Source organism: Numenius arquata, chromosome 25 (genome assembly GCF_964106895.1).
Source record: "Numenius arquata chromosome 25, bNumArq3.hap1.1, whole genome shotgun sequence".
NCBI lineage: Eukaryota > Metazoa > Chordata > Aves > Charadriiformes > Scolopacidae > Numenius > Numenius arquata.
In genome coordinates this window covers 3406211-3461099 of record NC_133600.1, presented here as the reverse complement: position 1 = coordinate 3461099, position 54889 = coordinate 3406211, and the positions used below count along the sequence as shown (strand labels likewise).

The following is a 54889-nucleotide window of genomic DNA, read 5'->3' as shown; positions in this document are numbered from 1 at the left end:
TACAAAATCTTACTAAAAAACGATCAGTACACCGAGAACGGAAAATCACCTTCCCCATCTCACAATGAGAACGAGAAAATGACATTAACATCACCAAACCTACGTACAATGACAAGATTCCTGCTAATATTTTGCCGTACTCAAGGATTCCAGTTTCCTAGTGCATCGATCGGACAAAACATCTTTTGATTCTTAAAAAGACGACAAAGAATTACTTCAGACAGTGCCTTGCGCAGCCACAGAGAATCCTGATGGCATCCACACACATTAAGCGAATCCCTCGCTCGCGGTGACATATTTAGCTGTCATCCATCTTCGATATTAACAGATGCTTTATTGCAAGTAACGCGGCGCAGGCAGCAACCAGCCGACGGACAGGAACAGGCGCTGCAAATCCTTTTCAACAGCACATGGTGAAACGCTAAAAAGTGAGTGGGAAAGGGTGGAAAATTCACCGGTTCTATATTCAGTCCTAGATTGCCCAGAATGAATTGAAAAGAAATCAGACTTCCAATTCTTAGGACTGCAAAGAGATTTTTCATAATGCGTTAACCGACAACATGCAGCAAGACAGAGCCATTATTTCTACTTAGGTGTGAACTTCCCTATTCATCAAAATTAGATTAATTGAAGGCTAATTACAGCTACCTAAATGCCAACGCATTGGTTATTGTATTACAGCTGGACATCCCAGTAGAAAATAAGAATACATAACTCTGCATAGGACAGCCCGTGTAGCTAACGTGCTTATCCAGCACGTCTGGACAAACTGGTTTTCCCAACTCATCTACAATTTCTGGAGAGCTCTTATATGGAAATAGCTCCAAGTTTTCAGAAGTTGCTTATATTTTTGATAATTTAAAATGCCGAGCGCCTGCAAATCTGTAAAACAATCACTCTACGTTATCTCTTAAAGGACAGGAGTTGATGGTATCGCTAGAAATACTTTTCACTTCATTTTGCTCCAACAGGTCGGTTTAACAGGCCAGAAGCAGTTTCCAGCACCGTGTTTGCCTCAGCCCAATAACCGGCATTATCTGGAGGAAACGGGGGAGATTCTCCCTGAAAGCGCATTTCACTATCAACTTCTCACCAAAAGCCCAGGAAACCTCTCGTTTATGTAAGGTCTTCCCTAGAAAAGCCCGTATACACCCTCAAGTTAAACTTTGAACATCAGACTCTGTTTTTTTCACCCATGTGTTCTAAACCGATGGATAAAACTAACTTCTAACGCAGACCTCGTATATTCTGGTCCTACTCGATCCATTAAGTGAATTATCTCTTTTCAAGGAGCAAAAAAGAAAAAAGAGAGAGAATAATACATCGCGGAGCCTTGGACAGCATTTTCTTGTCAAAAGACTTTTCAGTGAGCATCTTACACGTGAAGAGGAGCTCTGTAACAACGAATCAAATACATCCACCTACATACGCTTTGCATAGGAGTAACTCCTACCGCTAATGAGAAAGAACCGGCCGCCGACTCCTTTTGGCACCGGAGGAGTCAGTTCACCTGCCTCGACTTCTTCCCCTTATTACAGGGGAAGCTAAGAATTAGGAACTTACTGTCAAAAAGCAATTACCCCTACATACTCCAACAGTTATTCCTATAATTGCCAAAATGTAACTGTAAGTCTTAAATTCTAGCCTTAAGATTTCGAGCGATTAAGTGAATTTTAACAAAACAGGAAAAGGAAACAGAAAAGTTTATAAGAAAGAAGTGACTTATTACATGTGAAAATGGGAAAAAAACCCCGCTATTAGTTTCTGAGGAACAGAGTTCCTTAAAATTGACTCCTTTCGCTAAAGGGAAACTTAACTTTGGAAGGGTCAAGCTTGATACAAGAGGATTATGCCTTTACACTGCCCCAGCACAAAGACAACCGAGTCACAGGGCAAAACTCCAATGTTCTTGGCTTTAACAGCAACACAAACCCAGTTTGCGCCCCTGAAGAGCATCCGTTCTCTACAGCAGCTTCTATCAAAAAGTCTAACAGTTAAAAGACGTGTATGAAACTAAATCTAATTGGTGACTTTAACCCTTTAAAAACAGGGGTCCAAAACAGACTTTCTGCAACACCCCCAGCTCCGGCTCAGCTACACACACACCCCCGGCGGGAACAAAAATCAAAGCCGGCTTTAAAGGAAAGCCAAGTGCCACCTTCAGACGAAGGGTTTCCTGAATCGTTTCCCTTCCACCACAGACTACATCCCAAAAGAGCCTAATACATCTTCTATTTATTTCTTAAACAAAGGGCAAACCGAGCAGCTAAAACCCAGGGCAAGTCACCAAACCGTAACCGGACAAACCGTTTCTGCAGCCCACAATTGTTCCGGAGCTCAGAGAAGGGTTTGGGTCGGAAGGGACCTTGAAGACCATCCAGTTTCAACCCCCCAGCCGTGGGCAGGGACACCCGGGGCCTCTCACTTTTTCACTTTTTAATTGGCTCAGAAGACAAGCGACCTGGTCATCTCCCTTTTTTCAGCCCCCAACGTTTGTGTCGCTTGGGCAAGGGGCGAGAGGAAGGACCTCTGTGTATAACCGTGGGGGTTTCTACTGACGTCGGGCTTATTAGGGGAAAAAAAAGAGAAAAAAAAAAAAAAAAGAGAAAAATTCTAGTTTTGGCTCTAGATTTTGACAGTCTCTGCAGGCAAAAAAAAAACCAAAACAAAAAAAAAAGGGGGGGGGGAAAGGCCGGTGTCATGTTCTTGCCAGGAGGTTTCTCCCCCCCCCGGGCCTGCTGCCCCCGCCGGCAGCCGAGACGGAACCGCAGACCCGGCGGCAGCTCTGAGTCGCCGGCATCGGCCCCCGCTGCAAACGGGCCGATCTATCGCCCACCGCGCGAATCGACCCCCCCATCGCCGCAACAACCGCCCCCGGACGCCGCCGCCACCCCCGGGAGATGGGGGGGGGGGGGGACGACCGACACACACGACACACGACAAGGGGACCACCCGGGGCCTCCCCCCACCTCCACACCCTAAACCCTGCGCGGAAACACCGCGCCCAGCCGCGGAGCCTCCCGCGGGGCCCGAGGCACCGGGGGGACACGGACCGGGGGTTGGGGGGGTGGTTCCTACCGCGCCGCCCCGAGACAAAGCGGGCGGCGGGGCCGGGAGGAGCGGGCCGCGACGGGCCCGTCCCGTCCCCCGGCTGCACAGACCAGGCCCCCCGGGGCCGGGGCCCGGCGGCGGCCGAGGGCCGGGCCGCCAGGAGGAGGAGGAGGAGGAGGAAGGCCGCCGTCCGGAAGCGAGATGTAAACCCGGGGTCCGTCGCTGAGGAGAGACGGCGGGGAAGGGGAAGGGTCCGGCGGCCCGGGAAGGTGGGGGGGGGGGGGGGGAGCAGCGCCGAGCAGCAGGGGGCTCCGGCGCCGCGGTCCCGGGGGTGGAGCCGCAGGCCCCCGCGGGGAGAGAGGGAGGGAGGGAGGCAGGCGCCGGCCGCCCCCGTACCTGAGCCCGCCGTCGGTCCCCCTCAGCGGCGGCGGCGGCGGCGGCCCCGGGCTGCCCGTCAGCGGAGCGCCGAGCGGCCCGGCGCGGGGGGCAGAGCGGAAGGGGGGCGGCGAGCAGAGCGCAGCACCCCGCGGCCAGCACCTGCCGCCCGCCTCCTCGCCCCGCTCGTTGGCTGCGGCCGACGCCGCCTTCGTAGCGATTGGACGCGTCGCCCGTGAGCGGCGGCTGGTCCGTCCCATGGCGAAGGCGGTCACCAAACAACAAGGCGAAGGCGCCCGTTGATTGGCGGGTTGCTCTGGGTAACGGCCCGCCCATCAACAGGCGGGGCAGCCGGTCGCGCTCACGTCGCTCAATCGCTGTCCGCCAATAGGACACGGCCGTTGGGAGACGGAGGCCCGCCCTCGGCTGCTATTGGACGAGAGAGGGATAAGGCGGGCTCCGATAGGCGGTGCGGGGTGCCCGTCAAAGCCCCGCGGCTGTGCGCTCCGGCGGGGGCGCGGGGCGGTGAGTACGTGAGGAGCCGCACAGCAGCGGGGGGGGGGGGGGCGCTGCGGCCGCCCTGCGCCAATGGGGCGGGGAGGGACCGGCCAGGAGCGGCCCCATGGCGGCGGGGCACGGGGGCGCCGGGCCCGGCCAACCCTGGGGGAGCCATCGTTAACCTTCCCAGGGTCCCCCAGCCCGCAGGCAGCGCCCTCGGGGCCGTGGCGTCGTACCCTGAGGGAGTTCACCCTGAGGCGGACCCCGCACAGGCCCGAGGAGCTACCTGACAGGGCGGGCGCAGTCACTCTGCTCCTGAGGAGAAACTGGAGCAGGGGTGGCAGAAGGATGTTAAAGATGGCACACATGACATGTCACAGAGACGGTGACAGGCTCCAGGCGGGGTTCCCCGGCACAGGGTGCCTCCCCCGGTACAGGCCACTTTACCTGGCACCTCACCCCTGCAGGGAGGGGCGACCCCAGAGGGACCCGAGGAACCACAGCACCTGAGGGAAACGAACATAGAAACCTAACATGCTCAAGCTCTCACAGGATTCAGGTGGGAGTCTGAGGCTCCTTCTAGATTCCACTACCTGGAGCTTTAAAAAACAAAAATAAGTTAACCATCCGCTACTGACTGTGCCGAATCCCCCCCTCTCCCCCCCAGCTCACGCTCTCAGAGCACTGGGATTGACTTCATTCCCATTCCCCCACAGAAGATCCTGCTGACAGCCCCCAGCTAGAGCTGCAGTTCCCCTTCCCCAGGCCGCGGAGATGCCACGGGGTGAGGTGAGTACCCGTAACCCCGAGCCGCCTCCTCGCAGCCCGGGCAGCAGTCACCAGCACCACACAGCAGATAACTCTTTCCAAACTGGCTGCAATTACAGGACTGTGGAAGCCTGCCAGGATGGAGAACTATCAGGGGCATTTTTTAATTTGTGCTCAATTAAACCGCGCAGACCATAGATTCTGTACGCTTGGTGGGAAGCAAGATGGGAATTCCCAAAATAGAAGAAAGATCCTTGTGTTGGTTTGGTGGTTTGTTTTTTGGGTTTTTTTGGTAATGTTGTTATTCTTGCTTCCCCATTCCTTATCTAAAAACACTTATTTTACCAAATCACATCTCAGATATTTACTCCAGAACTTCACAATGTAAACGTACACGAGTACGTACAGGAAACAAAGCATCATCCTACGAAGCGCAGAATCATCAGGGTTGGAAGGAACCTTCAGAGATGCCAAAGCAGGGTCACCCAGAGCAGGTTGGACTCAAAACCCAGAACGGGTTTTGAGTATCTCCAGAGAAGGAGATATTCTGCCATTAAAACACACAATCCCTTCATATCCAAAGCCACATACCAGCTCACATTATAGCACAGTCATTTTCCTCGCAGAGCTTTATGTTGAGATCTGCAAGCCCCAAATTATGAAGTGTCTAATTTGCAGAGAAATCCTAATTCATGCTAAATAAACACTAATACTCAGTACGCTGAAACCTACGTAGGAAAACAAAGTTTGTTTTCCAAATCCCAAATAATAACAAAGCCAATAGACTAAGGAAGTCATTACAATAGGTTCTTTCCATTTAAATACACACACAACTTTCTCCATTTCACCCACTCACCCCAAATTCTTCTCATCACAATATAGATTAAAATTTAGGACAGTTTCAATACCTGAAATTGAAAGTGTTTAATGTTAACACTAATACTAAAATAAAATTAAAGAGGGCAGATTAAACAGCAGTTGCAGAGTTTCACATTTTTTGTTTTTAACATGCCTGTGTTTTCTCCATTTACTTCATCTGCATTTGTTCAGGAAAACCTCAGTGTTATAGTTTATTCCTCCAGTTTAATAAGTCGATGGAGATGCTCATACCACTGGCGATAAACCCCTCCAACGTGGTGCATGACATGACAGTTCTAACAATTTTGGTCTTATTCAATATATGTGCCGGCAATTCCAATTGCCAGTTAATATTTGGATTTCAGTTCTGTGGAAATACAACATAAAAGTTATGCCCCAAAAAGAGAGAGATTCTGGGAGTCTTTTTTTCAGTTGAACACTACTGCCTAGAAGCAGATATTTTGAAGAAAAGAATACCAAGTTAATATTCTCCGCTATTTCTTTGTAGTGAAAAATCATAATGAAAATAATAGGCCTTAAAAAATAAAAGGCTTAGCATAATGGAACATAAATACAAATTTCTGCACAAGCAATTAGGTCTGGAAACCTGCTTCAAAGAAAAATAATTAAAAGGGAAACAGTCAACATTTTCATCTGAAAAGATATTTATTTTGAGAACTTCAACTTGCACATTGTACAAAAAATTGACAAATTCAGCAAAAAAGCCCTATAAAACGCGTTTTTTTTCCCTAACATATTAACATTATAATTTTAAAAAGGGTAAGAGAGTTAAGAAAACCAAAAATAGGCACATTTGTTCCAGTCTGTCTGCAGTAAAGTGTGATTAAAAACATCCCTGTCTTGTTGAGGTATTGAACTGCAAACTTTGGTAATGGTAGGAAAAAAAAAAAAAAGACAATCCATTGACAAAAGTACACCTTCTCGGTGTCATGGACAATAAACAAAATGTTTCATCAAAAAAAAAAAAAAGTCTCAAGAATCGGTTATTCTCCATTTCCAGGTAGAAATGGCAGCGAAACAAAGGAAAAAAAAAAAAAAAAGTCATGTTATCATAATACACCCAGCGTTAGGAGGAAACCTGAAAGTTTGCAAATCCGTGCTAATGGTTTACAGCTACAGTGTTCTGTTTTACCCAAAGAATAAGATCCGGTTGGCGAGTTTAAACAATTCAGTGCTTATGAAAAAAATAAAATTAAAAAAAAATATATATACTTGGTGATTCAGAGCCCAGTCTTTCAGCAAAGGACAAAAGGCACTTAAGAATGGCTTTAGTATATTCCACAATGGCATTTCTGGATAGAAGACAGCACCTGGCTGAACAAATAGTTCCCTAATAAGAAAGAAGTCCAGCTGAGGTAGTACTTCATATTGCTCCCACCACTTGGCTATACGCAAGCAGCTTTATTTTCTTCTTTTTTTTTTTTTTTTTGATATACAAAATTAGCAGGAAATGGCTTTTGATAGGTTTCTCAAATGTATAAAACCCAGTTCTTAAAAAAAAAAAAAAAATAATTAGCAAATACCCACTTGTGGTAAAAAAAGATCGTTAAGCCAGGAACCATCTTGTACAAATTGAGCGTCAAAATGCTGCCAAGGTGATGCACAACTCTACCTTGATGGCCAAATCCCCAAACGGTGAAGATTGTTCTAGCATCCAAGCCATTATTTTTTTTTTTAATAGGAAAAAAAAAATAAAAAATAAGAGGGGGCAGAGGGGGCACTCTGAGAACTTTCATAATCATTAGCAGCCTTACCGGAAGCACTTTGTAAATCCATTTTAAAAAAAAAAAAAAACATAACAATTCTGTGCTGATGAATGGCAGTTTTGAGGGAGGGGCAGCAAAAAAAAAAAAAGCAAAGTTCAACATTTAGAACAAAAAAAAAAAAAACCCACGAACATACAAAAGGATATTCCTTGAAGTTTATAGTTTTTTTAAAAACAAGGAAGACATTAAACATTTTTAGGGGTCTGGGAGAACACAGACTACTGTTTTGTTTGCTTTGTTTTTTTGTGTTTTTTTTTTTTTTTTTAAATTAAGCCCATTGAAAACTCATTAATAAGTTTGAATAAAAGAAAAATTCGAAGTGCTTTACAGAATCACCGTCCGTTGCCGTAGCCAGGGAAGAGCTGGGTTAGGACGCTCTGCAGCGTCTCGTTCACTTGCATGGTGTAATTTTTGCCGAGGTCGTAGCGGCAGGCGGGACAGCTGTACACGTCAGCTCGGAAGGATCTATCCAAGCAATCCTGGTGAAGAAAAAAAAAAAAAAAATTGGTTAAGAAGGAGAAATGTGCCCTTCGGCTGATTCTGCAAAGCCCACGGTGGAAAAATGAGATGCCTTTAACATCCTGGTTCAGCCGGGTTGTGACAGGAGCTGAGAGAGGCCGAGCACAATGAGCACAGCTGGAGAGAGCGCGTCCTTCCTTACATGCAACAGCGCTTAGAATTGTCCAGGTTGGAAGGGACCTTTAAAATCATCTAGTCCAACCACCAACCTAACTGATAAAAGCTACCAATAAACCATGTCACTCAGCACTATGTCAACCCGTCTTTTGAATCCCTCCAGGGGTGGTGCCTCAACCCCTTCCCTGGGCAGCCCATTCAGCTTAATAACCTTTTCAGCGTCAAAAGTTTTCCAACCTGAACCTCTCCTGGCGCAACTTGAGGCCGTTTCCTCTTGTCCTATCGCCTGTGACTTGGGAGAAGAGGCTGACCCCCCCTGGCTACACCCTCCTTTCACCACAGCACCTTAGTCATGGACACAGGATTCAGATATATGGTAGAGTTATTTCATTCAATTACATTTCTAAAGATCAAGAATTCCCCTGTAGCCGCTAAAGACTGTTGGAGCTTCTGCAAAAACCCATTATTCATCAAACCCCCTACCCTCTGTAACCCCGTGGAACCCATCAGTGTCATCCAGCAGCGCTACTGAGCCTGCAGAGCGGCTTGTGTCATCTTTTAAAGGAATCGGGTAAGAATCGGGTCGTAGCAATGCAATAGTGGAACTGTCTTTAAAGCACATGCCAAAAGAATTTCTATGCCCAAGAACTTTCATCAAATCAAGGGCCGTGGTTTAGTGGTGGTTCTGGTAGTGTCAGGTTGATGGCTAGACTCCATCTCAGAGGTCCTTTCCAACCTAGACAATTCTATGATTCTATTAAGTTTTAAAATATAAACCTGCCTCATGCTAGAGGACTAACTACTGGCCAAAAACCCCCAAACCTACACACACCCCCACCAGTTCTCTCCCCACTGAACGAGCTCAAGGCTCATTGGCTCCATAGACCTCGCCAGAAGAGCTGTTCCGATGGCTCACCTTGCACACGTTGTGTTGGCATACGGTTGTGACCGGCCGAAACACGACCTCCTGACAGCAGATACACAAAAAGGCCTCTTCAACTTTATTTAGAAATTTCTGCAAAGACAACACGTGAATCATCTTGTTGCTCCTGCTCTCCGAAAGATACAGCTCACTAAACGCAATAGGTTACTTTAGATGTAGAAAATTTTTCTATAAAGTTCAACAAGGAAAAAAAATAGTCCCATTAACAAGTTCTTCTCCTACTTACTGACTTCAAATATAGTACATTAAATTTAGGCTGGGAATGTCTACAGTGAAAAAAAAAAAAGCTGTGGGTCTGAGGCTGTTTCTTTATGCAGCCAAGAACTCTGTGTCTAGGGATAGTACACTAATTAATTGTCACTTGATGCCTGTAAAGAGAAGTGTGACGTACCGGTCCATCTTTGAGAGCTTCTAGTACTTCATTCCACAGTTTTTCATTGGCTTCGTCACTTTTTATAAGAGATTTTTGCTGAGATGTCAGCTTGTATGGCTCAACTTTAGTTTTCTTTGGAGTCCCTGTGGGAGAGGTAATGAGTTTTTCCTCCCCACCTGAAAGAAAACACGACGACTTCTTAAACAAACAAACAAAAAGCAACCAGAAAATAATAACTAGATAAAACGCACAAAAACCTACAAGGCTTTCTATATCCACTTGCCTACGCCACAAACCTGCTGATTTCCTTTTCCTCTTTCCTTTCCCCGGGGTATCAAACTCATCATCTCCATTATTTTCTTTCTCCTTATCTTTGTTTGCAACAACTTCCAAATACCCTTCAGGATACTACAGGAAAACACAAAACAAAGAGCATCCAATGCAAACGCGCCCGTTCACAGACTTAGAAACAGTTACAGGTCAGAAGAACGACGTCTCGAGAACTGCTCACGTTTAAATAATAGATCCCTGCTCTGCCAAAGCTCTTACTCAGACTGAGAATTCTGTACAAGAAAGTGAGTTTTGTCCATTTAACCTCCTGATGTAAAAAGAAAACAAAGACCCCACAAGACCGAAAGCACTTTTGTCCCTCTCAGTCTAAGGGGGGCCATCTCGATTCTTACGCAAGGATCATCCTCAATATAATGTATAATAGAAGAATTCCTGATGTCCATCGAGTTTGTTGTCCGGGGGAACCCTGCTGATGTTCCAGAGGAGTACCTGCATTGTTAGGCCGAGCTTTTTCATCCTGTCCTTTCCTTCTTTGGTCCAAGGAGCAGGTTCTTCATCATCCCTCCTAAGCAAGTAACGCCACACTAGAAATCCAGATTTCCCCGTCTCAGGCCAGTATTTCACAACCTAAAAGAAGTCAGATGCAAGTCCATCATACACTATAAAAACCCACTTTTGGCCATAACCAAATTCTCCTAATTCAGTAAAGGAATTCAAATCCTTACCTTATATATTCCATCGTATCTGTTCCCTTCTACGGGAGCGTATTTGCTATGTTTGCCTCCTTTTACGTTCCTCACTACTCGGACGGGTTTCCCAGCTCTCCAGTCCTTGGCTTCAGCTCCGTTTTTGTCGTTGATGGGGGCACTGCAGTTCAGAGCCAGAGCTCTGCAAGAGAAAATCTGACCAACTTAGTGTATTTACAGGGCAGAACCCTTCAGAATCAGAGGGAGGACAGAGCGAAGCAAAGTTTTCATAGTAAACCAGCTACTAACAAGTAATAAATTTAAACTATAGTATTTTACTCAGAGCAACACATTGATAGAGTTGAGTACAATACTGAGAGGAGCAGCAGAAACCACAGCAATGGCTGCTGAAAAACTGGAAGCTGTTGCCTCTTTGCAGATAGAGGAGCCCCTTCGGAATCTTTTTGGAGGAAAAAAGATGTAGCTAGTCATTTTGTTTGTTTATCTTAACTAGGAACACTTTCAAGTATCTTGTACAACACCGAGAACTCTGGGAGATAGTCATTAAGCCTCCTGACTGGAAGCCACAATTTAAATACGCTGATTCTTCATTACATTACCCTGATGTAACTGCACAGATCACCTCCTCCACTCCAATCCACATTTATTTGTAAGAATAACAGTCCAGAATTACAAGTAATCTGGTCTCCCAGGGTGACCAGTGGCTGCAAAGGTCCTCAGAAGAGGATATAAACACGTCTATGCTAATTTACTACTCTGTTCCTTAAATTACAGTCAATATTTACCTTGAGACTAATACCATTTACAATTGTTTCATTAATTCATTCACTGTTAAGAAGCATTTCCATTGTACGACTGATCCGCAGCCTCCACCACAGTCAAAACCTAATTTTGACAGTTCTTCCACCTCACCAGTTTCTTTTGGAAACGGGACAAAGTGTTTTGGGTTCCCAGTTGCCAAGTCCTAAGGTTAGGGATGGAGCGCGAAGGTTGCTGACCTGTTCATGTTGGTGAGTTTTTGATCACAAGACTGTTCCGCTGTGCGTTTGTTTCCGGAAAGATCACGCCCTCCGCTCCCTGTATATGTGAAGGAATTTCCATGATCCTGAAACGTATATGGATGGTTTCGACACATTCATAAAAAAAATAATTCAATAAAAGCAGAAGAGTCTTTCAATCAAGTAGCTCTAATATGATATTCTGAAAAAAAGGAAAGGTGCTTCCTCCGTTTAAGCTCCCAGACTCAGTCCATGGTCCTCCCTTACATTGCCAAGAGAGGAGTCAGGGTGACAACTGGTGCCTTGTCACACACTTCACAGAGACCTCTGCCCAGGGAGCGGCTCACCACGGGCACTGGAGCTGCCGGGAAGCCTGGGGGCACCTTCCAGAGAAGGAAACCATAACTGGTGCCTCAGCACTTGCATTGGTATGTGACCCTGCAGCCAGGATTCAGGCTTGGTATGGCCACTGAGACTCCTGGCTCTCTTTTCCACGAGTGGTGACCCATAAGAACGAGCGGTAGAGCCTGGTACGGCCTTGGAGGGGTCAGGTCTGGCCAGCAGAACCCAACGGTGCAGCCAGAAGTAGAACTTCTGTCCCTAGTTTTGCTCTGAACACTCCCCTGACACACAAAGACCTGGCAGCATGTACCACGAGACTCTTCAAACCACGGACGCGATGCACACCCTGAGAAGGCAGCTAAGGACCCCTGGACTGAAAGCTGACACATGGATATTAAACTTAGTTCAGATTATCCCATTTCTTGGGTTAACACATATTACTGGACTGTAGTATTCCTTTGCCTAGTTTTCTTCTGAAGAACGTATCATCAAGACGGGTGTCTAATATAGAGTGTAAAAAGTAATTAAGGTCAAGCCTTAAGGTCAAGCCTTTGTTTTAACAATGAGTTTGTTTGGTTCTCAGACATAAATAGTCAAGATTCACTTACTATGTCATCTTCGTAGCCTCCTGCCAGAACCAAGGAGTAGGCACCATCATTACTTCTGCCATGGATACCTGCTACGTGGGGCCTGTGGACGCCGGATTCGCTCACCTGGGGCAAAACCAGAATTTGTTGGGCAACTGCTGTCAACAGGCCACAAACAACATCGCTATCTGTCGGTCTCGGAACTAAATTAAGCAAGAGTACTATTTCAGATTTGGTTTGCTTATATTATGGTGTGAAACTGTGTTTCACCACTATCCTCCAAAAAGCTCCAGGCAGAGAAAAGAAAAAGAAAAAAGGCTTTAAAGAAAAAAAAAAGTCATTAAATATTTCAGTAAATTGAACACATGGGTATTTTTTGTGATGTTGATTTAGAAATTTGGATCTTCGCGCTGAGATTGCTTATTAAGTTCCCAGAATTTTAGAATAATGTAGGTATTAAAATTAAATGCCTGTATAAGGAGATTGGTTTTGAAAGACTCGCAATAGCAGCCTCCATCTAATACTGGAAGACAAGAGCTGGGTCATTCAGGGCTTTTTCTTCCCCAACTTTCTAACAGGATGAGAAAACCTGTTGAATGTATCCAGGTACCCGAGAGAGACCCGTTACCAGCAGAACCAGTGGGAGACACCACACATCTGCTGGACAAACTACTGGAAACAAATACGTTGGTTTGGGGGTTGAGTCACCAAAACAGGACCAAAGGAAAAAAAAAAAACCTTGAAAGGCGCAGACAATGGGGCATTAGTTATGGAACACTTGGTCTAGACAAAGCCAGAATTCTTTCCTTTCTGCACTCACACGTCCAGCGACACACACTCCAAGATTAACTGTTTCAGGTGCCTCGGAAGAGCTGGATCATTCCCAATTTTCCCTATAGGGGCTCAGGCCAGGGTTCAGCTTCATACCTGAACTCGGAACTTCCACATGGTGCCGACGGGAATTCCAGGAATTGGTCCATAGTGGTTGGAGGGGACGATGGTACATTCCTTAGTGCGACCAACACATGCCATACCCTGTTTCAAAGGGCAAGATCGATCAGCCAAGAATTTCAAGGAAGTAACACACATTATTCTTCAAAATAAAATAGCTTTTGGACTGACCTTGCCCCAGTCTCTCCGCGAGGATGAATTAGCGGATGCCATCTTTTGTTTCTTTTTACTTTCTTTTAATTTCTCTCCTGCTAAAACCACCTCACTTGCATCATTTCGACATTCAGGGCAATACCTAAAGTCACCAGTCGATAAAAATTAACTAGTAGCAAAGCCTTAAATTAAAAGAGAATTTCCTGAAAACATACTGGAGTTATAATGTTACAATTTCCCGGTGTGAAACTAGAGAGGACACGAAACAACTCTCCCTACTGGAATTAGACCGGTATGAGCTGGTGTCCCTGCACAGACTTCTAACCCACTGCAGATGTGTCAGGAAATCTGCTGTATATTTAAAAACACTGTATAAAATGCTGAAACAGGACAAAAGGAATAAAAAAAAGTCTATTTCACTATCTATACGTATATAGATAGATGTATTTCACTATCTATATCTATCCCTATGTGTCTATCACCATATTTATTTTACATATAGAACGCTATCACCAGCCTAAGACGGTGATGGGGCCTGTGGGCTATCTATAAAGCAGCCCATAAGAACCATTAGCCAAGTGACACCTCCTGGCATCAGGTTTGCCTTTGGTTTATTGGTGGCTGCACTTCTCTTTGAACAGGGATAGAGATCCCCAAACCAGGAAAAGAAGTTTGAAAGCCACTGGCTTCAAACATACTCTCACTAAACTGATGCTCGAGAAAAGCTATAAAGTCCTACCAAAAAACAAACACACACGCACAAACATCTCTTCACCTCACAATGTTGCCACCTAAGGGCAGAATGAAGCCCTAGACCTCACTTGCTCCTAATTAGATGATAATTGCGATTCCACACACACATACTTAGAACTTACCAGTCCTCATCATCTGGAATACTGCTAAGGGGAGGGTTGAGGCAGTAGATGTGGAAAGCCATGTCACACTCATCACACATGAGCTGTTTATCCGGATCTTGTTTGCCTCCACAGATATGGCACGCACAGATTCTGCAGGTCTTGTTGGGGTTGTCCTTACAAGCTTTACACACGGGTCCGTTCTGTCCTGTTGGCAAAAACAAACCACAGGACATTTCAGCCTCCAGAAAGCACCAAGATACGCTTGAAATGGTTAAAGGAGTCACAACTACAAGTGTCTCAGAACTCTTAGACCCTCAATCCTCACAAAGACAATCAGCGGAACATGACAAGGTAGGACCGAGACATGCAAGAACCGTGCAACAGACTCACGTTTTAATGGACCGGCGCTAATTGGAGAAGCAGTGCCTGGTTCTTCGATTTTATAGATTTCATCCACTAATGTAATTCTGCAGTCATTCAAGGAATCCCCGGCCTCCCTGCAAGGAGAAGACAATAAAAGTCAAAGAGATCAGACTTTGAAAGTATCATCTGACGTGAATTCAGAGCTGTGAAGGTACATCGGTAACGCAGACTGGTCTGGAATTAGTCCTGCATCACACAAAACCTGTTCCAGCATCACGTCACTGGGGACAGTGGCATGACACCATAAATCAACTCATTTTCATGCCATTAAAGCGTACCCCTTCTTGGCTCAACGAGAATCCAGGCACTTGTAGCCTTCAGTTCGTCGTTAGTAACTGTTCTCCCTCTTTCAGACTAACTCTGATTATATTTTATAGTTAAAACATCAGAATCACTGTGGTGAGAGTAAAGAGGGGGAATATTCTGGCATCACTGTGAAACTTAAAAAAAAAAAAAAATATATATATATATATATACACACACTTTTTTTTCCCCTGAAGCCGAGAGTCCCTCCCTTAGATGTAGGCTCATTTTCTCCTTTAGGAGAGAACTGGACGTACAGGGAGGGTTCAGCCTATATTATCATATCTAGCAGCAAATATTACACCACACTTTTCGTAAAATCGTTAAGGATAGTTAATGGAGTAAACAATTCTTCACCTCTTAGTGAATATGGGGCTTCGCATCCTCCCCCCAGCATTATGTGAACCCACAGATCAGCACACCCTGTGATTCCTTTAAGCTTAAAGTTCAATTCCTCCAGTGAAAATTAATCAAAAGGGCAGTACAAAGTCAATCACCCGAGAAGGACCCCCAGCTTCTCTCCCAGAACTGCCCTCGCATCATTTTTCTTGCATCAGTTTTATCAGCAGAGTCACTCAGACCTCACGAAAGCTTAAGCAGAGTTGGAGAATTCAATTTATTCAACGTTATGAAGTTGCTTACCCAAGTAATATCTTTGCATTTATCTCCTTGATCATTTTCGTTTCCCTTTTTTGCAGAATCTCCGCATCGTACCAAAAACCTCTCTCTTTTGGTTCATCGGGATTATAGTTGACCATCACCACCTGTCCTACCTCTAGCTGGTGCCACTTCAAAATAGTCCGTGCACGAGCCCGTACATCGTTCGAACTCAATTCTACAACTCCATTCTCTGGGTAACTTGAAGCAGAAGGGAGGGCACAGAAGGACAGAGAGGAAAAATCAGATTCAACATCACAAATTGTTGAAATGATGGATTTTATCCAGAGGGGTTGATTAAAGAACCGATGCCACGCAAAATAAAAGAATATCATCAGGAATGAAATCCCCTTCTCCCACCCAGACACAGCCAGAATCGGGCGGTTTAACTTTGTTGCTGTTGTATCCCATTTAAAACTTGGTTAATAGCATTTCGTAGTTCTGAAACCATCATTCCAGCCCCCTGGAACTCCAACTGTAAGACAAACTTACAGTTAACGGGACTCAAAAACGTAATTACCAAGTGAGCCCAGTTCTGGTTTACCTTGTGGATCTCAACAATAAAACTTCCCGGCAACGCCATGATCCAAATGACTTTATTAGCCAAGAAGGTAACAAAACTCACTCTTCGTATTTCACGTGGTATATTACATCTTCTTCAGGCACAGTCGTCGGCTGATCGGGATCTGTGCAGCTCTCAGCCGATTCCTTTGTAGGTTTTTTCCTGGTTACGTTTACAACCTGGGCTTCAAACCACGCTCCCATATTCGTATCTCGAGCGTCGACCAAGTCATTGATCTGCACAAAGCAAAGTCCACAGCTCAGCAAAACGCATCCTCAAATTCAGCATTAATTTCCGAGTCTACCTGGAGATTTAACCATCTGAAGAACATCATCAAGAAATTTAACAGATCTTAAAAATTAAGATTTTTTTTTTTTTTTTGCCATCCTGATCCCATTGTGCGCCCCTACAGTCTTCTTGGGTTCAACCTCTAAGGCTAAAAACACACTTTACACCGACAAGTGTACAAACATGATTTCACGTCTTATCTAGTACAAACCGTTATTAGGGAGTCTACAACAGACTCTCAGGACTGTCTTGCTCACGGTCTGGCAAAGACATCACTACATCTGTAATAAAATCCACCGAAACAGAGAAATAAAATGGCTCCGAGCAGCTGGTTGAGATTTTCTTTTGTTCATTCAAGTTTCAGCTTCGACAAATGCAGTAACTCCGAGCAAAAATATTGGGAAAGTTTTTTAAATCAAAACAGGCACTCTGACCGCTTTTAAAAAAATAAAATCAATTAATGTATTGTAGTTTTAGTCAGAAGGATAAAATGAAAAATAAAATATTTTGACCTATAACATGTTGCATTTCATTGGTCTGTGGGTTACTTGGGTTTTTTTGTTCGTTTGTTCTTGGAGGGTTTAAGGAAAAAAAGAAAACACCCACACGAGTGGGACATGAGAGGTTTTCAGAAAGTCTCAACCACAGGGAAACAATTCCCCTCCCGAAGCGCAGCTTTAAGCCCTGTTAGTTTTTTTCAGTGACTCACCTTGTAGAGGCCGAAGCCGGGGTCAGGCCAGTCGTGCTGGGCGGCGGTGCTGGGCTGTCCCTCCAGCTCCAGGGCGCCCTCCCCGTTGTGGGAGCTTTTGTCCGATTCGCTTTGGCCGGAGCCGCAGCCGGAATCCGTGTCGGAGAGTTCAGGATCCTTTTCCTTACTCACAGCGGGAAGCACCGCGGGGCTTTGTCTCACCAGGAGTTGAACGATATCGTTCAGTCCGACGCTGTAATCGAAAAGGGAGTGACCGTCTTCCATCTACGGGGAAAGCATCAAAACAATCTGCTCGTTCCGTTCCACGGAGCTTTGCCAAGGCAAAACCAACCACCCATTGGGCTCCAACAGTCTCTACGCGCCAAGACAGACCACAGCGCTTGAAAACCATTAACAATCAAGCAACTTGGCAGCTCTTCAGCATCACAGTTACTTATAGATTGTTATTCTTACTATTTAAAATGTTCTTTTTTTTTTTTTTTTTCCAACAGACTCCACGAGCTAGAAAACCAAGACTTCCCGGCTGCGGTGGACTCGTTACCCAGAATAAGTCACGGCGTTCCAAGAGACCTGAAAAGGTTTGCATCACGTTCCCCAAAAGCATCAATTCTGGGAAGGAGGACTTAAAGAACTACAGATTCCCTAAATTCCCATCGGGTTTTAAAGATAATTCCGCTTTACCTACAAACTCGAAAGTTCCTTCTTCCTTAATTCGGACACATCCCATAACACGAAAATTAACGCAGACGGGTCTTTATATTCTAATTGTGTATGTTCCAGGTTATGTCACAGCATCGCTCTGTTAAATGTGGCGTTAAGTAGGAGCCAAAGAGTTAATCACCTACTTTTCCCCGGGCAAGGACACGATTTTTCCATTGCAAGTAAAATCAAAAGAGATTCAATTCAACTTGAAACCACCCAATTGCTTTTTAGCCCAACCAGGAGCGTCCTAATTTCACACCCTCGTTAATTTTAAGAGTTTATTCTGCACGTCTGGCGTCACGTGTAGTCAAATCAAGATCCTGCCCCTGCAAAAAGTAAAGGAAACCGGAGAGGACCAAATAGGTCTCTCGATCACCTTTCAAGAGCTCCGAGGAGCACAACCATTTTAGAGTTAAAATGTGATTCTGGAGCCCAGAGCGCAGTTCGGAGTTTAGACAAGCTTCACCACATATTTAAGGTCTGACTAAGAAATTATACAGGAAATGATCGCCCCCTTCCAGCCCAAACCACCAGCAAAAGCGATCCCCAGAGCTTTGTTCTCTATCAGGGGGAAACAGAGCAAAACCACAAAAATTTACACTTCACAGGAATCACTATGATAATTCAATTCTGATTTATGGCATTAAATGGCTACGGAACAATCCCTGGAAATCTGACTGTACAGGAAGCTATCTGGACTTTTTCGGATTTAGGGATGAAAACTCATCGAGACGCACAAGAACGAACCAGAACTGCGTTGTTTCTTCTTAACAAAGAGACACCAACCACAAAGAGGGCACCGTTATCACCGCGGAACACGAGGGCCACAGGTGCGAGCAGGAATGGAAAAGCAGCGAACACGCACGGGACACCAACCGGCAGGAGTTCAAAGGGCTCCGAAAGAGGTGCCCGCTCTGCGGATGCGCCTCCAACAAAGGAGAAGGATCTTTTAATTAACAACTATTTTCCAAACAGCGCTTACAAACTGTAACTAGTAAGAATTTGAGCGTTTCTAAGGATTCAAAGAGGCAGACAAAGCCCAAACGAGCGCAGGGGACGGGTGACAAAGGGAGGGCAGACCTCGCTGGGTAAGTGTTTCTGAACCAAGAACTACTGGAATTACAGAAAGAGGAATTGTCTTTGCACGGCAAGTGCATCCCGACTAGAAAAAAAGTCACCCCTTCTATTAAAAACCTGTTTCACCTTCGTTATCTGCTTCAGCGTCAGCAATGCTGGAGCACTGTGTCCGGTTCTGGGACACCCCAGTTCAAGAAGGACAGGGAACTGCTGGAGAGGGTACAGCAGAGGCTACAAAGATGGTGAGGGGACTAGAACGTCTCTCTGATGGGGAAAGGCTGAGGGACTTGGGTCTGTTTAGTCTGGAGAAGAGAAGACTGAGGGGGGATCTGATCAACACCTATAAATACTTCAAGGGGGGGTGTCAGGAGGATGGGGCCAGTCTTTTTTCAGTGGTGCCCAGGGACAGGACAGGAGGGAACGGGCACAAACTGGAACATAAGAAGCTCCATCTTCTTATGTGGTGGAACCTCCACCACCTTATGTGAGGAGGAACTTCTTTCCTGTGAGGGTGGCAGAGCCCTGGAAGAGGCTGCCCAGAGAGGTGGTGGAGTCTGGACACATTCCTGTGGGACCTGCTCTGGGTGACCCTGCTGTGGCAGGGGGTTGGAGGAGATGGTCTCCAGAGGTCCCTTCCAACCCCATATCATTCTGTGATGCTGACAGTTGGGTTGTGCCCTGCGCTCATCCTCCCTTAGCACTTCAGCTACAACCACAGGAGGGCAATTCCTGCTCCCGAATCTACCCTAAGGAAGAGGAAGGAGGTTGATACCAGCCCTTCAGAGATGCTCGGCGTCTTTTTTTTTTACCACCACCAGTACCCAAGCTCAGTAAATTGGAGCTGGTGGAGGTGCGTTTCCATATCCTGCAGTCACACCTGCTAATTATAACCTCATTTTGGGTTGATTAGAGCAGCAGGGAGGGAAAAAAGCAACAACAAGTTGACTCCACCCATCTCACCGCCTTTCAACTGCAAAATACCCCGTTATTCCTGAAATTAATTTCTTAACAACCAACCACCGGTTGAGAAGTTTCTTTACACGAATTTTCAGCAGCGCAGGATACGGAAAAAGGATTTGAAAACGGTTTCAGTTGCTTTTAAGATTAATTGAGATACATTATTAACGCACTTGGAAGGAAATAGTTGTACGACGGCGATAGTAAACACGCTGTCGAGGGCGTAACACCTGACTGAGCAACCCGAGGACTTACAGCCCGTTCCGAACCAATGGAGATTTTGACGGAAGAGCAGGAGAACTTAAAAACCACGAGCTGCCATCCCCATTTCCAAAGAAAAACTGGGAAAGGGGATCTTTTAACGGCTTTCGGAACGCTAAAAACTCTCAAAGCTTCAAAAACTTTTAAGCCCGCCATCGCCCCGATGAGATTTGTATTTTCGAGGGCTTCGCAAAAGCGATGTCAAGAGAGAAAAGCAAGGCGCAAGGTGAAAAAAAGAGAAAAAAAATAAGGAGGAAAAAAATCAAATTAAATTCATGAAAAACCCCAGCCCAGTGAAATTAAATTAATAAAAAACCCAGCCCGCTGCTTTGAACAGGGTTCTTGCAGACCCACCGCTCGGGCGGCGGGGAAGGGAGCCCGGGAGTCACTAGATGGCAGCAAAACATCCCACTTTTAGGCAATTAAAGGCAAAAAAAAATAAATTAAAATAGCCCTCCTCAGCTGGCGGGGGAAAGGGTTTGGGGGGGCGAGGGCGGGCGGGGGGGGCCCCGCAGCCGCTTCCGCGGCTGCGGGGCACCCCCCGCCCGCCCTCGCCCCCCAGTTGCTGGAGGGGGGGGTTGTGGCTGTCAAACCTCCCCCCCGCCGCCCCGGTACCTGCTTTCCCCGGTAGAAGAGCCGTTGCCGGTGAGGTTCGATGCCGAAAACCTCGTGTATCCGTAGACGCAAACCTTCCACCTTGGTGAGTTTGGAGAGCGAATCCACGCGGTGGGTTTCTTTGCCGTCCATGGTTCGTACCTGGATCCACATGGCGCCGGTAGTTTCCTTGGAGGCACCCGGTAAAGGGAAGGGGGGGGGAATAGGGGAAAGGGGTAGGGGGAATAGGGGAAGAGAACGGAACGGTGTTAAACCGCCGCGGCCGGTACCGTATCAATGAGACCGCTCAACCTACCGCGCCGGCCCCGGCCCGCCAGCCAGCCGGCCGGACCCACCCACTCCTCTACCATTGGTCGGCAACCCGGCCGGTTCCAACGCTGATTGGTTACTGGGGTAGGTTTAACCCCGCCCCACCCACGCCGAGCCTAACGGCTTTGGTTGCGCGCTCCCCCCCCCCCCGCCCCACCACCGCCGCCTCGCGCGCCAACTGTATCTCGCGCCACAATTGAAACGCTCCCCTCCGCGGGCCCACGTCTCGCGAGATCATGCAAATGAGGGCTGGGGGGTAACGGGCGGTCTTAAAGGGGCCGTGCCCACCGGGAGCTCCCCGCGGTGGAGGCGGTGCGGGGGGGGGGGGAGGATGGGGACAGCCCCCGCGGCCCCACAACTCGCCCCGGCGAGTGATCGCTTTCGTTCCCATCCCCCGGAAAAAACGGAGGGGGGGGGGGTGTCAGCGGCTCCCGCCGCGCCCGGCCCCGTCCGCACCAGCCCCAAAAGCCAAGCGGGGCGATGCCGGTCCGCGCCCCGCCACCGCCGGTCACCGCCCCTCCCGGTCACACCCGCCGTTCCCGTTTCGGGGGCGGGGGGGAGGGGAGTGTGGGGGGGGTGTTCCGTCCCGCTGCCACAGCCCACCCGAGCGACGCGTCCCGCCAACCGGCACCGGAGCGCTCACCCCCCGGGGCGGGGGTGGCGGGGAGCAGCGGCCCCGCGCACCGAGCCCCGGCAGCTGTCACCGGCCGCCCCCAGCGCGGACACGGGGGGGAAACACACACACACACACACAGAGCCCACCCCGCCATCCTCCCCCTCCCGGTGCCGGCGGCCGCTCCCCGCCCCGCGGCGGGCTGGGGCTGAGGGAGGGGGTGCCCGGCGGGACTCACCGGCGTGGCGGTGCTGGAGGCCGGTGCCGCGCTGCGCCCCGCGGCCGCCGCCCGCGCTCTCCCCGGGCTTTGGAGTTTGGCGCGGAAAAGCCCCGTGCGCGGCGGGCGCCCGCCCATTGGCCGCCGCTGGCGGGAACCAGCGGGCGGGGCGGGGCCGCCGCCGCCTCCCGGGACCGGGGATGGAACGGAGGGGGGGGGGGGGTGGGGGGGTGGGAAACGGGAGGGGGACGACACGGGACCCGCCGGAAACGGCGATCCCCGGGGGCGGCACCGGGGATCCCCGGCGAACAGCTCGGCCCGGCGTCCCCCCTCCCCCCCGCTCCGCCGCCGGGAAAGCCCCTGGCCCTCCGGGGCCGCCGCCTCGGTGCCCGTTATTGTTCTTAAAAACCGGGCCACCGAGAGCCCCGCCATCAGCCGGTGGGAGAGGAGACCCCAGTGACTCCCCCTCCCAATGCACCCCCTCACCCGAGGGGTCCTGGTTTTCCCCCCGGGACGCTCCGGGCCCTGCTGTGATGCGAATAATCCGAATAATCGGAATAATCGGAGTAATCCGCAAAAGGCCTCTAACTCCCCAGGCCGTTAGCCCCCGCTGGCTCCCGGGGCTTGCCCAGGGCCCCGCTCCTGAAAACACGGCCTGGGTGACACGGCAGGGCCACACGCGGCGGCCAGAGCCGACAAAAGGGCTGCTCCCGGAGGATGGATTTTTTTCCCCCAAACTCCTAACGCCACAAGGAAATTAAAAATGATCGAGTTTGCTTAAGACGCCCATGGGAGGGAGTAAACTGTAAACGGGGGGATTACCAAGAGGTTTCTGAAGAGAATCGGCTTCAAAAGACGGATAAAAGCACGGAAATGGGTGGCTTGGAGGGGGGAGAGAGCCCGGGAAAGCGGGAATGGCGGCGGGTTGGGCGCTGCCGGAATGGCTCCGGCGACACTGCACCGTGCCGAGGCCCCGCGGAGCCGCCGTCCTGCCTCTGCGGACAAAGAGAGCACGAGGCGCACCGAAAATAAACGCAAACCGGCGTTTCCCGTGTTATAACCCCCCCGCCCCCTCCCCCCGCGCCCGCAGAGCCAACCTCTCGCGTTAAAAAATACAGTCAGAGGGACGGAGCAACCCCCCAACCCCCCCCCACCACCACCACCACGATGTGCAGATGGCGGTACGGAACAGCCTCCTAAAGCCGCCCGCGCCTCTCCCGTACTGCCCTGCTCCGGCAGGATCTGCCGGGGATCCCACGGTTAAAGCCACCGGCCGCAGGTTGAAAGTCACTGGCCCAGACGAGGTTCTACCAAAGGTTCCGCAAGTGTCGAGGCACAAACGCCTCACATCTGACCCGCCACCTGCAGCAGTCGGGCTCCATTTCCTCTCCATCCGAGGGCTTCGCCTCGCCAAAAAGTCATTTTTTTCCCCCCTGTAGACGCACCAGAGTCTTAACCTTGACCTGCCGCAGCAGCAAGCCCTTCCCACGGCCTCAGAGGGTCGTCAGGCGTCACTGACTCCATCAGGGAGCAGGGGGGAAGGCTGAGCGCTGGAAAAAGCATTTCCACCTGGATAAGGACAGGTCTCACGTCTAAAGCGTCTCGGGTTTGGATCTCCCAGCCTAAAGTTCAAATTAACGTTGCTTGACAGCGTACCTGGATCCGTATCCTGCCACCCACACGGGTCCCATCTCCAGAGGAGTGGAGAACCCACGTCCCTCATGACCGCCAGATGCAGGACACTTTAACAACAGAGTTTCACTAGCATCCCTTCTCTATAGAACTGCCATAAGAAGCTCCAAAAAAGCCACTTTTAAGATACAGACCTGTCCCTTCTCTGCTTCTTTCCGTGCTCCTTTAACTGACGTACAAGGGTCGTGTATTGGATCAGTGAGCGATTCATGTCACACACACTGGGATGCTAAATATGTTTCTGGTAGCACCTTAGTGCCTCGCGTTTCACCCTAACATATACAGAATCCCAGAATGATATGGGGTTGGAAGGGACCTCTGGAGATCATCTCCTCCAACCCCCTGCCACAGCAGGTCCACCCAGAGCAGGTCCCACACGAACGTGTCCAGGCGGGTTTGGAATGTCTCCAGAGACGGAGACTCCACCACCTCTCTGGGCAGCCTCTTCCAGGGCTCTGCCACCCTCACAGGAAAGAAGTTCCTCCTCATGTTTAGGTGGAACTTCCCCTGTTCCAGTTTGTGCCCATCACCTCTTGTCCTGTCCCTGGGCTCCAGTGAAAAAAGACTGGCCCCATCCTCCTGACACCCCCCCTTTAAGTATTTATAGGTGTTGATCAGATCCCCCCTCAGTCTGCTCTTCTCCAGACTAAACAGACCCAAGTCCCTCAGCCTTTCCTCATCAGAGAGATGTTCTAGGCCCCTAATCGGGTGGGGGACCCCTATTAGAGTCCCATCTCACACCCACTTAAGAGCTACATATACTTGTGTCCAAGTGTGTAACACACATACACACGTCCTTTTGCCCTGGGCAGTTCCCGTCCCAGCGCAGGGAACGTGGCTTTTACTGTAAGACACCGACTCTTCAAGGAAAAGGCCCGACCAGTTGCTGTGTGTGACTGGTAGCACCCCGTGGACTATCAGAGTCAGAAAACAAGTAGCCCACTTCCGAGAGAAACTCTTACTCATTCGGTGAATCCACACACACCAAAAGCTGTGCCGCGTCCTACACGCTGGTCGGTCGGGGCTACAAATCGCTTAAAGTAAGACTCAATTCTAGATCATTCCAGTAGTGGAACATCGATTTCATTAGAGGTTAAATTATATCTGCTCTCCTTTTAAGGCTCTCTCTTCGATTAAAACAAGAATCTCGCCAGAGGAACTCACGGAGATAAAGCCCTGGGAGCGACAGGTTTCCATAGATGGTCAGAAAAAAGAACACGACTCGGTTAAACTGCAGTTATCTACGAGGATGATGGGGTTTAGTTTCCTCCCTTTCAGCTTGTTGGAGGCATTTCTTTTCTTTGGAGTTACAATTCTGATTGAAAACACTGTTCTGCCATCTGGTAGATGCCCCACGCTGTGAGGAAACAATATCTCGGTTCTCCCGCCAGCGGGGGTATCCAGTTCCGTTTATGAAAACTTAAACATTGTTGAATTCATTTGCAAAAAAAAAAAAGATGCAGTCAGCAAGAGAAACTTCGAACAGTCTCCCAGCCCGTGGCAACTCTGTTCAAAGTGAAGTTTTGGCACAATGTTTTAGGAGAAACAAAAGTCCAGGCACACACACAAGAACTACCAGCTGATAAACATCATTAAAACAAGTCCTGGATGAAGAAGAATTGATAGTGGGTCTGATTCATTCCAAGGGGGGCTAATTTTCCCTTGGGTAGGCAGCATGGTCTCCCCGTGACAGCCCTTCGTAGTCCAGCCCTTACAACACCTTTACAGCATTTTCTGGGAAAAATAGCAGGGGGGGCTGATCCCATAAAACCACAAGAAGCATCACAAGAGGTACAAACCCCCCAAATGTTTAAAAGGCTCGTGGTAACAGCAAGTTGTGTCGCTGGCAGAAGGCCAGCTGGGTTGAGGAACCTTTGATGTCTCCTTCAGGTAACCTCCCTGGCTCCCTCCACGCTCACCAGCCAAAGAGGCCACCTCTGCTTTGCCAGAGGGACTTGCTGTGGCTCTGAAATCATCCCAGCTTTAGAGACGCTATAGAGAAGCAGCTTTATGAGCTATAGAGAAGATCCAAGAAGGACACATGCAAGACCAAGTAAGAGAAATAGACTATTCTACCTGACACAGGTGGAAAAAATGCCAAGAAGTGACCCTTTGCCCCAGGTAGCTATTCCATAGCTTGCCCATCACTAAAAGTTGAATGTCCTCATAAAAAATCATCATTTGATGTGCAAATAACTTAATTCTGTCTTCCACCTCTTGTAAGAGAAATAGTTTGGGTTTTGTGGAGCTTGGAAATCAATGATCAGTTGTGGAAACCAGTGCAGGAGAACACGGGTCCTGAAGCAAAACCACCTGAGCTGGGGACACAGAGTTCTCTTTTTCTCACTCAGAGCCTTAATTTTATACGACTCAATATCCCTGAACTTCCATCCTTTTGCTGAACCTTCTTCCTCTTAGTGTTTAAGTGACACCTTAACCAAATTCTACATCCAGCAACAGGAACTCACCAGATTTCGTTCTTCTCTCCCTCCACGCAAAGGCTTTTTGGTGATGGAAGCTCAACACGGAGCAGTTTCTGGTGCTTCTGCAGAGAGGCTCTGTGATTTCTCAGATTTCCCTAGGAAAAAAAATATTTACCCTTGGTGAAACCATTGTCTGCAGGACAGATATCGACAACAGGTTAAGCAAAGACATTTAAAACATGTTATTTGCACTCGGTTGTCCTGTCTGAGATCTTCACCACTTCTTGGAAGACCAAAATGACAGAGATGATGCTGGAGTCCAGGACAAATGCTGCCCTCCCTAACGCTCCTACGATTTCCAAAATAATTGGGGTCAAGGCAGCCAAACCCTGAGACCGGGGAGTAATGTAAAGGGAGCCTGTGTTTCTGATTACCGGGGAAGCAAGAGTAAGGGCCCCAGCGATGGCCTGAGATGGAGAGGACGCACTTCGCAGGCCCAGACGCCATCCATCCGCTCATCTCCCAAAACCCAACCAGCGTTACGTTAACCCACGCCACCTCCACCCAAAGGTATGAGGCAAGAGCGCAGCAGCGGAGGGAGGAGCAGATGGGTGCGTAGGAAATCGGCCTGCGGTCTGAAAACCAGCAGAAAGGTGAACTGGAAAAGTGGGAGAGCAGCCAAGAACCCATCAGGTTGTCCCCTGCCGTGAAGGCAAAGCTGTCTAGGGCTCGGAGCAGGGACCTGCCCTTCTGCTGGGGTAGGTGCTGCTGGAAGGGAAGCAGGGGCTGGGAAACCCTCAGGTGAGATGGGCAGCAGGAGACAGGTAGGTCCTGTTTCTGCTGGGGCAGGGTGAGGGCAGCAGAGAGCTGCAACATGTCCTGAGCCAGGAAAGCACTTTGAAGACTTGGGAGAGACCAGGGAGGTCTGTTGAGAGGCAAAAGCTGGGCTGAAGCTCTTGGTACCTCGCTGAAGAACTGTTTTCAGAAGGCACTTTGAAGGCCATTGCCTTCGGAGATTCTCTTGCAAAGTCTGGTGAAAAGAGACTAACAGATGTGTAGCGTAGGACAGGATCCAGCAGGGAGTCGACTTCTGCCACGGCCCTGCCTCCATCGCTCTGCTCTGGATCCCAACACCCAACCAGGACCAGCTCAAGGACACCCAACGTCCTTCACACTGTGGCCTTGGACAAGGCCACTGTGAGGAGCACCAACAACTGCTGCAGCTGACAAGAAGCTGCAGTGTGAGGGGGAAAGGGTGCTTGGAGTTGATGTGACCAGCTAAAACTATCTCTGCCACTGCTACCCCAAGGACACTCACTCCCAGCAAGGGGAATGGTGGAGGAGAGTAAGACAGGAACATGAGAAAGCATCTCCTGACAGTGGAGACAGATGGGACCGTCAGCAAACATCTTGTGGACCTTGCACAGCAATGAATAGCAAAGACCACAGGGTGACTTGTCCCCTCAGTGGGCTCCAGACAACACCACGCTGCAGCTCCTAAAAGAGGAACACCTGAGCTCTACACTACAGAGCTTCTCAAGCAGTTTGCTGGAAGCCCAAGGGCTTTGCTTGTCTTAACTGAGGAACAGAAATCAAAGCAACGCATGCCTCACCCTTGAATCATCTTCTCTCGTGCCTGTGTCTGCCCCGGGGAAGGCGATCATGGCTTCGTGGCAGGTTACTAATGGAGTAAATGCCATGGAAGATCAACAAGAGCATTTCCGTTGCAGTAGATGAACACTTGCAGATGGGGCACTTCAGTGTCACATGTGCCCTCTGGTCCCCAAAGAGACAATGTTGAGCAGTGACGCACCACAGCGCAGGAAAAGGACTTGCACCCAACAGCAGGGACTCAACGTAAGGGCCTGATTCTCCAAATCCTCCACACACCGGCATGTTTTCCGTTCAACAGAAACCCAAACAGGACTGGGAGAACTGAGAAGTATGAAGCTGGAGAGGCCTGGTCCACATGCAGACCCCAGGACGCAGCTGAAAGGAGAGCTGGAAGGCAGCAGTGGGGCTGCAGAGGAGCCCACAGGCACAGGAGACAGGGTTTATGCCTGGGGATCACCAGAAGGATTCTGCCCCATGTCTGGATGATGCAGCGTTTGCACAAAGGCTGCAGGTACCGACGCGATGCTGCTTTTTTGTGGGAAGCCGCTTGCCCAGTGCCACAGGGCTAGTTCACTCCAGCCAACACGACTCCCTTTCTCTTCCCCAAACACGTTCTTCTGCTTCCTCCTACACCCTTCCCACACCCACCAAACGTCTTAGAACTGATTTTATCTCATCTTTAAGTATGTGGCATTTATAGAGTAACAAGAATCACAGAAATGATCATGCAAACCTTTGCTCTAAAATTGTTATCTGCCATTTTCCAGTGTTCTGATATTGCAGGCGGGAGCTCCAAGCGTTGGTATTTTGACCTAGTATCTAAAGTTACACTTTAGATATTAAACGTTGTGTCATTAATTATAATTACCGATGTTATCTCAGGCAAACCACTTGACACCTCTGCTCGCATTCGTAGTGCCACGTTACAAGCCACATGAAGGGGTATCGTGCAGACAGAGCTGTTTTACCCACTTGGGTGATGAAATATAACCTGCCTGAGACTTTCACCATCGCCGCCACAACTGGCCTACTCGGGCACTTCACACCCATGAAATAACTGGCAATTTATGTCATCGACACTTTACCTGAGCAGGCAGCCACGGCCAACATTCAGAAAAACATAGGACTAATTTCTCAATTCCTAGTTCCTGCAACACCCCCCACACACACACCTTTCATCAGATCTTCAGAGGACGAACAAGAGCACCCATTCTTTCCCCTACACACATCACAACCTACAAAAGACACCTCGTGACACCTACTCAGCAGCTTCACGTTTAGTACAAGACACTGAACACTTCAAAATTGCAATTTACCCTGTGAAGGGAATGAGATCAAAGGAGGGACCATGAGTTTGTTAGATACTTGTTCTCAGGTGATGCTACAACATGAACTTTATGGCACACAGACAAATGCGCAAAAAGTCTCACAGCAGCACACATGGTAAAAGACGAGGCAAAAGCCACAATTTGTAGCTGGGGAAGTTCAGAGTTGACATTAGGAACTGCTTCTTTATTAGGAGCATAATGCAATACTGGATCCAATAGCCAGAGAGGCTGTGAGAGATCTCCGTCCCTGGGAGTTTTTCCAAGACTGAGCTAGACCTGAGCATCGCTACTAGTCCTGTCTCCAGCAGCTCAGGTCGGACGACCTGACCTCCAGAGGTCTTTTCAGCCAACCACTCCATGATAAGTTTGACTCAGGTAAGGAAGGGGATTCCTTCTAACCTCAAAGCTGAGAACTGATCATTTTCTACATTTTTGTCAGCTTAACAGCACATTTTCCAAAAAACATTAACAACCTCCTGCTCCCACTGCCTTCATGGCCTACTGTGGGCGATAGAGAAATGGGACCCAAGGTCTCCTGCATTCACTGGCCAAAACCAAGGTGACTCAATCAGTTTAATAGCTTTAGAAGACTTCAGATAATTCTTACCTGTGCCTCAGTTTCCTCCCCCACTGATCTTGAAAACAGACAACAGGAAGCATAATTGATGGTTTCAAACCAGTTTTTGAGATCTGAAGATGAAAAGGCACAAACGGAAAAGCAAAGCATTAACTAACATTTTCATTCTTTCTTATTGCTATTAAAGAACCCAAACCTCCCCCAGCCGGGCTCAGAGTCCTGCATTGCTGGGCCCTCTGCAAGTATAAAAATAAAAGGCAACTCCTGTCTCGAAAATCACAGCGAACTTGAGGAGCAGCACGTTTCACCATCAGGTATTTGCTGTAGCCAGGCAAGGACTTAAGCAGGAGAGCACATCTTACTCTGTGGGTACAGCACCCACGCTGCGGGGTAGGAGAGATTTCCCAAGAAAACATGAGAGAGATGGCAGAGAGATGTTTTCACATCACAAATCCCACGTCCTGCTTCTCCGGGGCTTCCTGACAGCGTCTGCGATGCCCTGGAGCAGCCCAAGAGCAGGCGCTGGCCTGCTGAGCCCCACCACCCATGCATGGACTTTCTAGCCGTGCTGCTGGCTGCTAACAGGGCCGCTCTTCGTAAGAAGCCAAGCCTGCTGGCACTGGCTGGCCCCGTGTGTGCCAATCTGGGGAACAGGTCCCCTGGCATGGGAAATGGGGGCTGAACTGCCCCAGCACCCTCTCTCCGAGCAGCTCCAGTGCTACAGCTCAACCCTGAGGACAAGTTTCATGTCCCCACTGTGGATGGCGGGCAAGGCCCAAGCTTGAATCCACATCCCCGGCAGGACAGACGCCTCTTCGCGAGCAGGGCTTTGCTACGGCGTTTGCAGCAACAGCTCGGTCTCCGGCCAGGCCTCTCTTGGCTCCCAGAAGCAAGGCCGTGCCCTTGGGCCAACGTGGTGGCAAGCAGGATGGATTCTCTACGATTTAAGCCAAATGGGCGTGCAGGGGCATGGAAGAGGAGCGGTGCCTGCCGGCTGACGGGCTGAGCCCGTGTCGCAACCGCGGGGCAAATCCCCATCGACTTCCAGCGGCCGTGTCCCTCAGCGCCCGCCATGTCACGGGGTGCATCCCCGTCCAGGGCTGCTGGGGGACAACGCGCCCCACGGCCAAAGCGCTCGGGGATGGATGCCCTCTGACAGGGCCCTCTGAGACACCCCGGCGGGTATGTCCCTCTGTGGGGGGACAAGCAGCCACCGTCCCACCACCACCCCACAGCCATCAGGTCCCTGGAGGGTCCCCCAGGCCCCTCACCGGCCTCCCTCACCCCGCCCCACACACACCTCCCACCCCCGTCCAATTCCCATTGGTCAGGCCAGCACCTGCAGTGCCCCGATTGGCTCCCGCAGCTGCTTGTCGGGCCCCGGGGGGTATTTAAACAGGGCGAGGCCCAGCACTCCCTGTCCTGTCAGTGCTGAGGAGCGGAGGTGCAGGTAAGGCAGGGCTGGTGGGGAGGGGTTTATGGGTTTTGTGGCTTGTGTTGGGGCTGGGGGGGGACTCCCCACGGCTGCCCCTTGCTCCCCCAGGAGCTCCGCAGCCCCTCACCTTGGTGGCTCCTTGCAGTGCTCCCAGGGATGGAGGGTGGAGGCCAGGTTCGGAACTGGCTCCATCCCTGGAGGCCTTGGCTCCAGGCCCTGGGGAGCACTGAGGCTACAATGTACCTGCTGAGGGGCTGTGTTCCGCCAGCTGTGCCTGGCTCATGGGGCTTTTCCAGTTCCCTGGGAAAGCACAGCGCTGTGTGTGGTGTCTCTGTAGCTTGTACCCATCTGTGGGTGGGGGGTGTCTTGGCTTGTTGAGGCTGAAGGTGACATGACATGGTGTTGTGCTGCATCTGCTGTGCCTTGGGGAACCGCTGAAAGGTTTTAAATGCTTCCCTAAAGGCTTCTTCCTAGCCCTGAGATGACTTCTTGGTGACACTATGGGTCTGTGATCTGTGATTGAGCAGCTTTGGGTCTAAAAGCTCTTCTCCGCTTATCATCTGGTGAAGATCAAAGCGGTGTGAGGGGGCCCACAGGAAGGGTCTTTCCCACCCAGCTGTGCAGGGACAGCATGTGATGTGCACCCCGGACATCACACGCTGACTTGCGCTGGTTTTGGGGGAAGCGGTAGGTGCCTCAGGAGGCAGATGGATCAGTTGGGCATTCCTTTCCTGTTGACAGTGCTGCCAGACCCGCCTGGAGCTGTTTCACATGATCGTTTGGTGGAGGTATGATAATGGAGTTAACGCAGGGGGTGCCTTGAGTGACAAGGTAACTTCTCTCTTGCTCAAGAGCAGCATGGCTCTGCAGAGGGAGGCTGCAGCCCTGCACGGCTCTGCCGGCTTGTGGAAGGAGCACTTGGCAAACTTGCTTAGTGTTTCTCAAGTCTAACAGGGTTCTTAAGCCTGGTCATGACTACCTGAAGGTTGTGACTTGACTACCTACGGCTGTGAAGGACTTCAATTACTGAAGCTGGTTCTGCTGAAACTTCCAGATGAAGATGAGTGCTAAAAAGCAAACAGCACGCTGCTTGCTCGGCAAGTTATAGCTTCTGTCTGAAACTTCTGAAGCTCCTGTCTGAAACAAGAGGTCTGTCCTCATTTGGTAAATGGAAAGTACTGGAAGGCCCAGGAGCTGTTTTAATTAAACTCCCTCCCCTCTTTCCTAAAGTATCTCTAAATTCTAGTAGCTCGGAGAGCTTATGGACTCCAAGGAGTTATTGACTAATGGCCACTGGCTGTGGTGCTTCATTCCCACTGGAAATGTGTGTGGGGAAAACCCTGTCTCCATCTGCAAAAGTGCCTTTAGTCTTTGAGGTTCCCTAATGCTGGTGCCTTTCCAGATGACAGGTTAGATAGGCACCTCTGCCAGCAGTTCTGAAACTAATGTCCTAAGGTCAAAGTTGAAAACTGTCTGATCCTCCTCCTAAAACTACCTCTGCCCTCGGAGCGTTGGCAAATGCCTCCCTCAATGTGGGCAGCGCAGTCCCTGCTGTGGGGACATCTGTGACCCACTTCTGCCCACGGCGTTTGTGGTAACTGGGGTATCAGTGGCAAATCTCGAAAAGAATGTCAATAAGTGTTTTAACCACAAACTAATACTTCTGCCCTGATTAGCCTCCCCCATCTCATATCTAAAGCACTAAATTTAGTTTTGTTTTCCTAAGTGGTCATTAAGGAATTGCCAGTTAAGCTATTGAGCCAGGCATGTGGGCTATGGCTCAACCGGTCTTCCCAAGGTAAAACACGGCTGGAGGGGAGAAAAGCTTCCTGAACGGCAAGATCCTGTCTGCAGGATGATGGAACATGGGGCAGAGCTTCTTTCCACAGGAAAAATAAAAACCCCAGATGGGTTAAAGAACTAGTTTTGTCTGCTGGTCATTGTCAGAGGGACAGAAATCAAGGGAGGTGGCTCACCCCAGCAGGAAAAGACTTGTTCTTCTGCCAGGCTGGTGGCAGAAGCGTGTTGCAGTGGCTGTGACAGCCTGACCGAGGCAGGGAGAGCAGATCACAAGAACCGTGCCTCTGACCGAGTTCAGACTTGTGCCGAATTGGGCAATGCTCAGCCGTTAAGCCTTGTGCTGCGCTAGAAATGTGCTCTGAGGAGTTTAAATCTTTCTGAAACTGCCCGTTTCAAGACCTTTCTCCAGCAGTGACCTAATAGTTCTGATGTAGCAATGGTATGAAATCATCCCATCATCACTTTCATACCAAGCCAACTGTAACCAAAGCAAAGGGTGATGCTGTTTCTGTTGTTCTGCCCGGTGTTTCCTGTGCGTGGGGTCTGCCTGTCGGGACTCCCGCTTGCAACTCCTCTGGATGAAGCTGGGCCTTTCTCCAAAGGATTCCGAAACGACTGATGCGGGATTGCTGAGCACCGTGCTTTCCTGCAATCCCTGAAGCAAAACAAGGCCTGCTCAGCACTTTGTGCAGGGGAGAGACTAGAAAGAGAAAATAAAACCATGCTGTGGGCTCAGGAAGATTTGCCCACACCACAAATAACTGGTGTTGCAACACACCCCGGTTCCTCCTACACAGAGGAGAGCGAACCATGCTCCAACACGACTGCGCTGCAAGGATTGTCATTGGCACAGTTGTATCCATAATTAAGATGGGCTCCTAGTACTTCAGAGGTTGATTTTAACTTTATACTAGTTTTTACATCCTGATTTATGCTAGCAGTTAGTCCTCCCTCCTTTTTGCCGCAGCGTCTCTCTGTGCTAACCCTGACACCGGGGCCAGGAACACACTCGGCAGTTTTAGGCTTTTCGTGCCTGTCTAGAAGCAAAATAACCGAGCAAAGGGATTGTTTGTAGTGGTGTTGAAATAGCTGTGCTTTGCCCTGTGACAGGGCTGCTGATGGACTCGGCCTGCTTGGCTTCCAAAAAAAAAAAAAAAAACCAACAAAAAAACCCCAACAAACTTGCCCTAAAGCGGAGCAAGAGCAAACCCTGTGGACTTTGGGACTGAGACTTTATGTTTAAACCCCGCTTTTGTTTGGAGCAGTTTTCTAGAAGTTCTCCCAGGCTGATAAAGTTCAAGCTGTATTTTTGTGTCGCCCCCCCAGGCTGGGTGGGTACCAGGAATGCGCGGAAGAGCGTTGGCCCTGGGCCTCTTACTTCAGAGGCTGAAGGTCCCAACTTTTGTGACAACTTTCGTGACAACTTTCGCTGTAGACACTCTGCATCCTTGCTTGAATCTCATTAAAATGATGACTAATTGCAGCAATATTTGACACCCTGCCAAGTTACCTCCTGAGATGTCTCCCCCAGCTCTATCCATAGTCAGTCCAGGGCTAACAAATGCCTTTTTCACTGCTTCTTTCCCAGCTCCCTGTTACTCTTTCCACAGCAAAATAAAAACCTTACACCAGTCAAAGAACACAAGAAACGAGACAATGGTCTCTGTCACAAATCAGATGGCAAGTTTTTTTGGGGGGGTTGAGCCTGGAGCAGTGCTTGGCTTGGGAATCCAGTTTGGGAGGAATTTTGGTTTGGGGCTTTTCCATTGGAAAATGCCTCAGCAATTCTAAGAATAGGAATTAACTGGCAAGGGAGGGAGAAGCAGGCGCTGCACTGAAGAACAAATAGGCTGAAATCCCTGCTGTGCCTGACTAAGGCTGAGAAGTAATCCTGGATTTATCGCACGATACTGGAGTGTCCAGATAGCAACCTAGGTCTGTGATGGGGAAGCCAATACATGTTCAAGATATTGCATAATTTTTATACTTCTACTACTTCAATCCCATTGTGTAATGAGAATACTTCTGAGGCTTGGTTTCAGAGGAAGTGAGGAGAGATTTCCTGCTTCGCTGGTCAGTAGGATGGGAACGCAAGTTTCAAGGTAGCATTTCAGCAGGGCTTGTTGAAAGGACAGGAATCTGTCACGATACCGAGACGACGTTCAGCGATTCCCACCATCAGCCCCTCTTCTGCAGGGTGCATCTTTTCCTTGGAATATTCCAGGCCGTGGCCAGCAAAGAGCCTCTGCAGGGGGAAGCTCAACCAGAAGTAACTCTAGCAGAGAAGTGTGACAGATAAAACAGTTCTCACCCACTTCTAACCTGCAAATTTGAAACCAGTTATATGTTATCAGCAATAAAATAAGTAGGATGGCTATTGTTTAAAATATTTGGCTGTTTGGGGATTGAGGGAGGTGACTGACTAAAATCTTTGTCCTACATAAACGTTTGCACATCATAAATCATGGAGCCCCTCAAATACCTTCACGCCTTTGCAAGAAAGATCAGCAGTGCCATGCTAATGTTCCTGGGACGTGCTGAACGATGGATCCCAACTCTGCCCTCTGCTTTTAGGCTTTAATTCACTGGAGGAAATGAAGTTGTACTCATGCTGTTATCCCCTTGTTTTTCCTTTCAGCTGCAGCTGAATTCAGTATGGCATCAGAAAAGACCACAAAGAAAGATCTGGTAAAGGCTGAGGAGCAGCAGCAAGCGGTAGGTACCAGGGTGGCTAGTACTCTAACATGCAACAGTTAAACTGCCCGCTGACAGATGCGCTGGTAAATTAACTTCTGTCAGCATCTCAAAACCAGGCTGGGAGTAGCAGAAAGATTAACCATGTGAAGCCATGGCTAAATCTAAACTCAGTTAATACAGAAGGTAACTTCTTTCACTCAAGAGAAAAGTTCAGGGCTGGCTCAAGTGATGCAAGTAACTCTGCAACATGAGCGATTATAGGTCCTATTTCCACATCTGGGTTTGTTGATGAAACCCACTGTGACACAAAATTCAGGATCCCAGAGCTCAAACTTGTAATCCTGGCCTATTGCTGACTTGCTTTGGATGAGTCGCTTCAACTCTGAGTTTGAGAAGGATGAGGAGGTGGACTAGATGTCCCCTTGGGACCTTTCTGGTTAGACATATGGCTTGTATTCACCCCCCAGCCTCAGGCGAGTCTCTAATGTCACTTATTTCTCTCGGGTTTTAGAGCGTTGTCGATCGGGTAACCAGCCTGCCCTTGCTCAACTCTGCCTTCAACCTGGTCTCATCTGCCTACAACCACACCAAGGAGACACATCCTTGCCTCAGTGGGGTCTGCAACGTGGCTGAGACGGTGGCTGCTGTCGCAGTAGGCAGCGTGGTTGGTGGGGCACAGCCCATCCTGAACCAGCTGGAGCCACAAAGTAAGTGGCTGGAGTGGCCCTTTGCACACAGAGGAATAGGTGGGAAGGGGGGCTTTCGTGTGCCTATTGGGTGAAATCCATCTCTTATAGCGCCTTGTTCTAGCACTGAGTCTTCCACTCAGCTGCTCGATGAACCCACTGAATGTCATGGACATGGAACTGTTTCTAGCACAAGCAAAGTCTGGCCTCTTGTCTGTGCTTTAACTCATTAAACAAAAACTCCCTGCTTTTTCTCTGCTGCTCCAAGTTATGGGCATCCCAACCGGCAGTAGCAGTGTCCATCTTGGATATAGCTCAGTCTGTCTCATCCCAACACTTTTCAACCCTATTAAACCAACCTCCCTACTTATGAGGGACAAGTATGACATTCCAGTGGGAGCAACATGCTGCCAATGGCTAGAAAGCTGGGAAGGCAAAATGGAGACCAGTTGAACGTGCCAAACTGGAGGGTATGTTCACTTTTTAACAAGGTATTCCCCCCCCACACACACCATCCCAGAATAGCAGTTTTTTTGGCTTGCTTTCATGAGTGTGTCCTGAATTGACCACTGTGGAGTTAAAACCCCCTCTCCAGATTGAAGAATAAACTGGTACCTGTTGTTTTTCCTAGTTGCACTTGTAAATGAATACGCCTGTAAGGGACTGAATCAACTGGAGGAGAACTTGCCTTTTCTTCAACAGCCAGCAGATAAGGTAAAGTAAAAGCTTTTCCTGGGGAAGTCATGACTTGATCTCTGTTATGGGTACAGAAATGGGGGAATAAACTTCAGTAGCATTGCTTTGTCAGGTCAGTCCCTGGAACGGACTAGAAAAGAGAGACTGCCAGCTGGTGGAAGCTGGAGAGATGCTAAGACCGCAAGCACAATTTAGTCATACGGAAAAGCTACTTCAGGGAGGGAAAACCTATTTCAGAAACAAATGTATCTTTCTCTGCCTCTCCCATGTCACAGGTAATCTCGGACACCAAGCTGCTGGTTTCCACCAAAGTGACATCTGCTATGGATGCTGCCTGTGAGGCAAAAGAAGCAATGGCTGATAAAGTGACTGAAGCTGTGGACCTCACTAAAAATGTTGTTGGGGACAGTGTCAAGCTGACTAGGTCAATGGTCACCTCCACTGTTAACAGTGCTGTGGAGGCTGCCCAGGGTGCCAAGGACCTTGTGACCAACAAGGTGACCGAAGCCGTGGACCTCAGCAAACATATTGTGGAGGACAGTGTTGGACTCACCAAGTCTGCAGTAGCTTCTACAATTGTCAATGCTGTGGAGGCTGCCCAGGGTGCCAAAGACCTTGTCACTAACAAGGTGACTGAAGCTGTAGATCGCAGTAAACACATTGTGGAGGACAGTGTTGAAATGACCAAGTCTGCAGTGGCTTCTACTATTGTCAATGCTGTGGAGGCTGCCCAGGGTGCCAAGGACCTTGTGGCCAACAAGGTGACCGAAGCTGTGGACCTTAGCAAACACATCGTGGAGGACAGCGTTGAAATGACCAAGTCTGCAGTTGCTTCTACAATTACTGCTGCTGTAGGGGCTGCCCAGAGTGCAAAGGATCTTGTGACCAACACGGTGACTGAAGCTGTGGACCGAACCAAAGGGGCTGTTCAGGATAGTGTTGAGAAGACTAAATCGATGGTCGCTTCTACGGTCAACACAGCTCTGGATGCTGCATACGGCACCATAAGCAGCAAAATAAATACGGCCTTGGAGCAGAGCAGAGAGGTGATCCAGGAGGGCATGAAGATGACCAATTCGGTGGTGACCAACAGCATAAGCAAAGCCAAGGCAGTGAGCCAAGCAGTGGCAGGTGGTGTGGAGTCTGTCCTGGGAATATCGGAAGATTTGGTGGATCACTACCTCCCGGTGACGGAGGAGGAACTAGGTGAGAAAATGCTTAGCTGGCGGTTGTAAATACAAATCCTTTCCCGTGTGATTAGAGAGCACCTGACACTGCAAGACTCATCTTCTGAAGCAGACAGGTAGCTCTGAAATTGTCACCAAACTGGCTGTCTGTCAACACCGGCTTGCCACATGGTATGGGACAGAGTTCAAGCATTTGCTAATTGGTCCTTGCCCATCAGCCTCAAGGCAAATAAACACGCAGGTGCATGTTCAACCTATCTGTCAAGTCTGCTTATCCGAAGAGAACATGTTGAGCAGGGACCAGCCTACCTTTAATAGCTGAGCAACCACAAACCTCTACTGTTCACGCACCGAGCTTCATCCTTCATGGTTTTCCAAGGGGTGATCTTACCACTTCCTCCTCCTCCCCGCCTTTGCAGTTGGGGGAGCGGAGCACAGCTGCATCTCTGTTCTTCTTTCCTCCAGGTGAACTGGCCACCAGTGTTGAGGGATTTGGTGTGGCTTCTGTGGAGGAGCAGAAACAGCAACAGAGTTACTTTGTGCGCCTGGGTTCCCTCTCTAGCAAAGTCCGGCACCGAGCCTACCAACTCTCCCTGAACAAACTGCGGTGTGTTAAGCAAAGCACCCAGGAGACTCTCTCCCGACTACAGCTGGCAATAAAACTGGTACAAACACGCTTTTCCCCCCATTTCCTCCTGTCTATAGCCTTCCTGTCCTACTCTCCAGATGGAAGCTCTTCCTCCATCCTGTACCAGCTGCATGTCATCTTGGATCCCTCCCTACTTTTGCTTCCCTGATGGTGTGTGCTTGCAATACAGTTCTTCCTCTCGTTTTTCCTCATCAGATTGAATCTGTGAAACAGGAGGTTGGCCAGAAGCTTCTGGATGGGCAGGAGAAGCTCCATCAGCTGTGGGTGGACTGGAGCCTGACCCAACCCAAAGGAAACCAAGTAAAAACTGCCTCCCAACCAGAGGTATCCCTAGAAGGGCGTATTTAATCAGGCCTCTGGCAGATGGTGTACATCTCCTCTGCTCTGGTAACTGAGCTCTATCTCTTTCCCAGCAGGTAGAGTCACGGACTCTAGCTATGCTGCGTATCATCACCCAGCAGCTACAACCTGCTTATGAGAATCTGAAAGCCAGCATCCACGGCCTCCCCAGCAACATCCAGGAAGCTGTGTATCAGGCCACTCGAAATATCCGCAAGCTCCATAGTTCTTTTTCCAGTGCTATGTCTTTCCAGGACCTCTCTAGCACCACCCTGACCCAGAGCCAGGACTATGTGGCAGAAGCCCGAAGGTCCCTAGATGACCTGTTTGAGTATGTAACTCACAACATCCCTCTCAACTGGCTTGTGGGTCCCTTCAGGGCGATAGCTAAAGCGTCACAGGACAGCGGGAAGCAGACGAAGAAAGATACGGTGACTGATAGAAAATCACCTGTGTTGGAGAAGGCTACATCATCAAAGGGGACGGCGAAGGCACCCGAGGAGCCAAAGGGGGTGGAGAAGGCTACATCATCAATGGAGGTGGCAAAGGCACCCGAGGAGCCAAAGGGGGTGGCAAAGGCACCCGAGGAGCCAAAGGGGGTGGCAAAGGCACCCGAGGAGCCAAAGGGGGTGGCAAAGGCACCCGAGGAGCCAAAGGGGGTGGCAAAGGCACCTGAGGAGCCAAAGGGGGTGGAGAAGGCACCATCATCAGTGGAGGTGGCAAAGGCACCCGAGGAGCCAAAGGGGGTGGAAAAGTCACCGTCATCTAAGGGAGTGGAAAAGAAGGCACCCAAGAAGCCAAAGGGGGTGGAAAAGAAAGCACCTGAGGAGCCAAAGGGAGCCAACAGGATCCCAGAGGAAGGGTGTGAAGTGTTAGAGAAGCTGGAAGAGAAGACCGAGAAAGACACGGAGGTGGCACTGGCTGCAAAGGAGATAAAAACTAATGCACCAGAGGAAGATCCCTGAAAATTCCAGCTCTTCTGGCCAAGGCTCCCTGGCTAGAACAGCACTTTATCTGTTAATCGTGTGTCCAACTGCCAGTCGTGCCCAGAGTGCCTCCTGCTCACTCCCTGTCCCAGGCCGAGTTCACAGCAAGATGTAGTTTGCGAGGAGACCTGGTAGCCAAGGTGGGGTGACTCTATATCTTGATTTACTATATTATTTTTTTTTTTTAAATCATGCTGCTGTGCTGAGAGGGAAGATGGGGACCTGTACTTCAGCTTTTTAAGCCAGCCCAGCTCTGTGTGTGAATGGCTAATTCTTGCTGACACAAGTTGTGCGAGAGAAGAAGTGGCCTCAACTTATTTTTAATGTCGGGTTTGTTTGTTTTTTTTTTTAATTCATCCAAGCGGCAGAGATCTTGAGAGGATGATGCGCTTGGCCCTTGATACCGTTTCCCTCCTTTTACAAGTTTAAAAATACATGTTACAGATACTTCCTTTCTGCTCCTTCTGCTTCCGGCGGGGCTCGCCCCGCAGCCGAGCGGGACCAGCTGGGGGCAAGGGGCTGCTTCTCAAAAAAATAAAAAAAAAAAAAGACTTCTCTCTGCGGATCAGCCAAACACTTCTTCTTTCATAGAGAAACACTTAACAAGGTGGGATTTTCTTCTAAGCGTGACAATTTGCAGTGGGATTATCTTTTAGTCGTATAAATGCCTTCAGGGATCGTCCGGTTGTGTGTGAGTAGCTCCACGCGTGAAGCCTTTCGCTGGCAAATGAGTTACTCTGGGCTGGGATATCCTGGTATTAAAAATTGGGGAGATAAATGTCGGTTATACCCCCAGCAAACAATGCTTTATAATCATTCCTAATGTAACTTATTTTGGTAATTTATGTTCTGGCCTGGTCCCTGTGCTAAGGCTGGAATAACGGCAAGCAGACTTTGGAATAAAGCGTGACCTGCGTTCAAAGAAATACCTGTCTCCTGTGTATGTCTAAAGCTGTTCTCCCTCAGCCTGAGTGGGTAAGGAGCCTGCATTTAACAAATCACTTCTCTGGACAACATGCACGGTCCCCGATCTTGCCGGAGGAAGGAAAAATGCTTTCAGCAGGTTCCATGTAAGCAAAAAAGTATCTCCCCTGTTTTGTCCCCTGTGCTCCTGAGGGTCAGCTCCATCTGTCCTGCCCCTGCTGTCCCCCCTTTCCCTTGCCCCGATCCATCGTTTCCAGCCTCGCTCCTCCCGGAGGTAATGCCGACAGTCCCTCACTAGAGGGAAACCTCGGTTTAACACCTCCAGTCCTTCGTGTTGGGGACACCAGGTACCCGCAGCCGGTGCCTGGCACCGGGCTCGGGGCTAGCGCTCTGCTGGGCTGTCCTCTACCACCGGGGCGACCGGGGAGGGGACTCTTCCCCCGGGGACGGAGGTGGCAGCTCACCGGGGCCGAGCCGTTCCAGCCACGGACACCCCGGTATCACACCGGGCCCGGCACCCCCGGCCGCGCTCCGCCCCGGCCCTGCCGCGCTCCGCCCCGCCGGGCCCCGCCGCTTCCTCGTGTGCCCGCAGGCTCCGGCGGGGCGGGCGAGCGGACCCCGAGGTAGCCCGGGATCGGCCCCCCCCTGCCCCGCCGCGGGGAGGCCGGGGGACGGCGGAGCAGGGCCGGGCGGAGGAAGGGGCTGGGGCCGGGGCTGGCCCCTTCCCGTCCCCGGCGGGGCGAGGCGGCGGGACCGGGGCGAGGAGCGGGGCGTTGCGGTGAGTCAGAGGGCCGGAAGGGCAGTAGCCAGTGGCGATCGGCTGGGCCACCCTTCCCAGCCCCCGCCCTCGCCTTCCTGGCCCTTCTCCTGCCCTTTCACTTCATCAGGGGTTTCGTGGGGGGAGCCAGCGACTTCCTCGGGCCCGGCCCGAGCCCCTCCATTGGGCAATTAGAGGATTTTTATGAGATAGATAGGGGAAAAAAAAAAAAAAAGCGATTTGAAATTAGAAACTTTCCCCAGTTTTGAGCTATTCTGGGGCACTCGCTGGAGATCCCTTTAAATAGGGAAGGCTGTTCCACCGGGCTCCATCGGTGCCCCCGAGCAGTGTCCCGCCGGGCACCCGCTCCTCCGCTCCGGCCGAGTTCTGCTGTTTAATTTAAGCCGCTCAGAGGCCTCCGGTGAGTGCGAGGGTTTCGCAGGGCTCAGGGAGTAGACGTGGACGGGGATATAACGTCCACAGTTTCATTACGGAGGGTGCGTGTGGGTTATCCACCCTCCTGGCACCAGCGATTTGAAAGGGCTTCCTCAGAGGGCGCTTTACTCCTCGCAAGGAGCCTGCGAGGCCCCATGGAACCAGCCGCCTGCAGGAGACAGACCCTTGGATTTACCTAAATATGTTATTAGCTCAGCAATTATTCTAAATCAGTTGTAATTAACGTGAAACGAATGCGAAGAACTTCATCTTTGCTTAGTAAGAGCGGGAACAACGCGTGGAGCACTGGCAGAGCCGCAAGGACTGAAGAGATGAAAAAAATACTTGAGAGCGGCGAGGGAGCCCGGCAAACCTCGTGAGGACCCCCCTGCTCCCCCCATGGAGACTTCTGAACATTGTCCTCTGTTCTTCTCGCAGGTTCCTCTGGCCGGTTCCTCAGGACGGAGATGTCCCGCTTCTGAGACGAGCCCCTGAGCAGCAAAGAGCCATCGTTTGTGCGGGACGTGCGGCGCGAGCACGGCATCACCTTCGCTCCAAGAGCCCTAATATGCTTTTTCCATCCATGCGGCTTCAGTCCATCATCTGGGCCACCAGCTGATGAGATGGCACAGAGCGCCGAGCTCCAGCCAAGCTTCGAGGACGTTTTTAACATTCTATCCCAGATCCCACAAGATAAACTCCTTACCTTTAAACATAAACTGACACATTTGATATTTGGGCCCACCAGCAAGTTACTTCAAGCCATGATCCTGCTCACTCTGCGGCGAGAAGGGGATGCAAGGATCTGTCTGGATGCCTTGGGAGATAACCGGGCAGCCCAGTACATCCACCACACCAAACTGGGTGCTGCAGGAGCGCGGGAAGACGGGGAGGACTTGCGGCCTCCCCAGCTGGATGCGGGTGCCAGGAAGCTTCTGGCACAGATCTACTCCCTGTTGGCGGAGGAAAAACTGTGCAGTCATGAAGCCATGGACAAAGCCCACCAGGCTGCTACCAAAGCCAGCAAGGGGGACACGCTCAACAGCGTCCCACCTGAGGACCAGAAGAAATATGGCTTTGTTGTCAACACGGGCGCAGGTGACAAATTTCAGACGCTGAGATCCGATGTGGGTGTAGGACTTCTCCAGATGCCCAGCCCAGAGCACATGGTGAGAAGTTCCCCGGTGCAGATTGGAGGTAACTCAGACTTTTCAGGCCCACAGACCTTGCGCTCCTCGGGGAGTCCCTCTTTTCCCAGTCGCTTTGAGATCAGCGCGTCACCAACGGTTGTCCTTCGCACCCAGCCTTCCTCCCAGGAGCACAGCACCCAGCCTGGCCAGTTGTGCCAAGGGAGCACCAGCGGTGCTGGACACCCCAACGGGGATGGAGAGAGCCACGGCCTGCAGGAAACGAGCTGGGCCAGCAGAACCAACTCTCATCTTGGGCAGGACACAGGTGCCCAAGGCCCCCAGCCGGAGAAGGTTCTGGGGGTCAGTTCATGTCACCCAACTGTCCCAATTCCTGAAATGCAGCCGCCCGCCTGGGGTGCCATGAACCAACCTGTCCAAACTAGTGACATTTCCAGCACCGTGGCAGCAGAACCTCACGCACCAAAAGAAAGCACAGACAAAAAGCAAGATGAAAAGCAATTCTCTACAGTTCTTCCTGACTCAAGAGCTACAGTGGATACTGGTCCTGCCCATACCTCCAGGGAGGACTCCTATGTTCCAGCAGGCACTTCTTCTAACTCTGCATCTGCTTCCATTTCAGCCTGTTCCCTTCCTCCTCCTCCTTATTCCCTCTCCTCAACCTTTCCCTCTCCTCTTCCGGGAGCTGCTTCCAACTTACCATATCCCTCTTCCCTCCCCTCATTCTCCTCTCCAGCCTGGCATCCTCCTCTCCAAACTCTAGAAGCAGGGCTCGCATCAGAGCCAGACGGTGGAGACAGAAAGTTCTTCACTTTTGTTGTCCTGCACGCTAGCGAAGATGAGAGTGTTGCCCATCGGGTCAAGAACCTGCTGGAGAACATGGGGGTTCCCAACGGTGCCACGCTCTCTGAGGACTTCTTCATTGCTGGACGCAGCCATCTGACTTGCTTCCAGGACGCTATGGAAAACTCAGCTTTCATCATCCTTCTGCTGACCAAGAACTTCCTGTGCAACCTCTGTATGTTCCAGACAAACACTGCTCTGATGGAGTCCATCCTGAAACCATCCAAGCGCGACTCAGTCATCCCTTTTGTACCCAAGGAGAACCCCCTGGAGCGGAGTCAGCTTCCCAGCATGCTCAGTGGGCTCATGCCCTTGGATGAGAACTCTCCCGTGTTCTCCAGGACTGTGCAGAACACCTTTACCAGCAGCAGGGTCAGTAAGAGGAAAGCTGTGTGGGACCTGATGCAGAGAAGTAAACAGCAGCAGTACCAGGAGCAGTATCAAACGCTGCAGAATTTAGCTGCTCTGAACCTCAGCTCCCACCCTCAGGTGCCACCATCAGCAACGCAGCCACATCTACTGGAGCCGTCACCCCGACAGTGGTGTCCCCCTGCTTCGGCTGTCCCTCCTGCCACCCACCCTCCTCACCCCATGCCTGGTCAGATGGGTCCCCCTCCTTTCCAGCCACTTTATCTCCCGTCAGGCCACTATAACGTGATGCCAGGTCCAGAAGGGATCCCACACCTCATCATCCAACATGCTCGGATGGTTCAGATCGGGAACCACAACACGATGCAGGTAGAAGCTGTGACACCAGGCCCAGGGGACAGCGAGGAAGAAACCAGGTAGGAAGGTCCATCAGAGATGCAGCAGGTCAGCCAAGGCCAGACACTCACACTGCGTTTCAAACTCAAAATTATAGTGATTCTGGGACTCTTCTTATTTCACTGTGGGTAAAAGGTGCTACTTTCTTGGAGCACAGGAGAAAATGACCTTCTTTGTTGGACAAAAGAAGACGCAATCTCCTGACACTGTTTTCCTTGTGCTTCATTTTCAAAATAACTAAGAAAGCTTTTTTCCCAATCTTCTGAGGCTACTGAAAGATTTTATAAATGAATTTTAATTAATTTAATTGTGTTTCTATTGGTTCTTTCCTGTAGAATTAGCGAAGGGGCAGTCAGGGATATTGGGGAAACTGTTCTGTCTGTACCTCTAGGGCTGGGAGATGGCACACGGGGTTTGGGTTTCATAATCTGCTGCCAACCAACCCATTTGAGGGAAAATCTTCAGGGGATGCTTTGGGGAGTCACTGTAGCCCCCTGTGAAGGTGCTAAGCACCACGAGGTCCCGTTTTCTTCCAGAAGTCCTCTTTGCTTGGGCTTGCAGAGTATCCTCTTCAGGCCGATGCCGCTCTGTGTTCACGGTGCCGCACCAGCAGCGCCATTTCCCCGCAGCCTCTCGCCTCAGACCCAGGAGGGTTGAGGAAAGCAGCTTCACAGCCTTGGGAGAGACTGCGGCATCAAGACATCACTTTTCCCAGTTCCCCTCTGAAACTACAGAGAGAGAAGTTTTTTGTCTGTGAAAGACAAAATTCCCATGTGCCCCCAGAGGCACGGCTTGAAGTGTTTTCGTATTTAAGAAAACTCTGTTAAAGAACTGAGATTATGCATCAGATGCGAGGCTAAAAAAGAATCTTTACAGTAAAGCTGTGCTTGGGGAAAAAAAAAAATAATGAAAGTGGAATGAGAGGGGGGGAAATGATGAGGAAGTCTGAGGAGGCAAGAGGCGAGTGTTCACTCCTCCCTCTTTACCAGTGTGTAAACGGTCCGAGGTGGGACCAGGGCCCTGATAGACTCTGTTGCCCAGAGAAACGTTCCCTACAGAAGCTACTCCACCTGTTTCTGTTATTGCCTTTGAGGAAAAAGTTTTCCAGGAAAGCAGAGCGTTACAGAAGGGGTGGAGAAAGGCCAGGAATGGGGAGGTTCTGCAGGACCTGGGCGAGGGCTTTACCAGGCAGGTATCTACTGAGCCTTTAACCCAAGGAGGGCACCTGGAGCAGAGCCCCAGACCCCACACTCTTCCTCGGATGCCTTCTGCAGCAGCCGTTTGCCTGGTCAGTCAGTAGAGGTCAGCCCAAAGCCACCAGACGACTAGAAATGGGACTGCTCCCTCTGCGGACCGGAGCCTAGCCAGCAGCGCTGGGCTCCCAGTCACCTCACCCTGCAGAGCCGCCTCTGCAAGTGCCGGGCAACTGGTCCCACTTCTCACCCAAGGATGGAGCCCCAGAGCTGCCAAGTCCTCGTCAAGGTGGACCTCGAGGGCCGGTGTGATTGATGCCCCCCGTTTCAGGTATTTCCGCAGATGTGCGTGTGCCCGTGTCACTGAAGAGCTGTGCCAGAACGTTTCAAATCGAGAGGAGCCAGCGTGGTCTGGCAGCCAAAGCGCAGGACTCTGGCCATCCTGGACCTGGGGCTAGCCAAGCTGGGCACTCACGGGGCCTAATCCTGGATTATAGCCCGTGGCCAAGAACCAACACACAACCTTACAGCCAACACACACCTAAGACATTAATAAGTCCTTAGAGAAAAGAGTATTCAGCTGACATTTATCCCCTCTGAGGGAGCTCTCTGGTCACTGGGCTAAAGACTGTCCAACTCTTACTCTTCCTCTCTGGCTCAATGTAGCTCGTTCTGCACAAAGCTTCCCAAACCAGTACCAAACCAGTACCAGCCCAGTAAACAAAGCTGAGTGCTGAGCCATGAATGCCCAACACAAAGGAGAGAAGAGCATGGGGGCCTCTCCCTGGTCCTGGCTCCTCAGAGGACAGCAGGTAACGGTGTAAGGGGGACAGTCCCCGCCTGCCCTGTGCTGAAAGCTGTGACCGCTGCCTTCTTATTTTTGAGCAGTTTATGCCCCCCAGGAGGGGCCGAGGGGGGTCTGCAGGATGATGCTGGAGAGCCCTGGGCACTGACCCAACTCCAGTACAAGCCCTGGAGCTCCTGGGCACCACCAGTTGTAGGAGCCGAGAGCTGATGTGTGTCCCTGCTCTTCAATTGGGACAGAGCAGTGGCAGTCACGGTTTTTGGATTTAAATCCCACAGAACTTCCTCTTAAGAGGCCGCAGGTCCTTTCTCACACACCTGTCCACAGATCTCTCTGCTTCCCTCCTCCCACCTCCAGGAAGCTCCTCCTGGCCCTTTTTGGCTGAGAACTAGCCCAAGAGACCAGGCTCAGACAAATCAAAGCCCTCTCTGTCCTGAGCAGAACAAGAACCACACAAAAGCATCGCTGTTTCAAAGCTGCCATCAGTTGTTGGCTTCCAGCTTTGAAACAGTTTGGCTTTTAACTTCCAAGGCCCCAGCGACAATGGATTAACTCATTTTCTCTTCATAGAGCCTGCTGGAAACCTCCAAGTGCTCGGATTCCTTCTATTTCCCTATTTTCTCTCCCCTCTGTCACCTTTGTTCGAATAGGTGTTGTGTTACTGCAATTCCGGTCACGCTGCAGTTGCTGTGCAGCCACCAGGACAGTCCCTCCCCTCGGAAGAAAACACCTCCATCGCTCCTTCCCCAGCTCTTCTGCTCTCTATAAATAAACCTCACGCAAAACTGCTCAACTGGAGGCTTCTCCGGCTCGTAAACAACCTTCACAGTCCCATCAGGTTTGGCTGGAGAAAGGCAGAGGGGAAAACACGGCAGGAGAGTGTAAAACGTTGCAGGGTTGGGGTTTTGGTTTTTTTTTGAAGCTGAGAGTGTGAGGAGGGCAGAGAGGACCAAAGGTTACCGGGAACGACTTCCCCATGGGAGCCACAGCCCCGTTTCACCGCAGCAGCAGGTTCACTCGGCCCACGTTCTCGGGGTTCTCTTCGCTGTCACCCGTCCTGGAAAGGAAACTTCACCACCAGGTGGTGAAGAAACTTCTCACACTCATCTTACAGCATTAGGAGGCTCCAAAGATGGCCAAAGAAGGGCACCAGCACCCGGCTCCAGGAAAACCCCAGTGAATTTCTCTCCACTTCTGCACTTCTAAAGAAACCTGTACGGGAGGTGTTACTGTCAAGAGGGCCAATGACCAGTATTGGGGAGAAAAACGCATATCTTAGGTTTTAAGAAAGGAATAAAAGACAGACACGTTGTTGGGGGCAGGTACAGGAGGGCTCCTGGAGAGCAGCAAGCTACAGCAGGGTCTGTAGCCACCCCAGTGAAAAAAACCCACACTCTCTGTTCAAGATAATTAATTACTCAGGTAACAAAATCATAGAATGGTTTGGGTTGGAAGGGACCTTAAAGATCATCCCCACAACTCCTTGTTTTGCCCCACACACTGGAGCTGACCCAGATCACACCTACAATAAATAAGGATTGTTCACTGTAATTACTCCTAAATTCATGCAGTGATTTCTCCCACCCAGGAAATACTATCAACATTTAATTATTTAATTGCTGCCTCCTTACTATGTAATTACAGAATATTTAGGCGTTAAAAAATAAAAAAATTAAAGCCCTTTTCTATCACACCAAGTATTCTCCTCATTGGGGCGTTTGTGCATGAGTGGATCCCCAGCCACCTGATCACAAGCTCCTGGCTCCAGAGCTGCTTCCCCAGCCCAGCCGTGGGACAGGTCCCTTCTCAGCTCTGTCCCGGAGAACACCACGGTCAGGAACCATCAGCTGGTTCCTCAATTCTGAGGCCATCGAGTTCCTTCTCCCTGCGGTGGCAGGTTTTCTCCTGAAGATCCCCTATAGCCCATCAGTCGCATTTCAGTGGGAGCCACGTGTCCCACGGAACTGCAGACACTGCTTCAACGTGGTGTCCAGCACGAGGGCAGCGACACTGATCACACCAGCAAGAATTATTTCTGAGGATGGAGCAATCAATGAAGGGACAAACATTCAAATATTTTACCCATCTGCTCCCACCCTCCCTGGGGAAGGCCGAGCATTTTTGGAAATCCAAATTCTTGTGAGGTACTAACTCCAGTACCTTTAATTCCTCTGCTTTTTGACCTCCCACTGAGAGCTCTGGGCTTGAAAAACCTAAATTGATGACAGAATAGAATCATAGAATGGTTAGAGTTGGATGGGACCTTAAAGATCATCGAATTCCAACCCCCCTGCCATGGGCAGGGACACCTCCCACCAGACCAGGTTGCTCAAAACCCCATCCAGCCTGATCTTAATAACCACACTGTGTCCCTCTTTGTGCTTGTTCTGCCCACGCTCCCAGCTGGCAGGGAATTCCCAAGTCACCGGAGCAACATCCTTTCACACTGTTTCATTTCTATCAAAAAGATAAGGCAAAGTATCTGAAGAGAGGTGTCGTGTGAGTGTTACCCTTTTACAAGGGAAATGTTTGCAATTCCAGCACAGATTAGCTTTTCCCAGGAGCAAATGCAGATGAAATGGCACGATCGCATCTGTTGATTGCAAACGCCCGGTACCTCCGTACCCACAAGTGAACCATCCCTAGGAAAGAAGCTGAAAACAGAGGCTTCCCAGCAAGAAGTCCAAGGCACTTGCATTCTAGCAGCCATTTTTTTGTTTTATTATTTAAAGTTAAGAGCGCTCATCAGCTCACAAATTAACAAATTCCATTCCTGCAGTTTAGTTCAGGTTTCAGCCAAAAGGAAAAGAAAAAAAAAAATAGAACTTAGCTAAACTAACTCTGCACTTTACATCTCAATAAAAGTTAAACCTCCTTGCTTTATAAATAAATGTTATAGTTAACACTGCAAAAATGTAATGGCAGACCTACAATATCTTTAAGGGGCAGAGAGCGTTGGATTATTGAGGCATATGGATATGCTGGCTTATAAATACACGTAGAGAAGCTTCAGTAGCATATAGTGCATGGTTGTTTATCAGGGTTCTGCTCTCCCGGTCCTGACCTTTCCCAAAGCTCAGAGGCAGCTGCTTCACCCCCAACCGCGTTTTCCACCCTGGCCGGGGCCAAGAAATGAGGCACTGGCTGCCAAAGCCCCGTCACTCCCCCTGCAAGAAGATAAACTGCTGGAACAGCATCGTATTTACCAACACTGACTGTTTACCACCGAGGAGGGTTCTGCTAATGGAGGCAAATACCTACCCTGAGACTACGGATTTAAAGAGAAAAACCAGTTGTGTGCAGATCCTAATTAAAGAAAGGAGCTTGCCCAAATAGGAGCCAAATGAGATCTCGAATCCAATCTTTGAAGTAGCACCATCCTCAGTGAAGTGGCAAAAAAAGAATCAAAAGCCAAAACCAGATGGTAACAACCCACCGCACGTCGGTTTTCAGAATGGGATAATTAACAGAGCTCAATTGGTTGGTACTAATAAACCTCACAAGAACAAGAAGGCACCTTTAACTTGCATTTCTTTCTTGCTTCTTCCTTCAGACCACCCTCATGCAAACCAGCCACCAACGCTCACTTGCTTTAATAACCCCCTCGAGCACCTCCCACGCTCCGAGCACCTCCTGTCCTCGAGGGCTGGCAGGAGCACAGCCTCAAGGATGGCTCGGGCTGCACCGGTTTGGCTCCAAAACCCGGCTTTATTCACCCTGTACAGCTCAGTCCCCGCTGACCTCTGGAGCTAAAGGGCCTCCGTGTGGGGACAGGAGTGAACCATGTGCAGGATGGGCAAGCTAAAGGCTTGGAGGCCACATTAATATTGTGGTTTTTAAGGTAGCAGTTTTTCCTCCCCGTTCATAAAACCCAACATCTATTGATGAAACTATATAACCAGAACTGACCTTACTACATCTTATAGGATTGAAGAAGTCTTGCAGCATAGATAGGGCCTGGCTCTAAAAGAGAAAAAAATAACCCAGCTTTATGCACAATCATTGAAATCTCAGGCCTTTAACACCACTTGGCCAACCAAGGGAGACAGAAAACCCGTCCTCAGCACACCCAGCCCTAATGCCAAGCAAGGCAACTACCTCGGCAGAGCACAAGCCACTCGGCTGTTAGACTTGCACTGTACCAAATCGGAGAGTGGGGTGGGGAAAGAATTAGTTGGAAGATGTTTTATTCCTCACTTGCATTCCTATCTGTTGGGTATTTGGGATGGGAAGGGCTAGAGCACGTGTGTGATGTGTAGCTGCACCAAAGCTTAACGCTGAGTTAATCCAGCACTAACGGGAGAGGCAGCAGGTCCCAGGGAATCTCAATTTTCCTTCCTCCTCAGGACAAGACGGTTGGCATGGGAAAGGGCAGGGGCTGTGGCCTTCTCTGGATACAGTGCTCTGGAGAGATCTGGTACCTGAAGGTGACAACAATGAGGGACAGCCATGAGCTCTTCAGCCGCCTCCTCCTCCCCTACCCCTGCGCACACCAAGCTTGATGGTGACAGACGAGGACAAAGCTCACAGCCCGTCTCAGCACAGCGACGGCCTTCGGCACCTGGGCAAGGATGGCCTGAGGTCTCAGGCTGCTCTACCTCTGCGGGGTGAAAGAGGTGACAGGAAAGGCTAGAGACATCAGCTCTCCCGCCCTAGTGCAGTTCAATGAAGGCTTCCAGTTCCTCGGGGATGAAACCCTTGTAGGGAATCTTGTGCTTGTCCAGGGCGCGAGCAGCAAGGCACTGGAGGGTGATGTAATTGAAGGGCTGCATCATGCTCTTGGTGAGCAGCTTCTCGTCCAGCAGCTCATAAGCGGTCTGCTTGAAGGCATTGGTGGCATCCATGTGGGCTCCAGCCTCCATCAGGGCACTCATGATGAGGGGGCAGTTGTTGCGGGCAGCAATGTGCAGCGGGGTGTTGTTGTCATAGTCACGGCTGTCGGGGTCAGCCCCACACTCCAGAAGCAAGTTCACGACGTGGAGCGACGGGAACTTGCCCACGGGGTAACGTCCCACCGTCGTGGTGTCTTTGTCCACAGCCATATGCAAAGGAGTAAAGCCGTTCTTGGCCCGAGGGCTGCACTTCAGCAGGCGGTAGATAGTCTGGCGCTTCTGGTGTTCCTGCTCCGGAGTGCATTCCACCTTCTCCAGCAAGAAGACCAGGTGGAGGATAATGGCCAGCGTCTTGGTGAACTGCGCCGAGTCAACTACGGGGTCCTTGCCATGCACGAGGGCCCTCTCCACCTCCCGGACCCCTTTGCTCAGGACCCCCATGAGGTCAGAGAAGCCCAAGTGGGTGGCTAAAGTGCCTTTGGAGCGGTCTTGAAGCACATAAGAGAAAAGCTCAGCAAAGGAAAGGAAGCTGCTGGCAGTCATGGGGCTGAGAGGCTCCAGGTTGCCTTGCTGCATGTCCAGTGCGTACTTCCACAGGTTAATGCAGCGCTCGAAGTTGCCGGAGTCAGCATAGACCGCCCCTCGGTAACGGATGTAGTAGGAAGTGTCTGGGTGGGAAGGACCCAGGATGCGCTCTCGGATCAGCAGGGCCTGCATGCGCATCTCATCGGGATCAGTAATCAAGGCTTCCAGTTCCTCCAGCGAACTCACTTCCCGGGAATAGTCGTAGGCCAAGACCAGCTGCCGGGGCTCAGGTTTAGGCAGGTATTGTCCGCCCTCACACCGAAGCTCCATCGCCCTTCGCCAGTACTTGTGGGCTCCCAAAAGGTCACGTTTCTTATCCACAAACGTAGCACCCAGCAACTCCAGTGCTTCCACAGCAGCCTCTCGAGTGCAGAACACGTTAGGGACCTGCTGCTCATCCTGACCAGAAGCTGAGGCACAACATCTCTCAAGCCCCTCTTCATCGCAGCCCTGAGGAGTTTCCTTGCCAACGCTGCAGCACCTCTGATGGCTCCCACCCGATGCACAGGTCCCATTTTGGTTCCCCGCAACCTCCTCCTCCTCCTGCTGCAGCCCTCCTTGGATGAGGTACTCCACGATGTTGGTGTGACCGGTGACGCTGGCAGCTAGCAGAGGAGTCATGCCATAGCCATCCTTCTCCATGCGGGCTTTGGAGCGGAGCAGTAGCTGCAGGATCTCCAGGCTGCCGGACTCGGCGCAGTCATGCAGGGCCGTATTCCCTTTCACGCTCCGGCGGTTGACATCAGCCCCTTTCTCTAGCAGGTAACGTGCAATTTCCCGGTGGCCTTTGTAGCAAGAAATCATCAAACAAGTGTGTCCGTGCCGGTTGGCTACCTCCAGGTCAGCCCCGCGCTCCCCGACGAGGTAGCGCACGATCTCCAGGTGCCCATCGAAGCAAGCAGCCCGCAGCGGCGTGGAGTTGGTCAGCGTGGTCTGGTTGACCGAGGCGCCGTGATCCAGGAGGCTGCGCACCACCCCCAGGTGCCCGGCAGCAGAGGCGGCCCAGAGCGGGGGGGCCCCCTCGATGGTCTCCCCATCGAAGTTGACCGAGCCCCCCTCCTCCACGCGGGCGCCGCAGTGATCCAGCAGATACTCCACCACCTCCAGATGCCCGTGCCGGGCGGCGATCAGCAGGGGGGTGCTCCCTCCCCCGGGGCCGTCACCCCCGCCGGGCCCTGCCGTCAGCGCCTCCAGCTCCTCCCGGCTGCGGCTGCCCAGCAGCTTCTGCAGCAGCTTCAGCTTCCCATCGCGGGCCGCGTTGTACACAGCCGTGCGCAGGTCCATGGCGACGGGGGCCGCGGCGACCGCACCGGCCACCTCCTGGCCATGGACCGGCCGCTCCTCCACGTCCCCAGTTCGGCCCGGGGCAGGGGATGGGCGAGGGCGGCCCAACAGGGGGAGAAGCCCTTGCAGGGCCGGAGGCGCCCGGCGAAACACCCCTCACCTCAGCACAGCAACCTTCAGTCTCTTCGCCCGGCCGCCATCTTAGGTTGGAACGCGAAACAAAATGGCGCCTGCAAGGCCCCGGGGGCGGGGGCACAGAGAAGGACGATGGGAAGTGTAGTCCCGGAACCGGAGAGGCCCTGCGGGAGCAACTCCCCAAAGACTCAGTTTCCCGGTAGGCAGCGGGAAAGGGGCGGCAGCCGGGTCTTGCCGGCGGCACCGCCGCGAGGTGCTCTGGGAGCTGTAGTCCCAGCTGGCTTAGAGCCATTGTTATCCCAGGGAGGGACGGCCCGCCAGGCCTGTCTCTCCCGGCACCCCCCGCGCCGCCGCTGGGGCCGCTGGGGAGGGGAGCGGGATGGCGACGGGCGGCTGCGGCGCTGAGGGGGGGTCGGGCTTTACTCCCTCCCCTCTCGCAGGGGAACCAGACCGGTCGGGGGGGGACTCCGACCCGGGGTTGGAGGGAGCGGAGCCGAGTGTGAGGTGAGGCCCGGGGGCGGGAGAGACACCCCGGGCCTTGTGGCCTGAAATCCCGGGGAAGGAGGCCCGGGTTGTCCTTTTCTGTGCGAAGCGGCTGCCACCGGCGCTGTAAAAGCTCTTTTGTAACTTTACAGATTCAGGGGAGGTTTAATCTCCGTTAAATTCCCTGAACCGATTGAGCTACAAACTCCAGCAGCTACACAGCGTGCCAGCGCAGCATCCGCCTGACGTGGTTTTAATTGTAGGGAATCGTTTGGGGTCGGTACCGCGTTTTAAAGCAGAGCTTTTCTGCCCAGGACGAGACAGTCTGGAGGCAGCAAAGCCTCTAACACAGATTTGCCCCTCTTGATCCCTGCCCCAGGACAAGCTGTTCAGCTTTCTCCCTTCCTGAATGATAATACGTGGCTGGAGTGAGGGGAAAAATATCCAAGGCAATAAATAGCCTCGCTTAGATGAGCGAAGCTTTAGTTACCAGAGCCTATTTTTAGGGCATAAGTTGAATTTAAGTGGCTCTAATCTTTATACGGGGAATTGGCACAGGGTTACTCCTGTTGTATTTTATTTATAGCTGTTTCTTCTCCTTTCCAGGGAAATAAGATTAGCCTCGTTATTTCCATTATTATTATTCTGCCTGTCACGATTATTATTCAGTCCATCCATCCATCCTTCCACCCATTTAGGTCTTGTCTGGAATTACCTAGGATT

At 50.6% G+C, this 54889-nt stretch overlaps 4 protein-coding genes across 6 annotated transcripts; 2 read left to right on the top strand and 2 right to left on the bottom strand.

Moving 5' to 3' along the window:
• Nucleotides 1–7000: 7000 nt before the first annotated feature.
• Nucleotides 7001–29615, bottom strand: UHRF1 (ubiquitin like with PHD and ring finger domains 1). Of its 2 annotated transcripts, none has more exons than XM_074163956.1 (17): nucleotides 21890–22006; nucleotides 20730–20897; nucleotides 17118–17381; nucleotides 16184–16356; nucleotides 15544–15759; nucleotides 14566–14672; nucleotides 14194–14380; nucleotides 13337–13460; nucleotides 13142–13249; nucleotides 12236–12340; nucleotides 11286–11392; nucleotides 10306–10468; nucleotides 10070–10207; nucleotides 9586–9697; nucleotides 9308–9465; nucleotides 8890–8988; nucleotides 7001–7816 (listed from the first exon to the last, which is right to left on the bottom strand). In XM_074163956.1, the coding sequence occupies exons 1-17, from the start codon at nucleotides 22004–22006 to the stop codon at nucleotides 7670–7672; spliced, it is 2493 nt and encodes an 830-aa protein (XP_074020057.1). In that variant the 3' UTR covers nucleotides 7001–7669. The 2 variants fall into 2 exon arrangements, with proteins under 2 accessions (XP_074020057.1, XP_074020058.1); XM_074163957.1 differs by lacking the exons at nucleotides 20730–20897; nucleotides 21890–22006 and adding exons at nucleotides 26029–26138; nucleotides 29533–29615 and having other exon boundaries at nucleotides 7007–7816.
• A 5777-nt stretch (nucleotides 29616–35392) lies between these two features.
• On the top strand, nucleotides 35393–39956 carry LOC141475583 (perilipin-3-like). Its single transcript, XM_074164022.1, has 9 exons — nucleotides 35393–35452; nucleotides 35946–36141; nucleotides 36752–36834; nucleotides 37092–37166; nucleotides 37683–37808; nucleotides 37926–38022; nucleotides 38469–38668; nucleotides 38848–38976; nucleotides 39069–39956. The coding sequence occupies exons 1-9, from the start codon at nucleotides 35393–35395 to the stop codon at nucleotides 39954–39956; spliced, it is 1854 nt and encodes a 617-aa protein (XP_074020123.1).
• A 2703-nt stretch (nucleotides 39957–42659) lies between these two features.
• TICAM1 (TIR domain containing adaptor molecule 1) lies at nucleotides 42660–44873 on the top strand. The gene has a single exon (XM_074163939.1). The coding sequence runs from the start codon at nucleotides 42717–42719 to the stop codon at nucleotides 44871–44873; it is 2157 nt and encodes a 718-aa protein (XP_074020040.1). The 5' UTR covers nucleotides 42660–42716.
• Nucleotides 44874–49547: 4674 nt separating this feature from the next.
• On the bottom strand, nucleotides 49548–53548 carry FEM1A (fem-1 homolog A). 2 transcript variants are annotated; one of them, XM_074163933.1, is made up of 2 exons: nucleotides 52669–53548; nucleotides 49548–52626 (listed from the first exon to the last, which is right to left on the bottom strand). In XM_074163933.1, exons 1-2 carry the CDS (start codon nucleotides 53546–53548, stop codon nucleotides 51500–51502), a joined length of 2007 nt encoding a protein of 668 aa, XP_074020034.1. In that variant the 3' UTR covers nucleotides 49548–51499. The 2 variants fall into 2 exon arrangements, with proteins under 2 accessions (XP_074020034.1, XP_074020035.1); XM_074163934.1 differs by having other exon boundaries at nucleotides 49548–52624; nucleotides 52796–53548.
• Nucleotides 53549–54889: the final 1341 nt, after the last annotated feature.

Coding starts and splice junctions, on each gene's coding strand:
- UHRF1 (XM_074163956.1), bottom strand. CDS start 22,006: ATGGGCGGGCGCCCGCCGCGCACGGGGCTTTTCCGCGCCAAACTCCAA. Junction 14,381..14,565: donor TAGCGCCGGTCCATTAAAAC/GTGAGTCTGTTG, acceptor TTTTGCCAACAG/GACAGAACGGACCCGTGTGT. Junction 10,208..10,305: donor GATACGATGGAATATATAAG/GTAAGGATTTGA, acceptor GACTTCTTTTAG/GTTGTGAAATACTGGCCTGA.
- LOC141475583 (XM_074164022.1), top strand. CDS start 35,393: ATGGCATCAGAAAAGACCACAAAGAAAGATCTGGTAAAGGCTGAGGAG. Junction 37,167..37,682: donor CTGCCTGTGAGGCAAAAGAA/GCAATGGCTGAT, acceptor GGGGCTGCCCAG/AGTGCAAAGGATCTTGTGAC. Junction 38,023..38,468: donor GGTGACGGAGGAGGAACTAG/GTGAGAAAATGC, acceptor TCTTTCCTCCAG/GTGAACTGGCCACCAGTGTT.
- TICAM1 (XM_074163939.1), top strand. CDS start 42,717: ATGGCACAGAGCGCCGAGCTCCAGCCAAGCTTCGAGGACGTTTTTAAC.
- FEM1A (XM_074163933.1), bottom strand. CDS start 53,548: ATGGACCTGCGCACGGCTGTGTACAACGCGGCCCGCGATGGGAAGCTG. Junction 52,627..52,668: donor ATGTTGTGCCTCAGCTTCTG/GTCAGGATGAGC, acceptor TCTGCACTCGAG/AGGCTGCTGTGGAAGCACTG.